Source organism: Elgaria multicarinata, chromosome 23, assembly GCF_023053635.1.
Source record: "Elgaria multicarinata webbii isolate HBS135686 ecotype San Diego chromosome 23, rElgMul1.1.pri, whole genome shotgun sequence".
Taxonomy (NCBI): domain Eukaryota; kingdom Metazoa; phylum Chordata; class Lepidosauria; order Squamata; family Anguidae; genus Elgaria; species Elgaria multicarinata.
The window spans coordinates 10,341,169-10,410,425 of record NC_086193.1 but is presented as its reverse complement, the minus strand read 5'-3'; the positions used below and the strand labels follow the sequence as shown (position 1 = coordinate 10,410,425).

Here is a 69,257-nt window from a genome sequence, read left to right as displayed (position 1 = left end):
CGGCTATGAGACGGTATATAAAATAAATAAATAAATAAATAAATAAATTTCGTACAGAAGCGTCCAGAAAAAGGAATTTCCGCAGGTGTAGGCATGCAGCACCCGGTAAAATGCCCTCTTCGTCACGACAGCCCTGCCCTCTTTAGCTAGAGTGGCCAGATGCAAAAGAGGGCAAAGCTCCTGCAGCTTTAACTCTTGCAAGGAAGAGGGCGTCATTAGAAAAAAGATTGAGAATAAAACTGCAAGTATTCTTCTGCTTTTATGCACGTCTATGCATTTCACCAGGTGTGCGTGCATACAAATGACACCTGCTGAAATCCCCTTTTCTATACCACTGCTGAAGATACAGGAGCCCTGGTGGGTTCTAGTATTTTGAGAGAGGGAGAAAAAGGTCTCCCTATATCCAGCTTCTCCACACCAGGCATCATTTTGTCCACCTCTATCATGTCTCCCTTCAGCCTCCTTTTCCCCAAGCTAAACAATCCCAGCTGTTGTCACCTTCCCTCCTAGGGGAGATGCTCCAGCCCCCTGGATCGTTTGAGTTGCCTTTTTTTTTGCACCTTTTCCAGATCCAAAAGAGTTAAAGCTGCAGGCGCCTTGCCCTCTTTTGCATCTGGTCACTCTAGCTAAAGAGGGCAGGGCTCCTGCACCTTTGACTGTCGTGACGAAGAGGGCATTTCACCGGGTGCTGCAGGCGTACCAATGACACCTGCTGAAATTCCCTTTTCTGTGCAGCTGTTAGAGATACAAGAGCCCGGTCCTCTTTTCCATAGGTCACCCTATTTAAAAAGGTGTCCGTTTGGTGACGGGAAAAGGGCCAGACGGACGTGCAAGCATCCGTAAATGGGCAGTAGCCAGCGTGCGATAAAACACTCGTCCGATGATGCCCTGGATGTGGCCTGGCTTTCCAGGAACTCTTCCGTCCGGATCATCCAAGAGGAGCTGACAGGTGATACTTGGCGTTCCATCTGCCGTGAAGATTCCAGAATTCCAGCCTGCTGCCCATTGTTTCTTGTGGAATGCCTCAAAGCCTTCAGGCAGACAGGAAAATGGTGGGAGGCACTTGGGAAGAACTGAACCACGTCCCCTCGCCCCTCGAGTGATGGTTAGAAGGAGGTGATCACAACTGGGGAAGACCCAAGGTGCTGATGTGATGTCGTAGACATCCTTTGTGATCACAGAGCTGGCACTGAGGTGTTGTGGCTCACAACTGGGAGCTACAACGCCGGCTTGGGCATGGAGCTACACCTCTGGCCAACAGCTGGCACTGTGGCGTTGCAGTCCACAGCTTGGCCTTGTAGAAAGCAGCTGAAGTCCCCTTAGAAATGTCCTTCCGAAATGCCAGATCGCCCAGCCCGGGCCCTTTGCGGATGAATAGTCGGGGGTCTTCGCGATCCAAGAGCCCAGGGTTGAGGCTGGTGAGCCCGGGGCATCCCAGTTCAAGGAGCCCTTCTTCGGGACAGGCGTTGGACCGGTCGTCCCGATCCAGGCACTCTTCCAGGAAAAGAGGGGCTACCATGACGAGGTCGACAACTCCGGTGAGGAGCCACGCCGTAGTCAAGACAGGAGCTGTCGTGATCGATACGGGTACCGGAACCTGTAAAGCTGGGTTTGCAGGTCAACAGACGCCCCAGTCGGTCATTGGGACTGTTGTTGGATATCCAACGGAAAAGTCCATGAGGACGAGAAGAGACAGAGCAGATACATTCGTAGGGGAGAGAGCTCAGTTCGAGCCTGACGTTGATCTCATTTTGCCGGTAAGACACGGCATAATCATAGACTGGGAGGCAGCCGAAGTCCTGTGGAGGCACCTCTTCTACCACGACCTCAAAGTTGCTCCAGAAGACCATGCCCTTTTGATGTCTGATCCTCCCCTCTGTCCGACCACGAACAGAGAAAAGTTGGTGGAGGTGGTGTTTGAGTCCCTCAACTCTCCCGGGATGTACGTGGCGTATCAGTCCGTCTTGTCGGTCTATGCCCATGGGAAGATTAGTGGGTTGGTGGTAGATACAGGCTATGCCACGACACACACCGTGCCGGTCCATGAAGGCTACAATCTCCCACATGCCACAGAAAGGATGGACATTGCCGGGGTGAACATGACGTCTTTTCTGATGGACCTTCTTAAGGACACGGGGCATTACTGCGACGAAAGAATGTTCAGTGTCGTCGACGACATCAAACAAAAGTGCTGCTACGTGGCCCTCGATTTTGAGAACGAGTGGAACCGACCCAAGCGGGAATACATGGTGGACTACCAGTTGCCCGACGGCCAAGTGATCACTTTGGGGAAAGAGAGGTTCCAGTGTCCAGAGATGTTGTTCAACCCTCCCCAGATGCCGGGCCTGACTCTCCTAGGAATCCACGGCATGGCCGAAAAAAGCTTAAGGAAGGTCCCCGAAGAATCCAGGAAGGAAATGTATAAAAACATCCTGTTGTGCGGAGGGTCGTCCCTCTTCAAGGGCTTGGAAAAGAGGTTCACGCGAGAGCTCATGGCTACCGTGCACACCAACACAAAAGTGAACGTCACAAGCGCCCCGTTGAGGCACTATTCAGTCTGGACGGGGGGCTCGATTCTTGCCTCCTTGAAAAACTTCCAGCCTTGTTGGATCAGGAAAGAGGAATACGTGGAGCGTGGGCCCTACATTGTTCACAGGAAGTGCTACTGAGTTGGGCAGGATACACCCCCAGGACCGCTCAAGGCTGAAACGGCAGGGAAGGGGACGTAAAATAAATCAGTGTGTTTGCCTACGCCCGAAATGCGGCTTGTTGTTATTGGCTGAAGAGTAACCCCCCCCCCAGTTCCCTGTCAGGTCAAATTCATACCTCATCATACAAATGTGCCGTAGGACACACCATACCTAAATTCAAGTCACCTGACTTGGCTATGCTCCTCACGAAGGGGGAATAACACGGGTGACACATCCACCCAGAGGTCTCGGGGTTGTGGTGGACAGCTCGGTGAAAACCGAGTGTGCGACTGCTATAAAAAAAGAAAAGAAAAGGCAAAAGCTTTGTATCATTAGAAAAGGAATTGAGAATCAAACTGCCAGTAGTATACTGCCTTTATGAAAAATCTAGGGTGTGACCACACTTGGAATACTGTGTAGAGTTCTGGTCACCCCACCTAAAAAAGGACATTATAGAGTTGGGAAAGTGCAGAAAAGGGCAAGTAAAATGATGAAGGGGCTGGAGCACCACCCCTAGGAGGGAAGGTTACAGCAACTGGGATTGTTTAGCTTGGAAAAAAGGAGGCTAAGAGGAGACCTGATAGAGGTGGACGAGATTCTGCATGGGGTGGAGAATGTGGACAGGGAGACATTTTTCTAAAAATACTAGAACCCAACGGGGTCATCCCATGAAGCTGGCGGGTGGGAGATTCAGGACAGATGAAAGGAAAGACGTCTTCACACAGTGCAGAGTTAGATGATGGAATTCACTGCCACAAGATGTATTGATGGCCACCGATTTGGATGGCTTTCAATGGGGGTTGGATCAATTCCTGGAGGAGAAGGCCCTTAGTGGCTGCTAGTCCTGGTTTTGTGCTACCTCCAGTATTTGAGGCAGTAAGCCTGTGTGCAGCAGTTGCTGGGGAACATGGGTGCGAGGGTGCTGTTGCACCGTGTCCTGCTTGTGGGTTCCTGGTCGACAGCTGGACCCTTGGTCTGATCCAGCATGGGTCTTCTTATGTCCTTATTTGTTTATATTTTTTTAAAGTGAGCAAAGTTAGGTGGGGGAAACAGTCAGCCATCCTGAATCGGGAGCCCAAATCACACATGTTGGAGGACAACTCCAGTCACTCCTATCAGCAGGAAGCTTCGAAAAGGAATTTTAGACTCTATGGGCACAGTCCTATGCATGTTTACAGAAAAAAGTCTTCCAACTGCTAGCATTCCCCAACTACGCATGCATTTGCACCTTACGTAGCTTTGTCGGTGGTGAATCTATCAGCCAGGATAGTGAAATAGAGCTTCGGTGTCCAGGGGCAATCTATCTGTCTGAGTAGTGAGTTCGGGAGTGTGATCAATTTCTCCGATTCGTTTTCCGAAATCTTCCTGACAAAAATGGAACCGAGGATGACCGGGACACAACCGTAATTTATTTATTTATTTCATTTCTATACCACACAACTCTTACCAAAGCTGGTTGTTATTCTTTTTAAGTTTGGGACTACCTGTAATTAATGCCGTCACACCGTACTGGAGGTGTGGACAATTTAACCTTTGTGGAATTCTTTTTTGAATCATTAACAAAAAACCTGTCTCTGTTCCACCGCAAATGAGAAGGAACGGCTGTTTGACATGCGTTAGCACGACTTTGAAACGCCGCTTCCGGGCGCGCCACGGCAGAGAGGTCGGGGTTAACGTGCGCAGACGGCCCGTAGCAAAGTGACTCGTGATCTTGGCTACGAGAAAGAAATACAATGTGCACTTCAAGGTCTCAGCTTTCCACAATGTGGCGCAATCATCTGGAGGGTCAGACGTTGCCCGTTTTACATCATTCTTCCACAATCTGGTACCTTCTGAATGTGTGGGACCACAACACCCATCATTCGCAGCTAGAATGGCCATTAGGGTGACCCTATGGAAAGGAGGACCAGGCTCCTGTATCATTAACAATTGTATAGAGAAGGGACTCTCAGCAGGTGTCCGTTGTATGCATGCAGCACCTGGTGAAATCTCCTCTTCATCACAACAGTTCAAGCTGCAGTGGCCCTGCCTTCTTTTGTATCTGGTCACTCTAGTATAGCTTCTGCAGCTTGAACTGTTGTGATGAAGAGGGAGTTTCACCAGGTTCTCTATATATACAAATGACACCTGCTGAAATTCCCTTTTCTATGCCACTGTTAAAGATACAGGAGCCCTGTCCTCCTTTCCATATTATCATCCCAATGGCCATGCTGGTGACAAACTGTTGCAGGAGGCTAGGATGGGTAAATGAAACCTCCAGTCTGAGGCGCAGTCCACCTCCAAGTACCAATCTCTGGGGACACATTACGGAAGAGGCTACTTTGCCTTTATGCCTTGTTTGCGGACTCCCTAGAGAAAACAGAAAGATGGGCTAGTCCAGCTGTGGCTCACCAGATGCAGCTAGACTACAACTCCCATCAGCCCCAGCTAGCAAAGCCAATGGGGAGGGACGCTAGGAGTTTCAGTCCAACCTTTGGAGGGCTACGTGGTCCCCATCCCTGCCCTAGAGGCTGGCTAGAAATGGAACCGGCATTTCCGGAAAAAACACCCACCATCTTAAGGACTAGAAACTTGGTTGTGTTTTTTTTAAAAAAAAAAATAGAAAAGGAAGAAATGTCCCACAAACGAATTGCAGGAAGGTGAGTTTTGCACCCAGTACTGCATCCCTGATTTCTTTGGCACCTCGACGGAATCATCTTCTTTGTCATACCATCGTCTGAAATTCCCTTTCAGTGAGCCGTACGGGAATCCAGAGCACTGGCGTGAACTCTGCTCATTACGGCTTCGCCTCACGTCCCGCGTCTTTCCCACGTCGCCGCTGTCGTTCCGAATTACGGCTTCAGATTTTCTTCCTGGGGGGTCCACTTTCTTTTTTCTCAGATGCTCTGGAGTTTGGCAAACGGCGTTCCTGCTTGGCTGGACACCCCCTTCCTTTTCTTCGCTTTGTGCAATTGACAAAACAAAGCCGCTTCTATTCTCCCGGACAAAGAAAGGAAAAAACGAGCAGGCATTCCACATTTTTTTTTCCTGTTCGTGGGATTGCGGCTCCCTGCAAGGATGGATTTTTAAAAACACCGGTCAGCCTCCCCGCCTCCTGAAGGCCTCAGATCTGGGCCTCCCAGTTACTGCCTGAATTGCAGCGTTCACACCCCGCACCAAAAGAAACTTTACTCCAGCTCTGTGCAAAAGAATTCAGGAGAAATATTTTGGGCACTTTGATTAGCAGAAGTAGGTTTGCCATTACAGGAATCGCATCCTGGTTTTCAGGCACGGAACGCATGGGCGTTTACACCTTAAATCCCACATCCAGCGAGTGCTTAATTAGGGTGACCCTATGAAAAGGAGGACAGGGCTCCTGTATGTTTAACAGTTGCATAGAAAAGGGAATTTCAGCAGGTGTCCTTTGTATATATGGAGAACCTGGTGAAATTCCTTCTTCATCACCACAGTGAAAGCTGCAGGAGCTATACTAGAGTGACCAGATTTAAAAGAGGGCAGCTTTAGCTGTTGTGATGAAGAGGAAATTTCACCAGGTTCCCCATATATACAAAGGACACCTGCTGAAATTACCTTTTCAATACAACTGTTAAAGATACAGGAGCCCCGTCCTCCCTAATTAAGCACTTGCTGGATGTGGGATTTAAGGTGCAACCGTACGCATGTCCAGACAGGGTTCAGACACAACCCACAACTCCCAGCTTGCCATATCGAGCCCCTTCCAACTCTACTATTCTATGATTCTAGACAGCTAGGTCTAGGGAGAGGCATTTCAGCCATTTTGAATGGAGGGCGTGGGACGAGCAAACGACAGGAAACAACCAAATAATTGGCAGTTGGGGGGGAAGGGGCGGGCTTGAGGTTTTGCACCCTTGCTATAGAGCGAAATCAATGCGCATAACCACCGCCTTCTCCTTTTCTGCTCTCACAGGGGCGACTGGTTCCTTTTGGACAGCCGCAGGGTGCGGCATGTGGCTGTCGGTTTGTTTTGCTTCGGGGTTTCGGTCTACCTCGCAGGTGAGCTGTTTCCCCCCCACCTTTGGACCTGGCTGTTGCTCGCCCTCTGCTTCTAGACTATCTCTATTCTTTTTGAAAACGGGATAAGTGGGAGAAAAGGATTGGAGACGTCCTGGCTGTTGTCGACGTCATGCAATTGTCCCGCAAACTTCCGCGAGTGGCCAGTCACCAGCGTGCTGTAAATTGCTCGTTTAGAGAAGCCCAGAGAATCACCTCTTCCAACTGTGTTTATATTTTATCATTGCCGCGTATTAAATTTCATCTCCCTCCCTGAAATTCCAGCGCTCTCCATGTACATGCTGGTGCTGTTTGAAATCGAGACGGGGATCACCAGCGCGTGCGTCCTGTCGTCCGGCATTGTGGTACTCTTCATCACCGTGACACACGCCTTGATCCGGGCCTGCAGAGCCGCCCGCAGCAGCCGGGGAGAGCTCTCGCACACCCTGTACGAGAACGACTCGGCCCGCGGCGTTGAGGCACCCGCCGCACACCTCAACAACGTGAAAAACGTGGCCGCCCCCAGGCCGCGCCCGGAGATCCACCGGGAGTTTTCGTACCCGCCGTTCGTGGAGCGGAAGTCGCACCTGGCCACGCCGGCGAGCAGCAACGTCACGTCCTCGGGGAGCGCCGGGCCAACGCCGGAGAAGGAGAGCTACAGCGTGCTTCGGCTGCACCGGACCCTGTCGGCGGAGTCCGGCCTCCTGCAGGCCCACGGCAAGCCCTGGAACGGGGTCACGCAGGAGATGCGGAATGTTCTCTCCCGGAAGCCCGCGGGCTCCGGGAAAGATTCCACCTTGGTGTGAAAATGGGAAAGCAGGGAGATTTTTACCCACACAGGTCTCTGCAGAAAACTTTGAGGGCTATTAAGAGAGTGTGGCTCCTTCACACACGTCATGAATTAGCGGGAGTCATTGCCATAAGGCGCAGCGGCGGGGTGGCGTCTGCTTAGGCGGCTTTAAGAGGGGATTAGAAGAATTCGGAGCTGTGGGTCGGGGAGAGGAAAAGATGTATTGGCAACTATTTGTAACAATGGCGTCTCCACGCATTCTACTACTAAACAGGGGTTGCTTGGGGAGAGAGAGAGAGATTGCTTTTATATCTTTTGTGGGCTTCCTGGTAACGTCTGGTCCGCCACTGCGCAAAACTAGATGACGGATCCAGCAGGATGACGTCTGAAAATCGTTTCCTGGCTCACAGGTGCGGAAGCTACGGCCCACGGGGCCAAAGACGGCCCTCTGAGGTTTCCAATCTGGCTGCCCCGGGAAAAGCCCCGCCCCTTTCTTCGGGCAACGCCCCCTTTCAATCAACCGCCAATCATTGGATGGTTTCCCCGCCTCCCCTAAAAGGCTGAAAGTGACAGGTGGGAAGAGTGTCAAGGTAAAAGAGGCTGGTCTTTTTGGCCACGCCCACCCCCAGAACGTGGCCCCCGAGAGCATCTCTGGAATGGAGCGGTCCTCGGGCGAAAAGAGGCTCAACTATATATTACCTGGCGGCCTACGCACCACTGCCAGGGATCGGGTGGCGATCCGTCGTGCGTTCCTGAGGCCGACGTGCCGCGCCCGTTTCCTTAGGCGTTAGCCCTCTTGAACTCGGTGGTGTCTTCCCCGCCCTTCCCCAACCGGATGTTTTGGACTACAACTCCCATCAGCTCTGCTCCTCAGTTCAACGCCCCTGGCCCAACTGCGCTAGATGGACCCATGGTAGAGGTAGCTTGGTCGGCCCCTGTTTAAACCATCCATTTCTTTAGGATCAAGAGGACTCGAATTTTACTTTGTGTTGATTCTGTAGGTCTGCTGACTCCCCACCTCCAAAACCTCCTCCGGTAGCCCAGATCACATCAACCAGCTGGCGTCCTCTCTCCTCCCTTGGTCCTCCTGATGGTATCCCATCAGCCACTGCTGCAAGAAAACCAATCCCGGCGGCCCTCCTAGAGCGGCACGCGCTCCTTTGGCCACTCTTGCCGGGGGACTCTGTAGCCAGTGGGAAAAGTCAACGCAATGGAAAACTCCACGGAGCCCACCACACACTACACAACGGTTGTGCAGGAACTCTCCCCAGCGTGGATATTCCGCGTGGAGCGTTTTCTATAAAAAAAACCTCCCCCATTGCATGGAGTTTTCCCGCCAGACGACACATTTCTCAACGGTGGTGTGAAAACTCCACCGTGGGGTTCTAAGACCACCGTTGAGAAACGTGCCGTCTGAATTGCGCCAGAGACGGAAAGGCATACGCCAGGAATTGAAATTGGGACATTCTCCATGCAAAGTGTGCACTCTACCTCTGAGCTATGGCCCATGAGTGAGAGAGTGGGTGGGTTCACACGATCACTGCAGCCCACCGTGGCTTATTTAAGCCACAGGGGAATCCAGGGCACACCGGGCAACTTTTGAATATTCCAGCTGCCACTGCAGCTTGCCGCGTCATCCAATTTGGCCTCATCTAGAGTATTGTGTCCAGTTCTGGGCTCCACAATTCAAGAAGGACGCAGACAAGTTGGAGCGTGTTCAGAGGAGGGCAACCAGGATGATCAGGGGTCTGGAAACAAAGCCCTATGAGGAGAGGCTGAAAGAACTGGGCCTGTTTAGCCTGGAGAAGAGAAGACTGAGGGGAGACATGAGAGCACTCTTCAAATACTTAAAAGGTTGTCACACAGAGGAGGGCCAGGATCTGTTCTCGATCCTCCCAGAGCGCAGGACACGGAATAACGGGCTCAAGTTAAAGGAAGCCAGATTCCGGCTGGACATCAGGAAAAACTTCCTGACTGTTAGAGCAGTACGACAATGGAACCAGTGACCTAGGGAGGTTGTGGGCTCTCCCACCCTAGAGGCCTTCAAGAGGCAGCTGGACAGCCATCTGTCAGGGATGCTTTGAGGTGGATTCCTGCATTGAGCAGGGGGTTGGACTCGATGGCCTTGTAGGTCCCTTCTAACTCTACTATTCTATGATTCTATGAAGGCGGGCTGTTGCTGCAGTTAGCAAACCACCCAGAACCCATGGGCTGTTTTAGGGTTGTGAATGGTTTGTTAACTCACGCAAATGTCGGGTGAAGAAGAAGCCACCGCAATACGACACCGGCGAAAATCCTTGCCTTCCGCCACCTAAAATGCTGGTTTCTCCTCTGGATCTGTTTTGAAATATCAGATCTTTGTGTTCAGATATTTAATTATAATAATATTAACCATGACAATAAGAACGATTCGTTAACATGATGGCACCCGGAAGCCAGGGCACCTCGCCGTCTTGGCTGTGCAGGGCAGGCGTGTCAACCGCAAGGGTGGCATTCGTGGCGGGTTGGATCCCGAGGGGTCCGGGTTCAAAATCTACCTGCGGGAAGAATTCAGCCGATCTTTGACAGCGGTGGCATGTCTGAGCAAGCCTTCGATGCTCTTGAAATACACGCCACTGTCCTTCATGTTCTTGATGGCACTGGAGTGGGAGAAGACAGCACAAGGGTAGCATAATTGGGTGTGTGTGTGTTGCTTCAGGACTTCATCGCCTCCCCCTTCTCCCGCCTAACCTGTCCCTCTAATGCCAGAGGTGGAAACGGAGAAGGGCGTTTTATTCTCCTCCCTCCAACCTTCCACGTTCACGGCTGAGCGTGCTGCCCACCAAAACTGAGATCCGCACTTCACCAGGACTAGGAACTTGGGTGCTCTCCTCTCCGACGTCCGGAGCGCAACCTCTGCACACATTCTAACGTGTCGCCCCGTTATACAAATCTAGGGTGCGACCACACTTGGAATACCATGTACAGTTCTGGTCAATGCACCGGGGGGAAAAAAGGTATCGTAGAGCTGGGAAAAGTGCAGCTAAAATGAGCCAGGGGCTGGAGCCTCTCCCCTAGGAGGGAAGGTGACAACAGCTGGGATTGTTTAGCTTGGGAAAAAGGAGGCTGAGGGGAGACAGGAGAGAAGTGGACAACATACTTCAAAGGCAGAGTGTGCTCAAGTCCACGTTTGGTTCAAAATGTGTGAACTGGGTAAATCCGGATTTAAAAAAAACTGAACTCCATCCCCACCACTGAACTGTTCTGAGGATCCGTGTTAATGAATTATTTCCTTATGTGGATTAAGGAATCATAATCTAAACACTGAATCTAGAGGAGATTCAGCAATACTACAAATGAGAAGGGTCTTGGAATTGTTGTGGATCACAAGCTGAATATGAGCCAACAGTGCGATATGGCTGCAAGAAAGGCAAATGCTATTTTGGGCTGCATTAATAGAAGTATAGCTTCCAAATCACGTGAGGAATTGGTTCCTCTCAATGGTTAGGCCTCATCTAGAGTATTGCATCCAGTTCTGGGCTCCACAATTCAAGGATGCAGACAAGCTGGAGCGTGTTCAGAGGAGGGCAACCAGGAGGATCAGGGGTCTGGAAACAAAGCCCTATGAAGAGAGACTGAAAGAACTGGGCCTGTTTAGCCTGGAGAAGAGAAGATTGAGGGGAGACATGATAGCACTCTTCAAATACTTAAAAGGTTGTCACACAGAGGAGGGCCAGGATCTCTTCTCGATCCTCCCAGAGTGCAGGACATGGAATAATGGGCTCAAGTTACAGGAAGCCAGATTCCGGCTGGACATTAGGAAAAACTTCCTGGCTGTTAGAGCAGTATGACAATGGAACCAGTTACCTAGGGAAGTCGTGGGCTCTCCCACACTAGAGGCCTTCAAGAGGCAGCTGGACAACCATCTGTCAGGGATGCTTTAGGGTAGATTCCTGCATTGAGCAGGGGGTTGGACTCGATGGCCTTTTAGGCCCCTTCTAACTCTACTATTCTATGATTCTATGATTTTTGGTTGCATCCTGACGACATGGTTAAAATTGCCAAGCGTTGGCAATATTTTTCTTTCCTTCTCCCCACTGGAAGCAGGAGGAGGCTGCAATCTCGCATGATTCTATGAGACACGATAGAGGTGTACAAAATGATGCCTGGTGTGGAGAAGGTGGATATAGGGAGACATTTTTCTCCCTCTCTCAAAATACTAGATCCCAGTGGGGTCATCCCATGAAGCTGGTGGGTGGGAGATTCAGGACAGAGAAAAGGAAGGACTTCTTCACACAGTGTAAACCGTAGAACTCACTGCCACAAGATGTAGTGATGGCCACCAGTTCGGAGGGCTTTAAGAGGGGGTTGGATCAATTCCTGGAGGAGGTGAAGGCTATCAAGGGCTACTAGCCCTGATGGCTCTGTGCTACCTCCAATATCCGAGGCAGTAAGCCTATATGCGTCAGTTGCTGGGGAACATGGGTGGGAGGGTGCTGTTGCACTGTGTCCTGCTTTGTTGGTCCCTGGCTGACAGCTGGTCGGCCACTGTGTGAACTGAATGCTGAATTAGACGGACCCCTGGTCTGATCCAGCAGGGCACTTATGTTCTTATTCTGAGAGAGAGGAGGGGAGATCCCTCAGAACCAGACAGAAATGTGTTGCAGCTCTAGAAGGGACTAGAATGTGCCATTCAACAGATCCGTTCGACGAACAACGCTTATCATCGCTCCAATTGAGCCTTTTAAAACCAGCGCTTTTAATATTTGTGCTGTCCTTGTCTTAAGATTGTCTAAGTGCTCATAATAAAAAGATAAAGGATAATAGTCAGGGGAAATTGTACAGGCAGGCTGAGCTGCAAAGCCGTGGAACGGGATAACGGGACAAAGAATTCAGCTTCCTTTTTTAAAAAAGCAAAACCCAAAACACCAGGCAGGGTCCTAGTCCTCATTGCTGCAAAGATATGCTTGAACGTGTGAATTTTAACGTGTTTTTTTTAAAGGAGTGCACTCAGCTGGGAAAATGCAAATAAGAACTCCTGCCATTTACTGTCTGTCACCTGGGATTTTTAAAAGAATCTCAGCTTCTGAGGGGGGGTGGGGATGTGATCTTTTATCGCCAGTACCTGCAAGCATACTCCACGGTATAAATGGCTCCTTGGCTCTGCTCCTCCCAGCTCTGCACATCAGCCTGCAAAGACAGAGGACAGGTGAACCAACCCAGGTTTGGGAGAGGCAGAAAATCTGTCCAGAAAACACAGAGCAAATTCGAAATAGTAAGAATGAGAAAGTCACTTTCAATCAACTCCTCTCAGCTAGGGTGACCCTAGGAAGAGGAGGGCAGGCTCCTGCATCTTTAACAGTGGCATAGAAAAAGGAATTTCAGCAGGTGTCTTTTGTAGGCATGCCGCACCTGGTAAAATTCCCTCTTTGTCACAACCGTTAAAGCGGCAAGAGCCCTGCCCTCTTTTGTATCTGGTCACTAAGCTAGAGTAACTTTAACTTAGACTCCTCAAGTCCTCCAGAGGTTTGTAACGTCAACGTTCAGGATTCCTGACCACTGACTGTGGCTGATAGGTGTTGAAATCCAAAATATTTGAGGGCACCAGGTGGGGGAACGAGAAAGAGAGGACAGGCCTAGAATGAACGGGTGGAAATTGCCAGGGAGCAGATTTCGTCTAAATGTTAGGGGCCCCTTCCCAACTGCCTCGGGAAGTGGTGGGTTCTCTTTCGTTGGGACGGCAGACGGGTACCTGTCAGGGTGCTGCAGCTGCAAGATTCCTGCACCGAGCGGTTGGACTAGATGTCCTCAAAGGACCCTTTCAAGCCTTTCATTCTATGATTTCTCTCTCTCTCTCTCTCTCTCTCTCTCTCTCTCTCTCTCTCTCTCTCACACACACACACACACACACACACACACACACACACGCTTTTCAAATCCTACTCTGAAACTCCGATTTGTCTCCATTGGCCGACATTTATTAACTAAAGCCGGCTAATGCTTAAGACAATGGAATTAACGAGGCATTAGCGCAGCAGCTAAGTAACGACGTGGGCTGGGTCCCCAAAAGACACGAAAAAGCAGAGCTGGGGAGGAATAGACGGACGCTGCTTTCTATACGACGAGAACTCAGGGATAACAATTCCCTCTCTTGCCAGTACGGCGCTTATCAGGGAGATACTTCATGCCCGGAAAAAGCAAAGTATTAGGAATAAATCCTTCATTAAATGAAAAAAAGAAGAAGAAGAAAGTTGCTAGAAGACGCCAGGGTGACCTTCTCCATTCCCCAAAGTTCATTTCCAAATATCCACCTCTTCCCACGGAGTGGTTATTAATACACAATCCTGAAGGGGCTTTATTCAAATTTAGTAACGAGACAGGGAAAACGTTTCTTCCTCTTATGTTATTTGTGGTATAACAGCGCCGGACTACAGGTTCCATTAGCCCCAGCCAATGGTTGGGGATACTGGGAGATGTAGTCCAACACATCCAGAGGGCACTTGCCTGGGTGAAGGCTGTGGGATAATTTCCCCTCCAGGGAGGCCTGGATCCTGGCTCGTCCAGTACAGCCCTCTGGTAAGGATCCAACCTCTCATGACTGGGAGCCAGTGTGGTGCAGTGGCTAAGGTGTTGGACTGGGAGTTGGGAGATCCGGGTTCGAGTCCCCACTCGGCCATGGAAACCCACTGGGTGACTTTGGGCCTGTCACAGCCTCTCAGCCCAGCCTACCTCACAGGGTTGTTGTGAGGATAAAATGGAAAGGAGGAGGATTATGTACGCCGCCTTGGGTTCCTTGGAGGAAAAAAGGTGGGATATAAATGCAATAAATAAATGACTAGGCCACGTAATTCCAGCCACGCTGGACCACAAGTGTGATGCAGGATCCCCGAAATTGGAGAAACACTCTTCTCCTTGAAACACAAACATTTATCCGCATGGCGCCGTTATGTAACAACACGGACCACAAATAGATCAGACGATGGACTGAACCCGAGACCTGCCCTGACAGTCTAGCTTTCTGCATGCAAGGGGAAGCGTTTGTTCACGCCTCGCTTCCTCCCTGCTTCTCGTTTCGGATTTGGACGGCAGCTCACCTTATGCTGAGCTAATTCCGGGAGGGACCGCCGGACGTGCTCCTGGAGTCGATACAAGGCGACCGAAGGTTCGTTGGCCAAGACATACATGCTCTCTGTAAACTTGTCTGTGACTAGGAAAAAAGAGGAAGTGCAAGGGCGTTTCTCATTGCTTCATTTCCACGACCACCGCTCCCTGTATTTCCAGTGTCCGGGTGCCGAGTGCCGTTCCACAACACTTCAAGCTGCAGGAGCTATCCTAGAGTGACCAGCTACAAAAGAGGGCAGGGCTCCTGCAGCTTTCACTGTTGTGATGAAGAGGGAATTTCACCAGGTGCTGCAAAGGACACCTATCGAAATCCTCTTTTCTATGCAACTGTGAAAGATACAGGAGCCCTGCCCTCCTTTCCATAGGGTCACCCTAATCATGATGCGTACAGTGCAGGAGCAGATCCAGTAAAGGAAATTGAGCCTATTGCTTAACAACCCCCCAAAAAACCACAATTATAAGCACCCCCATTTCTATCTGATTGGGGGGGAGATGCTCACGGTTCCCCCCATATATCAATGATGAACGTTTCATTGCTAGAATGAGAGGTCTGGGTCGCCAGTGTGCCTAGAAGAGAACATACATTTCCTGCTAAGGAAATGCACTTTGCACATGCTCAGAGAAACTCTTGATACATTGTTTGGGTGTTGTTGATTTTTAAAAGATAAAAAAAGGAAAAGAGGTTACGAGGAAGAGCCCTTCCCAATGTGACTACACACACGCGTTCTCTGGGCTGCGGGTGGGTAAACAATGGAGTCCCCATGCCCTCATTCCCGCCCGGACCTCTTTTCATGTGACACAACCCGGAAGTCGCCGCCGCCGTTACCTTTCTTCACTTTCAGCTGCATCTCGGGCTCCTCCATGATCCCGAAACGAGCCCGACCCGGAGGGACGGGAAGCGGACAGCGAACCCAGAGCGGAAAACCAGCTGCTCGGCAAACTTCCGGCAGGCCCGGTGCGCCGCCCTAAGTAGACTCCTCCGGAAACGCCTCCTGGTGAGAAAGGTTCCTGTTGGGTGTAAGAGGAGGTCTGCTAATTCGTCCCACGATTCCGTCCCATCCGGGGTTAATTTAAGCCCCGGGCCCCTCCCCACCGCTCCCCTGCCAGGGCTCAGAGCTGAAAATGTGCCAAGCGACTCTGAGCATGAGCAGAGTGCCTTTCCCAACTGAGGGATTCCCTCCTCTATTGCCAGGAGCCTCTGAGCATGAGCAGAGTGCCTTTCCCTTCCCAACGGAGGGATTCCCCCCTCCACTGCCAGGGCTCGGAGCTGAAAAGGTACCAAGTGCTTCTGGGCATGAACAGAATGCCTTTCCCTTCCCAGCTGAGGGATCCCCCTCCTCCACTGCCAGGGCTCCAATCTGAAAAGGTGCCAAGTGCTTCTGAGCACGAACAGAGTGCTTTTTCCTTCCTAACAGGGATTCCCCCATCCACTGCCAGGGCTCTGAGGTGAAAAGGTGCCAAGTGCCTCTGAGCACGAGCAGAATGCCTTTCCCTTCCCAACGGAGGGATTCCCCCCTCCACTGCCAGGGCTCGGAGCAGAAAAGGTGCCAAGTGCTTCTGAGCACGAACAGAGTGCTTTTTCCTTCCTAACTGAGGGATTCCCCCCTCCACTGCCAGGGCTTGGAGCTGAAAAGGTGCCAAATGCTTCTGAGCACGAGCAGAGTGCCTTTCCCTCCCAACCAGTACATGTAAAGGCGGTGCAATGAGGGCAAGACGTATGCCTGCTTCTAAAAGCACAATCTTGTACATCTTCACACAGAAGTAAGCCCCCTTTAGTAAGGCCATTTAGGAAGGTATATGCATGCCAGTTCAGGCCAGGCTTCTTCCCAGTAAATGGGTCGCATAGGGCTGGCCTGCAAGTGAAGTTCTGGCTAACACACAAAATCGGAGCCTTAATGGAAAAAGAAACAATTGTATGGTACAGGGAAGGTATCTGAAGGTGACGGCCCATAAGAAACACAAGTTCTTCCAAATTATTTCTCATTATTATTATTATTATTATTATTTATAATTTTAAAAGAGTATTCTTGTAGGTTTCAAGGGGGTGTTTTAAATTAGCTGGGCAAATCAAGAAAGTGGATGTTAGCAAAAAAAGAGAGAGGAAGGAAGAAATCTGAAGAAAGAAAAATAGGAAGGAAGAATAGAAAGGAATTCGAAGAAAGGGAAAAAGAAAAATCTAAAGAAAGAAAATGTTTCAATAAAGGAAACATATAATATCCCGTCCCATCTCCAGAAGTTCTCCGGATTTTTCTGGGGTAATTTTTGATGTGCTTCCAAAATAATTGCAGCTCTTAAATGGTGCAAAACCTCTGGGTTTTTGGAGGGAGTGCAAGTTAGCTAATTGTAGATTCTGTGATGTTTATTCTTTGCTTATTTCAAAGAAACAGCCCTGTTGAATGTGGGGGGGAACCACACACCCCGCCCTCTTTCTTTGCTGGGTGGGGCTCTGCCCCCCAAGTCCTGCCCTGTGGCACCACTGCTAGAGGGGCTAGTTATCAACTTTCCCCGAGCATTAGAGGTTTTAGAAACAGAAAGAAACGGGAACGGCTAGCCCTTTAAGAACAACCATTCCAGGGAAAGCCCCGCCTCCAGGTAGTGGCAGCTGATAGGTGGAGCTGCAGCGGGGGGCGGGGGCAAACTCCGGCCCTCCATTCATAAAGTTAAGCCTTCTTCCGCCATGGCTTTGAAGCTCTTAAAGGGCCAGCCCGCTGGGTCGTGAGTGTGTATGTGTGTATATATCTCTACATTTCTTTCTTTCCTCCTCCCCGTTGGAAGCAGGAGCTGCTGCCAGGGCGCCAAGTGCATTGTGGGGATGGAAAGTTACTTTCAGTTTTGCACCAGGGGGTGCAGAGGGAAGTGGAGGAGCAAAAGAGGGCAGGAGGCAGAGTGATCAGAGCTGGGGACCATGCCTTGAAGTCAAAGCAGCCGTCCATCGCCTGGTGAGATGCAGATGAAGTCTTTACAGCAGAGCTTGGGCTGGAACAGAAGACCAAATGCAAGGCAGGAGGGTGGGGTGGGGTGGATTCTCTTCCAGGAATTGGCCCTGGGGTGAGTTAAACCTGACTGCCCATCTTGCCGCTCAGAGAGAGTTCAGAAACGGTTTTGCCTCCCCTACAACCCCTTTCCCTCCACGCTAGCTAATACCCCAGCTCTAATCGCCTCCCTCCCCACTCCCACCGGCAAAACAGGCCGGATTTGCTGAAAGTTCCAGGTGTTCTGCTCTGCCTGGCATGCTGCCCGCACCAAGCCTCCGAACAAGCCGACCGCTCGGTTTTCTTTGCTTGTTTCGGAAGCGTGCGAAATGTTTAAAAGCTGAAGGGGGAACCAATAGGTTCGCTTAACCCCGCCAAGCAGAATTTGAACTCGGCCCTCATTAACTCCGACGCCCGCTACACAAGTCAGAGCACGCACACTGGCTCGGTTCTGTTTGGATCTTTGGAGTATTTGATCTTATCTGAGTTATTTATTACATTCAATTGACCCATATGTGAATCAGAGGGTTGCACTATTTGCAGCGAAGCTAATAGATGTAGAGCAAAGTTTTTGGATACTCTTGGTGTGAAGTGCTATAAAGATTCAGAGATATAAATGAATTGTGATTGGGAAGTAATTAAAGGTTTCCATATGTCTGCTGTTCACCCATTTTACAATCATTTCAGTAATGAATGTTATGTACTTGGTAGCTCTATAGTTATGTAGTATTGTATAACAGCATAGTGGAAGTAGGTTTTGCAAGTTCTGGTGCGTTCCTCAGGAAGAAGAGCGCACCGCGAGAATGACCCACGCCATCCCCTTGAGAGGGCCAGAGGTCTCCGCTAGTGACGGAGACGATGACAACACGCCAATAATCCTGCAGCTGTACCCGTACTCAGAAGGCAAAGACGATCTGAATCCCAGTCAGGGCATCCCTGCCCCGAATGGTAAGTTCCTAAAGTTGGGAAGATAACGTCCTTTTGTAGACATTTCTGGGTTATCGCGTGAGGTCCTGGTTCCTCTCTATTCGGCTCTGGTTAGGCCATGTCTAGAGTATTGCGTCCAGTTCTGGGCTCCACAATTCAAGAAGGACGCAGACAAGCTGGAGCGTGTTCAGAGGAGGGCAACCAGGAGGATCAGGGGTCTGGAAACAAAGCCCTGTGAAGAGAGACTGGAAGAACTGGGCATGTTTAGCCTGGAGAAGAGAAGATTGAGGGGAGACCTGATAGCTCTCTTCAAATACTTCAAAGGTTGTCCCACAGAGGAGGGCCAGGATCTCTTCTCGATCCTCCCAGAGTGCAGGACGCGAAATAAGGGGCTCAAGTTACAGGAAACCAGATTCCGGCTGGACATCAGGAAAAACTTCCTGACTGTTAGAGCAGTACGACAATGGAACCAGTGATCTAGGGAGGTTGTGGGCTCTCCCACACTAGAGGCCTTCAAGAGGCAGCTGGACAACCGTCTGTCAGGGATGCTTTAGGGTAGATTCCTGCATTGAGCAGGGGGTTGGACTTGATGGCCTTTTAGGACCCTTCCAACTCTACTATTCTATGATTCTATGATTTTTGGTTGCATCCTGACGACACGGTTAAAATTGCCAAGCGTTGGCAATATTTTTCTTTCCTTCTCCTCACTGGAAGCAGGAGGAGGCTGCAATTCCGCAGGAGTGCCCCCCCCACCCCGCAAAAAGAAGAAAAGGCAGAATGGGATGCAGTGTGCAGCATTCCGCTTCTAAGAATCTCTGCTTTCATTCACAACTCAAAAAGGAAGCGCCTAGTCCTCATGATTTCAAAAATAAGCATAGAAGTGCCCAGGCAATGCCTGATGAAATCTCTTGAAGCCAGACAGCCAGCTGAGTCTGGCTGCGATCCTATCTACACACACTTCACCTGGGAGTAAGCCCTGTTAAACGCAACTTACATCTGAGTAGAACCTCCATAGGGTTGCTCAGCATGGTGTCCAGTTCTCGGAGGGGGGTGGAGGAAGAGGATGTAAAGTAGGATGACTCTATGAAAAGGAGGACAGGGCTCCTGTATCTTTAACAGTTGCGTAGAAAAGGGAATTTCAGCAGGTGTCATTTCTATGCATGCAGCACCGGGTGAAATTCCCTCTTCATCCCAACAGTTAAAGCTGCAGGAGCTATACTGTGACCAGATTTAAAAGAGGGCAGGGCTCTTGCAGCTTTAACTGTTGTGATGAAGAGGAAATTTCACCAGGTTCCCCATATATACAAATGGTCCGTGCTGAAATTCCCTTTTCAATACAACTGTTAAAGATACAGGAGCCCTTGTCCTCCTTTTCATAGGGTCACGCTATACAAAGTCTTTGCATAGCTGAGGGGTTATAGAAACCACACTGCATAAAAAGAGTTTAAGAATGCAGAGTAGATTTGTGCAAAGTGGAATCTATGCAAAATTTAGAATTTAAATTCCTAAGGGAGCACATTTTTCTTTTATTTGTTTATCTGGAGTAGAGCTATTCCCCTAGTGCAGCCATCCCCCAACCAGTTTCGTTGGTGTTCTGGATTTCAACTCCCATCATCCCCTGCCAATATGGCCCATGGCCAGGAATGCTGGGAATTGTAGTCCAAAAGATCTAAAGGGCATCAGATTGAGGAAGACTTCTCCAAAGCAGGGGGTTGTTGTCCAGTTGTTTTGGACTACAGCTCCCATCAACCCTAGATCATAGTGAGGGTTGATGGGAGATGCTGGCCCAAACATCAAGAGGGCTACGAATTGCCCGTAAAATATCTGAAATCGAATCCTGCCCGTTGACTCCATTTCATTCCCGTTCTTCTGTAATCACCTTTGTGTGAATATATAGATTGTAAGCTCCATGGGGCAGAGATACTCGTTCTTTCTAGCGCACCATTTAATTTCCCCTGCCTTTTGCCTCTCCGCTCTTGGTTTGATTTCTCAGCTCCAACCCCGTTGGGGATGGTGTTCTATAAATATTCATAAACCCAGGCCTGATTAACAACTGTTCTGAATTTTACTGGCATCCTAGGGACGCAGAAGCAAATGGTGGGTGTTCAACCTGTTTTGGATGGGGTTGCACTCCCCCTGAAGGAGCAGGTTCGTAGCTTGGGGGTTCTCCTAGAACCATCTCGGTGGCAAGGAGTGCCTTCTACCAATTCTGTTTGGTGGTCCAGCTATGCCCCTATCTGGACAGGGATAACCTAGCTTCGGTCGTCCATGCTCTGGTAACCTCCAAATTAGATTACTGCAATGCCCTCTACGTGGGGCAGCCTTTGAAGACGGTTCGGAAGCTGCAGCTTGTGCAAAATGCAGCAGTGAGATTGATAACTGGAACCAGAGGGTTCGAACATAAAACACCGATTCTGGCCTGCTTGCATTGGCTGCCTGTATGTTTCTGAGCCCAATTCAAGGTGCTGGTTATAAAGCCTTCCACGGCTTGGGACCACAACACCTGACGGAACGCCTCTCCCGACATGAACCTCCCCGGACACTGCACTCAACATCTAAGGTCCTCCTCCGAGTGCCTACTCCAAGGGAAGCTCGGAGGATGGCAACAAGGGAGAGGGCCTTTTCAGTGGTGGCCCCCCCAATTCTGGAATGATCTCCCCGATGAGGCTCGCCTGGCGCCAACATTGGTATCTTTTTGGTGCCAGGTCAAAGCTTTTCAAAGCATTTTAACAACATATGCTGAGTTTGTTTGTTTTTAATGGACCCCAGAACTCCTGTTGTTTAAATGGATACTGTTGTTTTTATATTTTTGATGGTTTTAAATTTTGTATACTTTTTAAATGTTCATTCTTCTTAACTTTTGTAAACCGCCCAGAGAGCTTCGGCTATGGGGCGGGATATAAATGTAATAAATAAATAAACAAAGATCAGAACCTCCCCGACAGACTAGAGCATTTAGGGAAATGGTTGGGTCACGTGTGTAAATTCTGCATCCTTTTGGTAGAGGTTCATGCTATTTAATCACCCCCCCTCACCGTCCCTTCTTCTAAAAATGCAGATGGAGGCATCCTGAAACATTCGACCACCCTGACAAACCGTCAGCGGGGAAACGAAGTCTCTGCCTTGCCGGCCACTTTGGACAGTGAGTTCTTTCGGGGCGATAGAACGAATCTCTTCTTTCCTCCTTTGCCCACCTGTGAGAGCGACTAAGTGGGCGACCGCACGAGACGGGGCCTTTTCCGTAGCGGCCCCATGCCTGCCGTCGGGGGTCCACAGTGCTCCAACATTGCAGGCTAATAAGGCCTTGAAAACACATAATTTTACTTTAACTTTGCCCTGATATGTTTGCTATTGTTGTTGATTTTATCGCTTTATTAAGGCCGTATGGTTTTTTAGTGTGTGTTTTATTGTTGTGGTATGCCAATTTGGGAGGGCTTCTGTCCTGAAAGGTGGCCAAGAAATATTTTAAATAAATAAGGGTGCAATCTTGTCTTGATAGCTGGCAGGCTCCAAACTCAGTGGCTGCTGCAGGGCACCCTGACCCAGCCACTCTGAATTTTTGCTAGACAGGCGATGTCGCCCATCTAGCGGAGGCTTCGGGGATTGAGAAGGAAGGAGGCTGAGACATGTATAGGATGATGTGTAACATGGCTTCTCCAGGCTCCTGCCCTCCTTTTCCATCTCTCTGCTCTATTTCCATGCGTGGAGAGAACCACACTGGCAACCAGGGGGCAGAGAGTGCGGTTTCTAGGCTCCGAGGTCAGAGCCCTGGTTCTGACCTCGGATCCCAGAAACTGAAAAATCATATAAGAACGTAAGAAGTGCTAGGCTGGATCAGACCGGGGGGTCCATCTAATCCAGCACTCTGTTCGTCCATTGGCCAACCAGCTGTCTAGGTAACATAGGATTGCTTCTGAAATAAATCCTTTGCTTGTGCAACACCCAATTGCAGTGGCTGTCATATCAAACAGCCCAAGCCTACCTGGAGATAAAGAAGGGAGAGCGGTCGAATGAAGGAGGGGAGATGTTTAAACACTCCCCCACCCGTGAACCAGTGGAAGAAGCATGCTTCTCAATTTGTGCATTTTTTTTTCCAATCAAGAGGACTAGCGCCTTGAAGGGAAACGATTCTTTTTTTGTTCAGTTGCAGTTCTGAGTCCTCCTGCTTTCCTTAGACTTCACTTGGTGAACAGGTGGTCTGTAACGTTCGATCTTCCTTTTGAAGAAACTCTTCAAGGATAGATAGCGTCCTACCCTTTCGTCCCAATTACCATGTACATGCAGTAGAAGACAGGTCAGAGACTTACGCTTCCTGAGAATCTTTGGTTTCAGGGTTGTTCCTTTTGCTTCTTCAAGTCAAGTTTCCATCCCTCATGGTGGCCCAAATAATGAGAGGCCTACTGAAATCTCAGGCCTCCATAGGGGGTAAATAAGATTTCTGGTGGGTGAGAAAGATGGCTCTTTGATGCTTAACTCCTTCGTCTCCTGAGTTCTCAACCACAACACATTATGCAAAAGAAGAATGGTTTAAATTTACGTATATATATTTTTAAAGAGGTCTGGATTTATTTATTTAAAAATGTCTCAGGGTTAGATTGCCTAGACACAGCGTTTATTTATATAGTGGTTTTACAGGAGATTTCAATTCTTGATAATTGTCTTTGTTTCACCCTTTCTTCCAGCTCTGTCAGTTCACCAACTCGCTGCTCAAGGTGAACTGGTCCTGTTGAAAGAGAGTCTGCGGAAAGGCAAGGCGTGAATTTATTTATTTAATTTATTTATTACAGTTATATCCCGCCCCAGAGCCGAAGCTCTCTGGGCGGTTTACAAAAGTTAAAAACAGTGAACATTAAAAAAAAGTATACAAAATTTAAAAACCATCAGAAACATAAAAACATTTAAAAGCAACAGTTTGGGGGTCCGTTTTTGCTCGCAAAACCTGAGCACCTGGCGTGTACCGAAAGAGGTGTCCGTTTTGCCAGGGGCATTGGGTGGTGTCCTTGCTTTATCTTTTGGCAAGAAAATTGCTTCTTCTCTGAACAGGCGAGAACTTGTTGAACAAACCCGACGAACGAGGCTTTACTCCTCTGATGTGGGCCGCGGCTTTTGGAGAGATTGAAATCGTCCGCACCATGCTCGAATGGGTAAGGACGGCCAGTTTCACGCTTCTCCAAATTTTGCAATGGAGTTCGCTGAGCAAACCCCGGTGGGTGAAATTGAGTGTGTTTATTTAGCGGCAGCATTTGAACCCGGCTCTTCAGCCTAAAAAGGTTCCCAGAGCACTTTACAAAGAGAACATCTTAGCATAAGACGTGCCCTGACGCTGGATCAGACCAAGGGTCGCATATAATCCAGCACTCTGTTCACACAGTGGCCAACCAGCCATCGGCCAGGGATGAACAAGCAGGACATTATTATTATTATTATTATTATTATTATTATTATTATTATTATTATTATTTATAAAGCACCATAACAAGGCAATCTGCCATATGGTTACAATCTTAAATCACCGTAACAGACAGGGGAGGGAGGGGAAAAACCAATAGGGGTTTTGGTGCAACAGCACCCTCCCACCCATGTTCCCCAGCAACTGGTGCACACAGGCTTATTGCCTCGAATACTACCATCAGTAGCCATGGATAGCCTTCGCCTCCTCCAGGAAAGCCATCCAGATGGGTGGCCATCACTACATCTTGTGGCAGTGAGTTCCATAATTTAACTCTGCGCTGTGTGAAGATTTGTCCTGGATCTGCCACCAATCAGCTTCATGGGATGACCCCGGGTTCCAGTATTTGGAGAGAGTAAATGTCTCCCTGTCCACATTCTCCATACCATGTATCATTTTCTTCACCTCTGTCAGGTCTCCTCTCAGCCTCCTTTTTTCCAAGCGAAACAATCCCGGTTGTTGCAACCTTTCCTCATAGGGGAGATGCTCCAGCCCCTTAATCATTTTAGTTGCCCTTCTCTGCACTTTTTCCAGCAGAGGCAGAAGGTTATAATCTAAAAGATGTGACACAAAAGGAAAAAGGGAGGAGGAGGGAGGAGGAGAGGAGCAAAACCCAAGCACCCGTTCTTAGCTTCAACTTTCTTAAAGGTGTTCTTTCTAGCAGGGAAGGGTGGAACAAGCTTCCTGCAGCTGTTCCTCTCTGGCTGAGGGTCGGAGCCAGGTGGGTCTCCCCTTTGCCATGATGTTGGTCCTGGGAGATAGGGGATGCAGCTTTCTAGGGTTTTTTGGTTCTCCGGCCAATGGATGACATCAATGTTTGCAGTCCCAGGGAAAGCGCCCACAGAAGTGCATCAATTTGTGAAACTAACATTCAAAAATGCACCAGGTTAAGCAAAACAGCTTGCCAAACCCCCCCCCCCCAATTATCTATGGGGCAAAACAGCACGCTCAAAATGCCTGTATAAGGAAAAAGGCACAAAAACTGCATACAAATTGTTTAGGAAAGGAAAGGAACCTCTCGTGCGAGCACTGAGTCGTTACTGACTCTTGGAGGGATGCTAGCTTTCACTAACGTTTTCTTGGCAGGCCTTATAGCAGGGTGGTTTGCTGTTGCCTTCCCCGGCCGTTATTACCTTTCCCCCAGCTAACTGGGTATTCATTTTACTGACCTCGGGAGGATGGAAGGCTGAGTCGACTGCCGGCTGCCTGAGATCGAACTTCCGCTGGGATCGAACTCAGGCCGTGGGGAGAGTTTCAGCTGCAGAACTGCTGCTTTACCACTCTGCGCCACACGAGTTAAAACCCGAAAACATCAAGCCAAATTCTTGAAAGTTGGGGATGAAGCGATCTTAAGATGGGAGGAGGGAGGGAGGGAGCGAAGCGGGAACGGAGGGGTTCGTCCGTGCTCGTCTTCGCACGGTGCATTTGCAACCGCTGTCCCTTCTTCCGCAGGGCGCAGACCCTCACGTCCTCGCAAAGGAGCGAGAAAGCGCCTTGTCGCTTGCCAGCACGGGAGGATACACTGACATCATTGTCTTGTTACTGGAGAAGGACGTAGACATCAACACCTATGACTGGGTAACCCTCGGGGTCGTTGCGGGCTTAGAGTGGCAGCGCACTGCGCAGTGGCTACAACCGGTGAGGCCGATTTCTCTCGGGGGATCGCAGGCTTGGCCGTAGCTCAGCGGTAGAACAGAAGGTCCCAGTTTCAACCCCTGCCATCTCCTATTAGGTGCTGAACATCCGGCTCACCTGGGGTTCGCTTCGGAATTCCGCACTACTTTTCCGCAACCGCCACGTGGTTTCTCCCCGCTTTTGCGCAGTTTCGTTCCCATTCCAGAAGCTTGAACCGCTGCTCCGAAAGCTTCGTTCCTGGGCAGGGAGAACCTCAAGGGGAAAGATGCTGGCGGTTTTGGCCATGCCCAGCCACAGAACGCAGCCCCCGAGATGGATTTCGGCCCGCGAGCTGACAGAACTTCAACACCCCTGCGTTAGAAGTGTTAGGAAAGGTCTCTTCTCTGTTTCAGACCACAGAAATCCAGTCAGATTAGGCAGGATTAGCTGGACAAATCGTCTCTCCTGGTATAGGGCGCCGATTTTTATGCTGGTATACTTGGGCATTTGCCAGGACCTGTTGAACTGAAGGCCGGATCTCTCTAGATATTTAATCCACCCGTCCTGCTCGTCTAATATTATATTATTCCATTTGTATCCCTCCTTTCCACCAAGAAAACAGCAATCGAGGCTCATAGTTAGTCATGAAATTTATACCTTGCCTTTCGCCAAAGCATCATGCCTGCTTTCCCCCCTCCCTGTTCAATAATAATAATAATAATAATAATAATAATAATAATAATAATGTATTTCTTACCTGCCTCTCTGATTGGATCGAGGCGGGGAACAACAGGAAGCATAAAATACGGATTAAAAACATAGTATACACTGTTAAAGGAAAAAGGAACCTCTCGTGCAAGCACTGAGTCATTACTGACTCTTGGAGGGACGCCAGCTTTCGCTGACATTTTCTTGGCAGGCCTTATAGCGGGGTGGTTTGCTGTTGCCTTCCCCGGTCGTTATTACCTTTCCCCCAGGTAACTGGATACTCATTTTACTGACACTATTAAAAAGCATCCTAAAATTCCACTGGATGTTTCAGCCCTCCGAGGTAGGATCGTCGGAGGCAGTGACAGATTCACCCGGGGAGGGGGGAGGATTTGCACACGGCTCTCACTTTTCCCAGACTGACCCGCTCTAACCCAGGGGTGGGGAACGGGATATCGTCGGACTGCAATGCCCCTCAGCCACAGCCAAGAGTGGGGGATGATGGGAGAAGTAGTCCAGCAAAATTTGGTGGGCTACAGATTCCCTTAACTCCATGTCCCCTAACCCCCTCCTCTTGAATGCCTCTAGTGTGGGAGAGGCCATGACCTCCCTAGGTCATTGGTTCCACTGTCGTAATGCTCTAACATCAGGAAAAACATCCTGACTGTTAGAGCAGTACGACAGTGGAACCAGTGACCTAGGGAGGTCGTTGGTTCTTCCACACTTGAGGCCTTCAAGAGGCAGCTGGACAAGCATCTGTCAGGGATGCTTTACCCATGATGCCCTGCGTCTGATCCCTTCCCCGGGCGCCTAACAAAAAACCTTGTGCTGCCATTGCTGAGCTCCTGTTCAATCCCCTCTGCAGAATGGCGGGACTCCACTCCTGTATGCCGTACGGGGAAACCACGTGAAATCTGTTAAAGCTTTGCTAGGTAAGTGCTCATGGGTCAGACGGGGCAGCCTGTCCCGGATCGATACGCCGCTCAGCCAGAGGAACCAGAGCCGGCAACTTTATAGGCCCTGGTGGACGCTCATTGGCTTCCTTGTGTCACCTGACCCCTGCTTAGTAACTGCAGTGCAGCCTTCCGACCACACGTAGCCATGGCGCTGTTGCGCAGAGAAGGAGGAGCCTGCAACAGCTCCCTCTTTTGGAATAATCCCAGTGGTGCAGATTGATTAATAAATTGATTTATTAAAGTAATAATCGGTGTTTGCACTGTCTCACCCTAGCCCGAGGCGCTGACCTGACAACCGAAGCGGATTCTGGTTACACGCCGATGGACCTGGCGGTAGCTTTGGGATATAAAAGAGGCAAGTTTTGGGAAATAAGGCCAAGGTTTTCTGTAGCTCGCTAGCTAGGAGGGTCCTCACAAAGTATCTTTGGCATGGTCAAGGAATACCTGTGTCAGAGCCGCCCTGCTGGATCAGACTAAAGGACTACATAGTCTAGCATCCTGCCCCCTCACAGGGTAGCCTCCACACGTGTCCAACGCATCCCGGAATGTCATTTGGGTGATCTTCCCACAGGACTGTCCCTACCATTCAGCAATGTGAGGCGATTGCCTCAGGTGGCAACGCCATCGTCGGCGTTGAAGAAAGACGTTCAGTCTTGAAGAAAGGTTTTCCTATCCAGAATGGGAGGGGGCAGAGATGTAAAAATTCCGGAAATTTTAAAGCCATGGAAAAAAACGGTTTCGGGGGGGAAACTGACATTTTCATAAAAATTGAAATAATGCAATATTAGCACTTTTTACAGATTGAAAGTCACTTTGTTACTTTATGAACATAAAATGTAATTATGACCAGGTTGGTTTGGCATAAAATTATTACATTTGGTATATTAAAAGTACAGTGTACTCAAACAATTATTACAAATTTAATTTACTATTTTACTTTTTGGGGGGTAACAAATGGAGCTACAAGCTCCTGAATTGTTGGGAACCTCTTTGGTTCTGCTAGTTTATGAGGAGCAGGCAAAAAAAAAAAATCAATTTTAAAAAACAACAAAAGAAACCACCAACATTAGTAACAGAGAAAATTATTTATGTCTCTGCTAGTCCTCCAGTGTCAAGACATAAAGCCTCATTCCCATAAAAAGAACTGAGAAAAAAGGTGGAACCAAGATTCAATGAATGTGCATGAAATTTAATCAGACTCATTTTCTGACATCAGTATCAGTTTCAGTCTCTGCTTCCATGGCAGTGCTGCCCCCTAGAGGCAGAAATGCATCTTGCTCTTGCATTTGAGAGTTTGTAGTCTCAGTTTACAACCTAGGACTTGCTTGTCCTCGGTGCACAGTCATTGTAATAATCTGATACTGTACAGTTTTTAGAAATCATTTGGAGAAGTTAAAATCTGAACACCTTGTCTTAAACATTTTATTCATCATGCTAAAACAAAACATCCCGTAATCTGTGTTTTCTTTATTTATTTCTCAATTTTTCAGGAAAAAACCCAAAAGAGGCTTTGGGGAAAAATGGAAAAAAAGTGTTTTTTCTGATTTTTTCCGTTTTTTTTCTAGGCCTTCACATCTCTAGGGGGTGGGGGGCACCATTTTTTCTTTGCCTCAGGCAGGAAAACCTGGCTTTGTTGCGCACAGGATTTGAACGGGGATCAGGAAGGGGGAGGAGCCAATGGAATGAGCCAAGACTCCACAGGCTAGGTGCGGCTCACGGCCCAGAAGTTCCGCACCCCCAGTATAAGCTGAATTATTATTGTTTCCAAAAATCAATATTTTGTCCTCTTGGTTTCCAGTCCAACACGTGATCGAAAAGCATATTCTCAAGTTATTTCGGAACAAAGAAACAGAATGAAAAGCTTCCCCAGTCCGCCGAGGGGGGGGGGCGGGCGATGCAACCCCCCTCCCCTTCATTTTCTCTGCTGTGACGATTGGCCCGAGGAAGTGGGACAGATAGCTTTTGGGACTGGCTGGCGATGCGGGGTTTTTCCGGACGTTTGAGAACGCAAGATCGGAAGTGAAGCCTTGGGAACTTTTAAAGTTCGCGCCAGCCCTCTTGAAAAAGGAGGGAAAGCAGAATGCCAACACTTCTGGGTCAAACCTGTCCTCAAAGTCCTCCCTGAAGTTCAGATTGCGGGCCGCAAACACAGGAGGCGCTTACGGAGGCGGCAAAGAATTCCAGGTAGCTCGAGCAAGCGAGCCCAGCTGCAAACGGAAAAAGAAAGCGAACGGCGTCCACCCTAACCCGCACCAGCAATCTAACCTGCATTTGCGTACGCGAGAGATTGTGTTTCTTTGCTTTGCTTCCCTTTGAGCGGCAGCTGTGCACGGACTGGACTTCTGAGAAAAAGACGCCTCCCAAGTTTTGGAAGGGAATGCTGCGTTTCCAGATGGCAAGCCAGCCAAATGGCTCTGGGATCTCGCCTTGTTAAGAGCTGCTCGCTCACCTAGGGCGACTCGAAGTTGCCTCCAAGCGAGCAGGCAGAAAAGATTTTGTAAATGAAAGCGTGTTGATTTCTTTTCATTAAAAAACACACCAACCCCCAGGTTTGAGCTGTGGCGTTTGTTTTCAAGACGGTTTGGAACGAACGTCTCTTTTCGTATCACCATCTTACAGGCCAGGTTTTATCCCTTGCATCTTCAACCACGCATGCCCACCATGATTCCGGTTTGGTTATTTATTTATTGCATTTTTATACCGCCCAATAGCCAAAGTTCTCTGGCCGGTTTACAAAAATTTAAACCACAAAAACCATTCAAAATATAAAACAAGCAGTATAAAAGCATCATATAAAATATCTTATGTGAACCGCCCAGAGAGCTTCGGCTATGGGGCAGTATACAAATGCAATAAATATTAATAACAACAATATAAAAACACAGCCAGGGAAAAATCGAACAGCGATACTGAAATGAATACCGATTTAAAACACAAATTTAAAACAGGCAAGTTCAAATGAAGTTGCTAGACTATTAAAATGCTGAGAAAATAAAAGGCGTCTAAAGCAGTATAGCGTAGGTGCCAGGCGAAACTCTGGGGAGCTCCTTCCACAACCGGGGTGCCACAGCAGAGAAGGCCCTGCTCCTGGTAGCCCCCTGCCTCACCGTGTGTGTGCAAACGGCGCCCCGTTTCGAATCAACTAAGGCTCCAACCTTTGGGGGCAGGCTAACATCTGCACCACAATTTCCAATTTATTTAACCCTATTTATGAACCGCTTACATTAAAAGACATGTCTAAGCCACGTACAAAAACGCAGTAGGAAAAACATAATTGAATGCTGTGTGCAGAAGACAGGACTACTTTCTTGGGCATGCTTCTTGCGAAAATTAAGTGTGAAGTACGCACGGAAAACCCAGAAGGGTGGGCACTTGCAGTGACGGTGAGTTCCAGAGAGTAGGGGCTACCACATTAAAGGCCCTGTCCTGAGCCATCCTGAAACGGACCCTGAAATCTTGCGTACTACCAGAAGGGTTCCTTTCCGATGCGTGCAGTCATTTGGAGAGCTATATAACCCTAAAAAACGATGGCACATATCTCCAAATTTGACTCGGCAGCGATAGGGCATTGCCCTGCCCCTAGAAATGGTAGGTTTTTAAATCTAGGGCCTGTTCAGACAACGCGCTAAACCACAGTTAGGCCGCGAACCCTTTTGCAGCAAATGGTTAGCGAGCGTGTTTAAACCGTGGTTATGTAGCCACCGTGGTTAGGAAGGGTTCACATAACAGGCTAAGCCATCACGTTTAGCTCAAAATGCTTAACCCCCGTGGCTTCACGTGTCATTGGAGCAGGGCCAGTGATAGACAGAAATGACTAAAACATTATTTTGCATGCTAAAGAGAGAAACTGCCCACTTTGGCTCAGTTCAGACGAGGCATTTCTCGACGGTAGTTTTAGAACTCCACGGTGGAGTTTTTACCCCACCGTTGAGAAACGTGTCGTCTGGCAGGAAAACTTCATGCAACGGTGGAGGTTTTTTGTGTGAAAACGCTCCATGCAGAGGAAGGTTCCTGCACAACCGTTGCGTTGTGTCTTGTGTTGCAGACTCCATGGAGTTGCGTTAACTTTTCTCACCGGCTACAGAGTTCCCCGGCAAGAGCGGCGAAAGGAGTGAGTGCCACTCTAGGAGAGCCACTGGGATTGGTGGGGTTTTTTTTTTTTTGCAGCAATGGTTGATGGGATACCACTGGGAGAACCGGGGAAGGAGAGAGGCCAGAGGAACTGTCAATCAATGGATTTCACTCAACGCCACGGGAGCCCGCAGTCCCACAACGGCGGAATTAGAACATGTGCGGGGCGCACCCCCTGAAAACTCAACCATTGAGTGGAGTTTTCACACTGCATTGACTAACGTGTGGTCTGAACTGAGCCTTTCTCTCGATATCATCCAAAAAGCATCTGAAGAAGAAGAAGAAGTTGGGGTGAAACTGGAAAAGTCCAACGAGGGTACCACCGTCCTAGAGTTCACCCGTGCGGAAACGGAAGAGTTCCCCCCACCAACCCAAACGATACCCAGCGTGGCTCTGAGATCCAACCAGCCGCTGTTTGAAACGGCCTCCTGGATGTCAAGGGGACGTTCTGCGACCCATCGTCGAGCAGAGAGATGCCGGGACGGACGGATGCCTCGTCGTCCGGATCGTGCGTCCTCCGGCATTAAAACCTCTCCCCCAACACGTCGAGCTGGTAGACGATGATCCGGCCGAAGAAGTCTGTGCTGTTTTCAAAGTTGATCTTCAGTTTATCCGATAACGGTGCTTCTTGGAGGGCAAAGCTGTAGAAGAAGCAGTTAAGGAAAGCGCCAGCCGAGAGAACCACAACTCAACAGGGCCAAGGAACCCTCAAAAGCAAGAGCCAACCACGTTTACCCAGAGCAGCTGTAGCCTTAGTCACACCTTAACTGTATCACGGTTGTGTCAGAGAAGTCTCCGGCTGCTGATTGGTTAAGCTGCTGTGAAGGCATGGAATGTTCACCAGCAAAACAACCTCACACAGAGCAAAAGCTACCCCTCTATTCGGCATTAGTTAGGCCTCATCTTGAATACTGCTTCCGGTTCTGGGCTCCACACTTCAAGAAGGACGCAGACAAGCTGGAGCGTGTTCAGAGGAGGGCAACCAGGTTGATCAGGGGTCTGGAAACAAAGCCCTATGAGGAGAGACTGAAAGAACTGGGCATGTTTAGCCTGGAGAAGAGAAGATTAAGGGGAGACATGAGAGGACTCTTCAAATACTTGAAAGGTTGTCACACAGAGGAGGGCCAGGATCTCTTCTCGGCCATCCCAGAGTCCAGGACACAGAATAATAATGGGCTCAAGTTACAGGAAGCCAGATTCTGGCTGGACATCAGGAAAAACTTCCTGGCTGTTAGAGCAGTACGACAAAATATCAGGAAAAACGTCCTGATAATGGAAGCAATGACCTACGGAGGTCATGGGCTCTCCCACACTACAAACCTCCAGGATGCAGCTGGACAACCATCTGTCAAGGATGCTTTCAGGTGGATTTGTGCATTGAGCAGGGGATTGGACTCAAAGGCCTTATAGGCTCCTTCCAACTCTACTCTTCTATGATTTTATAATGTCTGAAGTCTGGTTTCTGAGAGGGAAGGGGAAACTGTCCATTTGGCTGGGAGTGACCCTTCATGTCCCGCACCACTTCTAGCTTCTGCAGCAGCCTTAAGGGCAGTCCCATGTAGAGCGCATTGCAGTAATCCAGCCTTGGGGTTACTAATGCCCGTACCACTGTGGCCAAGCTATCTAGAAGAGGCTGTAGCTGGCGAGCTAACCATCTGTCAAGTATGCTGTAGGGTGGATTCCTGCATTGAGCAGGGGGTTGGACTCCATGGCCTTGTAGGCCCCTTCCAACTCTACTATTCTATGATTCTATAAGGCACTTTGAGCCACCGTGGTCATTTGGGACTCTAGTGACAATGATGGATCTAGGAGCACCCCCGAACGACGAATCTGATCTTCCAGAGGGAGTGCAACCCCATCCAGAACAGGCTATGAACCTATTTCCTGGACTCGGGAACCACTCACCCACAGGGCTTCCGTCTTGCCAGGATTCAGCTTAAGTTTATTGGCCCTCATCCAGCCCATTCCTGAGTCCAGGCCCTGAGCCAGGACGTGCACAGCCTCACCTTATTCAGACATCACAGGGAGACAGAGCTGAGCGTCATCAGCGTACTGATGGCCTCCAAATCCATTAATGACTGCTCCCAGCTGGGTCATCCAGATGTGGAATTTAAAGCATGTATAGCATTTTTTTATCAAGCAGAAGAGGCTCCCAGAATGGCTTAGAAAGGTAAGAAATCAAACGGTCCCAGCCCGCCGGGTTTACAATCTAAAAGACACGACACAAAAGGAAAGAGACTTGGGTGGGAGGAGGAAAAATAGAAACAAATTCAGGCACCAGATTCTCAGCTGCAAAGTTCAAGGGGTTATGGTATTGGATCTAAACACGGTAGGTTCCAGAAGCCCCTTAGGAGTTGAAAAAAAAGGATATCTGGAGAGAGTTGGTATCTTCGGGATAGAATTCAGCAACCTGGGAAAGGTCTTCTCCTTTCCTGCAGCCTGAGAAGATTTGAAAAGGGGGAGAAAGAGGTGGCTGAGATACAATTTGCTTTGAAAGTGAGTTTATAAATTGCAGCATGGGGACCATCGGTTCTCCCCGTGCCACATTCCCAGATCGCAGTGACAATTAGAAGAGGAAAAATACCGAGGGGGACCCAGAGATTTCCTTGAAAGTGAATATCACACGCTGAAGAGGCTAGCCACGTTTCTGTTAAAAAGTGACTTGCCTCTTCAGCAAAGTACACGGTTGCAAAGGTAGGCTATGGTTTCAGGAAAGCCTGACACGGCGGTGTTTGAGAGGACCGGCTGCTTGTGTTATTCAACCTGAATGGCTGGATCAGAACAAGACGGTCCATTTGGACTTCATTACATGAGTTCCCAGACCTGCTTGTTGCGTCCGCTGGAAATGTAAGCAACTGATTTTGGGCCTAAAAAGGCAAGCAACTCCAGATCAAGGATGTGCCCCGTTAACCAGCACACGTTCTGGTGGTGGGCGGGGCAAAGGGGGCGGGGCTAAAAATACCAGCAGATTTTCACTTAAAGCTCTTACCTCCAGTAATTAAATCTTCGAGGGGAAATGTAAAAAAACATAAACGACTGGCAGTTAAGCAACTCACTAGGTGCCTTACCTTGCACGGTACACTTTCGGCTCGCAAATCCCCCTTGGAACTGAACGCGGATCTGGGACGCTCGGACAGCCTGCGGGAATTCCAGCGTCAGCCACTGGGTGGAGCCCTGACGGAAACAGGAGCAGCCAATGACAGAAGCCCAATCTACGGGGGCAAGGATTCCCGAGCACCGCAATGCCCTCCGAGTCGGGGAAGCGGCCCGTGGAAAGAACCCGTTCTTGGGAATCAGAGGACTTCAGCTTGCACATTAAGGCTGAACTCCAACGTCCGTCCCCCTTAGAGCGAACCCTTTGAAATGAACGGGATTTAAGCGGGTTGTGACTAATGGAAGTCCCATTGATTTCAACCGGGGGGGGGGGTTACCCAAAACAGGACTTAACGTTGGATTTTACCCGAAATATCTGCAGCACGTATCCTTGGGACAAGGGCTGGAAGCAGAGCCTTTTCTGTTGTGGCACCCCGGTTGCGGAATGCGCTCCGCACAGAGGCTCACTTGGCGTCTACGTTGTGATCTTTTTGGCGCCAGGGAAAGACGTTTTTATTTCCCGAACATTAAGAACATCAAAGAGCCCTGATGCTGGATCAGACTGAGGGTCCATCTAGTCCAGCGCTCTGTTCACACAGCGGCCGACCAGCTGTCGACCAGGGACCCCCAAGCAGGACACGGTGCAACAGCACCCTCCCGCCCATGTTCCCCAGCAACTGCTGCACACAGGCTGACTGCCTCGAATACTGGAGATAGCACACAACCATCAGGGCTAGCACCCCTTTCAGTTTGCAGTGCTTTATTTCTACGGGTCTCGCCTGGAACGGCGTTTCATTGCTTTATTTCTTGGGCATTCAAGAAATAAAAGAAATATTCCTTACACCTTTTACAAACCAGACCATTTTTTGTGTACTCGGCCGCTGTTGAGGACTTTCTGACGAAACGGGTTTGGGTTTACTTGGTACCAACTGTCGTCGTAAAACGCCCAGAGTTCTGGCTTTTGTGCAGTATAGAAACGAAATGAATTATAATACGAGTTACTTCTGGTATTGTAGGTCACTAGAGCACAATAATATCGTACTGTTCTCTATTGTTTAATGTGATTTTTTTTAGTCTGCACAGATAAAATTATACTATCCGATATTCTTGTATATATTCTTTATCGTCACCAGATAGCCCTTTGCAGTTCTTGTATCGCTGGATCTGGTAGGTGAGACGTCTCACCTGTGCCATGAACCAGACTAGAAAATTTATTTATTTATTTTATTTATTTATTGCATTTTTATACCGCCCGATAGCCGAAGCTCTCTGGGCAGTTCACAAAAATTAAAACCATAATAAAACAACCAACAGGTTAAAAGCACAAATACAAAATACAGTATAAAAAGCACAACCAGGATAAAAACCACGCAGCAAAATTGATATTAAGATTAAAATACAGAGTTAAAACAGTAAAATTTAAATTTAAGTTAAAATTAAGTGTTAAAATACTGAGAGAATAAAAAGGTCTCCAGCTGGCGACAAAAGGAGTACAGTGTAGGCACCAGGCGGACCTCTCTGGGGAGCTCATTCCACAACCGGGGTGCCACAGCGGGGAAGGCCCTCCTCCTAGTAGCCACCTGCCTCACTTCCTTTGGCAGGGGCTCACAGAGAAGGGCCCCTGTAGATGATCTTAAGGTCCGGGCAGGTACATATGGGAGGAGGCATTCCTTCAAATAAGCTGGCCCCAAACCGTTTAGGGCTTTAAATGTCAATACCAGCACTTTGAATCGGGCCCGGACCTGGACTGGCAGCCAATGAAGCTGGAAAAGGACTGGCGTGATGTGGTCTTGTCAGCCAGTCCCTGTTAGTAACCGTGCTGGCCTGTTTTGTACCAGTTGAAGTTTCCGGACCTTTTCAAAGGCAGCCCCATGTATAACGCATTGCAGTAATCCAAACGAGAGGTTATCAGAGCATGGATCACTGTAGCTAGGCTATCTCCGTCCAGGTAAGGGCGTAGTTGGTATATCAACCTAAGCTGATAAAAGGTGCTCTTTGCCACTGAGTTCACCTGTGCCTCAAGTGACAGTCCTGGATCCAAGAGCACCCCCAAACTACGGACCCGATCCTTTAGGGAGAGAGCAACCCCATCCAGGACAGGGCAAACATCACCTCGCCGGACAGATGAACCACCCGCTAACAGTACCTCCGTCTTGTCTGGATTGAGTCTCAGAAATCTCTTTTCGCAATCAGATAATAATAATAATAATAATAATAATAATGATGATGATGATGTACTCCTTACAGGGCTGTTGTATGGCGAAGCCAGATCAATGTATGCAAATCCACCAACACAATGTCGTCATGATTTTATGCCCCGGGGGAACTTTTCGCCTTACCTGATCTGAATTCCAACAGGTCTCTTCATTCTTGTCAAACATATATTTCTTCCCAAACTGCTTCACTTCTCGGTTGAGGACGGAGCTGACCCTGCAAACGCACAAAGCGGAAGGCAACAGGTGAGCAGGTTGCACTGAAATTATGCTATTGAGTTAGAAGGGACCTAAGAGGCCATCTATCCCACTCAGCACAGAATACAAACCATGTTCCCCAGCAACTGGGGCACACAGGCTTACTGCCTCGGATACTGGAGGTAGCACCTAGCCATCAGGGCTAATAGCCCTTGAGAGCCTTCTCCCTCCAGGAATTGATCCAACCCCCTTTGAAAGCCATCCAAACTGGTGGCCATCACTACGTCTCGTGGTAGTGAATGGCCAACAATTTAATTTATTTGTTTGCTTTTAAAGCATAGAAAATATGATCGGCGTCTCCATTCGAGGACGGCAAACACGCTCACCTGCTCACGGTTTCAGAGCAAATCAAGGACGCCGTTGCCGCCATCTCGATGCCAGCGAGGTGACGATTTGAGAGCAGCGCAAACCGACCAACGGAGGTGTTGCCAGAAGCAAGGTGGAGGTGTGTTTCACCTGATACCAAATGAGAACCAGAACGAAATTCAAGTCGTAAATAGTTGCTAGGAAGAATCAGAAGAGACCCTGCAATGTACTCAACTTTAATTTTTTCCAGCCAACAATTTCTATGCCTCTGTCTCTCGCCTTCCTTCATTTTTTACTATTTATTATTACATTTGTATCCCGCCTTTTCCCCTCTTGCGTGGAACGCAAGGAGGCTGACATGGGCCTCAGCTAGCCCTGCCTAGCGTGACCAGATCCAAAAGAAGGCAGGGCTCCTGCAGCTTTAACTGCGGTGATGAAGAGGGAATTTCACCAGGAGCTGCCTGCCTACCAATGACACCTGCTGAAATTCCCCTTTCAATACAACTGTTAAAGATACAGGAGCCCGGTCCTCCTTTTCATATAGTCACCTTTTTTTACAGGCAAAAATATTTCTTGTAATAGCAAATTAAAAAAAACCAAAAGCAGAATAGCTATGGAGAACCTATCTAAAAAATGGCACGCCTATCCAGTAGAATTTTAGGATGCTTTTAGGATGTTTTTTAACAGTGTATACTATGTTTTAATTAGTATTTTATGTATTTTATACCTACTATTGTTCCCTGCCTCGATCCAATCGGAGAGGCTGGTAAGAAATATATTATTTTATTTTTATTATTATTATTAAAGAAATGATTGACCAACAAAGCTGAAGGAAAATGAGACCGACCAAATATAGCAGAATACATCGCTTTTCAGGTTTTATCTGCTGCATTTTGGGAGCCATGATTTAACTGCCACCTTTTCCTGATTTATCTTTCTTATTTTAAGTTGATTCAGGAGGATTTTAGGATGTTTTCAGGATGATTTTTAGGATCTTTTAACAATGTATATTATGTTCTTAATTCAGTTTAATGTATTCTATATTTACTGTTGTTCCCCGCCTTGATAAAAATGGAGAGGCGGGTAAGAAATAAATATTATTATTTAATTATTATTTATTAAGCTCTTTTTTTCTTTCCTTTTTTTTAAACATTGTGGAGATGCTGCCCCTGACATTTTTATGAACAGCGGCATAAAAATATTTAAAACAATTAAAGGCACAATCCTGTGCATGTTTAGATCATAGACTCATAGAATAGTAGAGTTGGAAGGGGCGTATAAGGCCATCAAGTCCAACCCCCTGCTCAATGCAGGAATCCACCCTAAAGCATCCCTGACAGATGCTTGTCCAGCTGCCTCTTGAAGGCCTCCAGTATGGGAGAGCCCACAATCTCCCTAGGTAGCTGATTCCATTGTCCTACTGCTCTAACAGTCAGGAAGTTTTTCCTGATGTCCAGCCGGAATCTGGCTTCCTTTAACTTGAGCCCGTTATTCCGTGTCCTGCACTCTGGGAGGATCGAGAAGAGATCCTGGCCCTCCTCTGTGGGACAACCTTTCAAGTATTTGAATGGCTACTGGCCCTGATGGCTAAATGCAACCTTCAGTATCAGAGGCAGTAAGCCTGTGTATACTAGTCGCTGGGGAACCTGGGCGGGAGGGTGCTGTTGCACCCACGTCTTGCTTGTGGGTCCCTGTTCAACAGCTGGTTGGCCACTGTGGGAACAGAGTGCTGGACTAGATGGACCCTCGGTCTGATACAGCAGGGCACTTCTTACGTTCTTATTAAAAAATGTACTACAACTCCCAGCATTCTACAGCCAAAATCTAAACATACATAGGATTACACCTGAAATAAATCAAAATAAATCTAAGCCATAGAACCTCTTATTTAATATAACCAAGCCTAATGTATATTCCTCCTCTTTTTAATCCATGCCTCCGTATCCTTCTCCTTGCGTCTTCGGTATCTAAACTGTAATCCCCTTGGGGCAGGGACATAAGACAGAAAGGTGGTGCTACATAAAGAAAGAACATTTAAAGGAAATTGAACATGGCGGAGGCCTCGAACCCGAACCAATAGGAGGGACAAAAACAGTCCCCCTCTCACGCGTGTTCACCAAGGCCGCGTTTGCTAACATGTGTTTACTAAAAAATAAATAAATGCATCATTGTATACATTAAGACCTTCTTTAAGCAGGTATTTTAACCTTTAATCTGTTGCTTTATTCATTTTATTGCTGGCGCCTCGATGTTTTTTCATGTTTCATATTGTATGATTTTGATACTTGCATTGTTGCGTTATTGTTTATTTAAATTATTTCTATTTTGTGGTTTGGTTTTATAACCTGAAAGGCATTCTGGGTGGCATATAAATCTATTAAAAGAAAGAAAGAAGCACCCCACTGTATTGAATACGATTTGACTCCCACGAAAGCGTGGATGCCACGAGAAGCCCTTTATTTTGCATCCTCTCTTTCTAAACCTTAAGGTTGCCAACTTACCATGAGATATGCACTCACACACAACTCACCTTTAGGGTTATGGCTTTAAAACTGGAGCTTAAACTGCAAGGATCACCCAAATCAAAGGCTTGGAGATTTAAATCCAGGGTTCTGCCTGCAGAGGACGCTGTTGCAAACAGCCACCAAAATCAAAGGCAGAGGAGCAGGAGGTCGGTGAAAACGTTGGCAACCCTCCTTCCCATACTAACCTGCAAAGGGGAGCTGCTGATAATGCTGATCCTAAATGCACAGCTCTAAGAAGCCATCCGTATAACTGCAATTCCCATGTGCCTCTATTTTTCCTCTCCCAGCCAGGCAGGAAAGCAAAGCAGAGATAACGTGGGCAGGATCTTGACTTGTGCTACACGTGTTTCCTGTTTCCTGCATCGGGTGGAAATCCTTAAAGAGGCAGGACTCCAAAAAGAAAAGAAAAAAACCATTCGTAGCCTTCAGCTAAATGAAAATAAAATCAAAATAAACGTTTGGCCTGTTCTCTCCATGACCACTAGGTGGCGGTAGTAGAACGTAGCAAAGAAAGAACCCAGAAAAGTAACATTAGAGCAGTTTTTAACTAAATTATTATTCTTACTTTATTGAGAAAGTACACGTGTACAAAATTGCCACGCCATACATCGAACACACAAGTCCATATAACACAGAAAAACACAGTTATTCGGAGGAGACAATATTGCATTTTAAATGTGATTTTAATATTTAGCTGTGAAACGCTTAGGGGTTTTATGATATTCAGCAGTATATAAATATCGCAAATAAATACATAAGAACCTCGTGATGTTAAACTGGAATTTGATCCAAACATCAAACGGTGAGCGGCATCGTTTAATCTTTGTAAAACTGCCCAGAGAGCTTCGGCTGTGGGGCGGTATATAAATGTAATAAATAATAATAAATAATAAGAATCGTTAAATCATGCGGGAAGTTGAATGGACAGAAAATAACTGGGCCTCCATATGAGGCAGGTGGCTCGGTAGCCCACAGTGGCTTTTTGATAAGCAGTTGGGCTAAGGAATGATTTGGCTCCTTGAATCTCGCTGAATTCTATGGGGTAGAAACACAACTGTGCACAACCCTGCAGTAACATCAGAAGAGCCCTAAGGCTGGATCACACCGAGGGTCCATCTAGTCCAGCACTCTGTCCACACAGTGGCCAACCAGGGACGCACAAGCAGGACATGGTGCCACAGCACCCTCCCACCCATGTTCCCCAGCAACTGGTGCACACAGGCTCACTGCCTCTGATACTGGAGGGAGCACAGAGCCATCAGGGCTAGTAGCCACAGATGGCCTTCTCCTCCTCCAGGAATTTGTCCAACCCTCTTTGAAAGCCATCCAAATTGTTGGCCATCACTACATCTTGTGCTAGTGAATTCCACAGTTTTAACTCTGCGCTGTGTGAAGAAGTCCTTCCTTTTCTTTGTCCTGGATCTCCCACCCATCAGCTTCATGGGATAATGACCCCGTTGAGTTCTAGTATTATGAGAAAGTACTACATCTTGTACGACAGGGATTTTTGTTTTTGAATTCTAATAATAATAGGCTTGACTGAGAAATAAAGGGCCTGCTAGCACTTCATTGCTCAGTATCATACTTTTCCAGCTATTCCACAGGTGCCCAGAAAAGCTGGTCACAAGGCTGACCAGGAGCCGCTTGGACTCACACCCTTGTAGCCACTCCCTCCCAGCCACTCCCCCCATTTGCTGTTTATCACAAAGCTGCACAAGCCCTGCCCTCTTTTGTCAAGGGGGCAGGGCTCCTGCAGCTTGAACTGTTGTGATGAAGAGGGAATTTCACCAGGTTCTCCATATATACAAACGACACCTGCTGAAATTCCCTTTTCTATGCAACTGTTAAAGATACAGGAGACCTGTCCTCCTTTCATAGGGTCAGCCTAGTTAAAGATGCAGGAGCCTTGTTCTCCTTTCCATAGGGTCACCTTAGTTAAAGATACAGGAGCTGTGTCTTCCTTTCCATAGGGTCAGCCTAGTTAAAAATACAGGAGCCTTGCCCTCTTTTCCATAAGGTCACCCTAGTTAAAGATGCAGGAGCCTTGTTCTCCTTTCATAGGGTCAGCCTAGTTAAAGATGCAGGAGCCTTGTTCTCCTTTCCATAAGGTCACCTTAGTTAAAGATACAGGAGCCCTATCCTCCTTTCCATAAGGTCACCCTAGTTAAAAATACAGGAGCCTTGTCCTCCTTTTCATAAGGTCACCCTAGTTAAAGATGCAGGAGCCTTGTTCTCCTTTCATAGGGTCAGCCTAGTTAAAGATGCAGGAGCCTTGTTCTCCTTTCATAGGGTCAGCCTAGTTAAAGATGCAGGAGCCTTGTTCTCCTTTCCATAAGGTCACCGTAGTTAAAGATACAGGAGCTGTGTCTTCCTTTCCATAGGGTCACCCTAGTTAAAAATACAGGAGCCTTGCCCTCTTTTCCATAAGGTCACCCTAGTTAAAGATACAGGAGCCTTGTCTTCCTTTCCATAGGGTCACCCTAGTTAAAGATGCAGGAGCCTTGTCCTCCTTTCCATAGGGTCACCCTAGTGAAAGATGCAGGAGCCTCGTCCTCCTTTCCATAAGGTCACCCTAGTTAAAGATGCAGGAGTCCTATCCTCCTTTCCATAAGGTCACCCTAGTTAAAAATACAGGAGCCTTGTCCTCCTTTTCATAAGGTCACCCTAGTTAAAGATGCAGGAGCCCTATCCTCCTTTCCATAAGGTCACCCTAGTTAAAGATGCAGGAGCCCTATCCTCCTTTCCATAAGGTCACCCTAGTTAAAAATACAGGAGCCTCATCCTTCTTTCCATAAGGTCACCCTAGTTAAAGATGCAGGAGCTTCGTCCTTTCCATAAGGTCACCCTAGTTAAAGATGCAGGAGTTTCGTCCTTCTTTCCATAAGGTCACCCTAGTTAAAGATGCAGGAGCCTCATCCTCCTTTCCATAGGGTCACCCTAGCTTCACTGATCGCCATATGAAAAAGCCTTCGCAAAAGCCCTGAATCTGTTTCCCGGCCCCTCTGGCAAAGCAAACTCCGGCCCTACATCCAAGATTGTTTTCCAACCTCCTGCTCGCCACGTCCCTCGCAGCACCCCACCGGGGACCGGTCACCCATCACCAACCCAGATTAGCCTTTTGTTCCACATCACACTGAACACCGTGGCAGTAAGCGATACTTTCTGTTCCGCCTGGCAGCCCTGGCGTTTGCGGCCACCATCACGGCGCTCGGGTTTCCTCCTCAGTGTGTTTGGTGTGATAGCTCGTAGAAAACATAAAAAGAGCCTTGCTGGATCAGACCGAGGGTCCATCTAGCCCAGCACTCTGGACGAACAGCTGTCCGTCAGGGACCAACAAAGCAGGACATGGTGCAACAGCACCCTCCCACCCATGTTCCCCAGCAGCTTCTGTACATTGGCTTACTGCCTCTGATACTGCAGGTAGCACAGAGCCATCAGGGCTAGTAGCCATTGAATTCATCCAACCCCTTTTGAAAGCCATCCAAACTGGTGCCCATCACGACATCTTGTGGCAGTGAGTTCCATAATCTAACTCTGTGCTATGTGAAGACGTCCTTCCTTTTATTTGTCCTGAATCTGCCACCCATCCACTCCCATGAAGTTGGCGGGCGGGTGGTTCGGGACAGATAAAAAGAAGGACGTCTTCACACAGCACAGAATTAAATGATGGAACTCACTGCCACAAGATGTAGCCACCCATTTGGATGGCTTTCAAAGGGGGTGGACAAATTCCTGGAGGAGAAGAGGGCTAGCCATGGCTACTAGCCCTGATGGTTGTGTACTACCTCCAGTATCTGAGGCAGTAAGCCTGTGTGCACCAGTTGCTGGGGAACATGGGCGGGAGGGTGCTGTTGCACCCATGTCCTGCTTGTGGGTTTGTGGTCGATAGCTGGTCAGCCAGTGTGTGGTCAGAGTGCTGGACTAGATGGACCCATGGTCTGATCCAGCAGGGCTCTTCTGATGTTCTTACTCCAAAATCCAGGTTATTTTCAGAGGTGTCTCTACAATCAATCGTCGTTCCTCTAATGAGCATTTTCCCTCTCTCCTTCTCTCCCACTGAGAGCTCTGCAAAACAGGATGATTATTTTCTGAAATTCCCTTTCCACATTGCCGCCTGCCCACCCCTGCGGCCCACCCTCCCACCATGCTTAATAATACGATAATTAAAGGTTTGGTTCCATGCATGTAGTGTTGGTTGTTCTCGTTAATGTCTACCTGACCCTGGCAAAAAAAATTAAATGCATCACGCTGGCGACGTTCTCCAAAGATAAACGACAGCCCAACGAAAGGGGGTATCAGAGGATGAGGAGAACAGCCTCCAAATAAATTAGAATATTTTATGTATTTATTTATTGCATTTCTGTGCCGCCCAATAGCGGATGCTCCCCGGGCAGTTCACAAAAATCAAAACCGTGAAGACCATTCCAATGTATAAAACAACCGTATAAAAACACAGTATAAGAGTACAGTGTAAAAGCACCACCAGGAGAAAACCGAGCAGTAACACAGAGATTTATACAGATTTAAAATACAGATTTAAAACAGCAAAGTTTTTTTTAAAAAAAAGATGATAAACTGTTAAAATACGGGGGAAATAAAAAGGTGTCGAAAAGGTGCCAGGCGAACCTCCTTAGGGAGCTCATTCCACCGCTGGGGTGCCACAGCAGAGAAGGCCCTGCTCCTGGTGGCCACCTGCCTCACTTCCTTTGGCAGGGGCTCACGGATAAGGACCCCTGTGGATGGCCTTACAAATATTTGTACCTTACAGGTACAAATAGACTAGATGACGTCTGATGCCCAGTCCAACTCTAACATTCTATGAATCTAGACTCTTTGGATTCACTCCCTCCTAAAAAAAGAAAGTTTCCTGCATTTTTAAGGAGCATGGAACTACTTTCTCCTAAATGATGTTTGCCAAATCTCAACTCACCTTCTCCCCCCTCCTGCATCTGGTTAATTACTTAAATGGGAAGAAAACACAGCAGGCCTCTCCCAGCCATCACGGAGCTGATGGGCCAATTTATTCATCTGGCACCAAGAACACCAGTCTGCTCTGAATGCGCCTCTCGCATTGGCAGCTTTGCCAAGACACCGCTCAACGAGAGACGGAGCTGCGTGCCCCCTTGGAGTTAATTAGCTACGTCAATTGATTTCCCATATCCGGCTGGAGAAGCGGAGTGGAGATGGACGGGATACGGAGGCAGGCCTCTCCTGGGGCAGGTGATTCCGCCTCTCCCCTGTTCATGTATGCACAAGCCTCGGGAGACGTCCTCCCATCCATTCTTGTGTCAGACAACGGTCACAAATTTGGCACTGGCAGAGAAAGGACAGCTGTGTCCGGGCCTGAGCTAGCGATCGTAATAATAAAGGCTAGCTACTTATAAATGGTGACATTTCACAATAATAATAATAACAATAATAATTTATGTTATACTGTGCACAAAAGGCCTCTCAAAATCTTCTGCCCTATTTATGGACAGAGATATTGGCTCAGTTCAGATGACACATTTCTAGACGGTGGTTTTAGAACTCCTCGGTGGGGGTTTTACACCACCACTGAGGAACGTGTGGTCTGGTGGGAAAACTCCACGCAACGGTGGAGTTTTTTGGGGTCGGGGGGGGGGGGACACACACTTCATGCTGAATATCCACGTTGTGCAGGAGAGAGTTCTTGTACAACCGTTGTGTGACGTGCTGTGTGGAGGGCTACGTGGAGTTTCCCGTTGTGTTGTGTCACTGGCTACAGAGTTCCTTGGCAAGAGCAGTGCATGCATTTAATATGTATTCATTGCTATCTATATCTATATCTATATCTATATCTATATCTATAGATTATATATCTATAAGTTCATGTATGTATATTTAATAAAAGGTGGTGGGGGAGTTTTGTGGGCACAAGCTTGCCCTAACCATTGGCCATGCTGGTTGGGGATAATGGACCACGATGTCCAACACATCTTGCTTTGGGAAAGACAGAGTTATACTTTTATTCTTGACCCGCGTTTAGGTTATCATTCCATTTTAGTGTGGATGTTGTCGTCATGTTCACTGCTTCGATAACGTCTGTGGGAAAGTAGTGTATAAATCTGGGAAACAAAACCGCTGTTATTTATTCATGTATTTATTTTATTTTGTTTCGATACCGCCCAATAGTGGAAGCTCTCTGGGCGGTTCGCAAAAATTAAAACCCGACGGAACGGCGTAAGATATAAAAGACGCAAGCTCAAAACCACAATATAAAACCGCAATATAAAAGTTCAACCAGAATAAAACCTAGCAGCAATGCAGAGGTTTAAAATACAGATTTAAAATGCAGGTTTAAAACAGCAGAGTGAGAAGACTAGGATGCTGAAATGCTAAAATGCTGGGATAATCACCTGGCACCAGAAAGAATACAATGTCAGTGCCAGGCGAACCTCTCTAGGGAGCTCATTCCAAAGCTGGGGTGCCACAGCAGAGAAGGCCCTGTTCCTGGTTGCTGCCCGCCTCACTTCCTTGGGTGGGGGATCATGGAGACGGACCCCTGAGAAGGACCTTGGGGTCTGGGCAGGTACATGGGGGAGGAGACGTTCCTTCAGGTAACCCGTCCCCAAGCCGTTTAGGGCTTTGAATTTTAATATCAGCACTTTGAATCAGGCCCGGACATGGACTGGCAGCCAGTGAAGCTGGGAAAGTACTGGCATCCTGTGGACTTGCTGGCCAGTCCCCGTGAACAATCTTGCTGCTCTGTTTTGGACTGGCTGAACTTTCTGGACAAACAAGCGAACAAAATAAAACCCACGTGAGCCACCACGAATGAGCTTTGTGGCTGTGCGAAGATTCAAACGCAGATCCGCCACCTTAAACGGTTTCCCGCTAAACGGATGCCTTCCAGACATAAAAACATCAGAAGAGCCCTGCTGATCAGACTGAGGGGCCACCTAGTCCAGCACTCTGTTCCCACAGTGGCCAACCATCTGTCAACCAGGGACCAACAAAGCAGGACATGGTGCAATAGCACCCTCCCACCCATGTTCCCCAGCAACTGGTGCACCCAGGCTTCCTGCCTCGAATACTGGAAATAGCACACAACCATCAGGGCTAGTAGCCATGGATAGCCTGTGCCTCCAGGAATTTATCCAGCCCCCTTTTGAAGCCATCCACATTGGTGGCCGTCACTACATCTTGTGGTAGTGAGTTCCACAATTTAACTCTGCGCTGTGGGAAGAACTCCTTCCTCTTATTTGTCCTGGATCTCCCACCCATCAGTTTCATGGGATGACCCCCGTTGGGTTCTAGTATTTTGAGAGAGGGAGAAAAATGCCTCCCTGTCCACATTCTCCACACCAGGCTTAATTTTGTCCACCTCTATCATGTCTCCCCTTAGCCTCCTTTTTCCCCGAGCTAAACAATCCCAGTTGATGCAACCTTCCCTTGTGGGCGAGATGCTCCAGCCCCTTAATCATTTTCATTGCCCTTCTCTGCACTTTTTCCAGGTCTTCCTCTCCAGCCATCCCTCCATTGGCTAAGAATGATAGAAGCTGTTGTCGATCGAGAGAACACCAGTTTGGGGAAGGTTGTCAGAACCCGCCTAGGGAGGCTTCAATTCTCCCCAACTGCGAAGGGCCGGAAATGGAAAGCCACCTGGATTCTCAGGAAGGATACGGCTCAAGGCTTTGTCTCTCTCTGTGTTTCTCTTCATGCTCCCTTCTGCGAAGGGCCGGAAATGGAAAGCCACCTGGATTCTCAGGAAGGATACGGCTCAAGGCTTTGTCTCTCTCTGTGTTTCTCTTCATGCTCCCAGCTGCCTTCGATCCACTGTCACCGGAGGCAAAACCTAAACATCTGTTGTTCCCACCAGCACTTCCTCGACAGCGGAGGCAGCTTCGGCTTCAGCTCCTGCGAGGCAGAGGAAAAAGTTTTCCAAGCATCCGCATGGTTGGCAAACACCGCTTACGAAATGCCCCGCGTTGCGCTTCCGTCACAGCAGCGCAGCCTCTGACCTCCCTCCCTTATTTTTCGATACCGCCCCATAGATGAAGCTCTCTAGGCGGGCGACGAAAATTACTGGCTGGCGAGGAAGCGCAGAACGGGCCATGACCGTTGCCGAGCGGATGTTTGGCGGAAAAAAGGAACTGGGAAGCGTTGGAGCGGGACAAGAGCGCAGTTGCGCCCTTCACTCATGCTCTCCAGCAACTGGTGTGCAGGGTTTATTTATTCATTTATTTACACAATCTGTATACTGCTCCCTATCTGAAACAGATTCCGGAGAGGGGAACGTCAGAATATAAACAGCGAAAGATACCAAAATCAAAACACTGTTCTTATACTTAAAAAAACACAACAGAATGCCAATAAAATCATGGCCGGAATAGAGCTGTTTTCAGGAGGCACCAGAAGCAGCACAGCATTGGCTCCTGCCTGCCCTCCAGAGGCAGGAATTCCATAGGAGGGGGGCCACCACGGTGAAGGCTCTTCCCCTGGTGGGCTCCAATCAGAGGATGGGTCTATGTGGAACCACCAGGAACATGCCCTCGGATGATCTCAGGGACCCGGCAGGTTGGTAGGGGAGAAGGCGCTCTCTCAGGTATCCTGGTCCCAAGTCGTTTAGGGCTTTGTACACTAGTATCTAAAGGTTTTAAATTCTGACTTTTGTACATTGTGGTTTTCATTGTGAACGGCCCAGAAAGCCTTGGCTGTCGGGCAGGATAAATATGTAATCAATCAACCGATAAAATAAAATTAGACGGACTTCGATCCTGGAGGTAATGTTGCATAAAATATGCCTGATTTGAGTGCACCAACGTCCAATAATGAAACACTCGCGAAAGATCTCCGTCAAGGCGTTGGGCTCCAAAACGTTCATTCTTGAGAATAAGGTGACTTCTAGGCGCTCACGCTGCTAAATCAGAGTCACGCCGCGTTGAGGCAGGACAATAGCTTATATACTTCCACGCAGTAGTCAGAAAGGGGAATTGCAGCTGAAATTGCCATGTGCTTTGTGCCCGTAGACCCTCCCCTCTTGGTGAGGGGGCTAGGGGGCAGTCTCAAAGACTTGGCTGAGTTTAACTGGTCAGTATCATTTTGAAACTGACCTATGGTGTTAAAGTGCACTTAAGGGATGCATACTTGAAGTTAGGTGGCACTGGAGCTGGGAGGGGATGACATCTGGCCGCCGCCATCAGTGTGAAATACCTGCTCTCAGATGTCCTTTGCACTTAACCTTTCCCCTATATGGTGGGATGTGTGGGCAGCCCGCCAGTGAGTGGATTTGATGGGATTAACTCAATCGGTGTCCTTTGGGACTGACAAGGCTAGAGGGCTGGGGAAATGTCTACGTGCCACTTGCACGGCGGTAAATGGAGTTCTTTACTGGGGGGCATTTGGCCACTCCCCCACTCCCTGCCTTGTGCACTCCTTTACCCTTTCTAGGTGTATTTGTGTCAGGGGGAAATGGACTCTCTAGTTTTTACATCAGTAATACATACCCATCGCGATTTAAAAACTGCCTCTACGTCTACTGGTTTGCTCTGTCCCCCTGTTCCTTAGCAGATCTTTGGGGTGCTGTTGATAAGGTACAAAATAAATCCCGCAGGCCCAAAATCTGCCCATGCAATCTTCCCTGAGCACCTGGGAAGTGTAGGGAGAATAAATCCTACGCACCCCTGTCTCTCGGCATGCCAAAAGCCTTACGGAAATCACAACAAAAGAATGATTTATTATTTGGGGAGAAAAAAGCAACGATCTTTTCTCTTTTCCTTTTTTAAAAAACAAAACATTACCCAATCAAGGGAATTATGCAAATTGTTTACAACGGTTGTCTCTTTTGTGCAAGCGTGCTTTCACGGGGGAAAGCGCTGATTAAAATCCAATTAAAAGTCTCTCATTTAAAACTGGCGGTGTAATTCGCTTAAGCGATTAATAGGGCCGGTTAGTATGCGTTTGGCCTGGCTTCTGTATGAAGTGCTGAGCCCTCAATTGCGTGTTATCGACTTGTTGAAAGACTTAAATTGCGATGGACGTTTTGAATCTATAATGGTTAGGTCAGCCAATATTTTAAAGCTGCGATTGTTTATGGACGGGCATATGGACGGGCAGCCTACCTCTAAAATCCCCAATGCTGGCAAGAACAGGCTCACAGGTACTTTGACTGAAACTAGACCTTACGTGAAGGAAGCTGTAACAAAATGTCGCAGCGTTACCAAGTTGGAGACTCCGTTTTGGTCCCATTCCCGCCCGGTTTTCCATCCGCGCCCAGCTCAGTCAAAAAATTATTTGTGAAAATATATCATTTGCATCCTGAAAACCCGCGAAAACAATAAGGCTGATATTCTTTACTCATTTCCTTAGGAGTCGGCCCTCCCGAGCTCAGTGGGAATTCAGTATTGTCTTCACCGCCCTTCCCCAGCCCAGATGTTTTAGACTACAACTCCCATCAGCCCCATTTGTTGGCCAAGTTGGTGGGAGTTCTCACTCAAGACATGTGAGGGGAACCAAGGCAAAACAGGCCAGTCTGTACGCAAAAGAATAAAAGGATGCAATCTGACATCTGAACATGTAATGCCCTTGTGCCTTCCAGTATTTAATGGGGGATTTTGATGAGGACGAGGCCCAGGTTTCATCCTCGGTGGTAGGAAAGTCATTGCCTTATTCAGGGTCCTCCTGACTAGAGGACATGGCGTTGTTGTCTTAATAAAAGTTCCATCTCCCCAGCCCCACAGAAATCTTAGGTTGGCTTTAGCTTGCTGCTGAGACAACATCTTCCTATTGTCCTACTAAGGGAGAGTTCCAGCCAGCAGGAGCCACTTGGAACTCTCCAAGGTCCTGTTTTCTTCTTGCCTTGATCTTTCCTCCAGTTTTCCCTGTGAATTTCAAGGGACCACAGAATAGGTGGAGAAATTACCATATTCAAAAATCAGTGGGGGAAATGCTTCAACCATCCAGGACACTGTGACCTGGCTCACACAATATGACACATCAGAGGATGCGTTATTATTATTATTATTATTATTATTATTATTATTATTATTATTATTATTTATATAGCACCATCAATGTACATTGAGTGTGGATTGTTGTTGAACTGTGGGTGGTCGCCAAATGGTGGGTTGTTGAGTTGTGTGAACCCAGCCCCGCCAACAAACCATGGTTTGTTCATCACAAACAACCCCCAGCTCACCATCCAACAACAAACTACGGGTTCAAGCAGCGGAACACTTTGCCAAAAGCCGGTTTTCCTTCTATTTGAGCAGAGGTTTGTCTGCCATCTTTCAGGAGCATTGTAGCCGCACCCTGAACTACAGAGCCTGTCTTGAGTTTGGGACTGTCGGGATTCCAAGCCCTCCCAACGAGATGTGAGACAATTTATTTGGTAAATAGACACCTCTTCATACATGAAGGGGGTGTGAATGCTAGGAGTTTATCCTCTAAGTTTAATTAGTCAAACAAAGCAATTAAATGGATGGTTTCCCTCCGTGCCTGACAAGCTTTTGCTGGACCTCTCTTTCAGGGAGGGTCTTTAAGCTGTAACTTCTGGCAAGTGCCTAGCTTCCCAGACCACCTCCCACCCCCTCTCCGCTTGACCCTGCGGTAGACTCTGGAATCTGTCAATTCTGATGCTCCCTCCCCCTCCGACGAAGACTGAGTTCCCAGGAGTTAAGGAGGAGACACAAGACCATCTCTGAGCCTGGGCCTCCTGTCTGATAAACCCCTGGGAAGATTCCTCCTTGACTTCTAGAGACTCTTAGAGAATTCCCTCCCCTGCTTCCTGCCTCCGCCGGCCTTCTTCTTCAGCTTCTGAATCCGATTCAGAATCCACACCAGGGAGACCGGGCCTCATCCTGACAGGGGTTCAACTGGATCTCCTCCGAGGTCCTTTCCAACTCCACGAGCCCAATACGGCCAACTCCTTCAAGAACGGCAAAAAACCCGGAACCCTAACCCTTCTGAATTGAGAACGCCACTGTCCACAAACCCGGTAGCTTTAATCAGCTACCTCGGTGGGGCGTCGATTTGTCTCCCGGTCCTGGTTGTTCCTTGGCAGAGAAAAGCTGCTTTGTTTACCGGCAGCCGCAGAAAAATTGATTTGGCTCTTGTGCAGAAAGATCTTCACGCCGAGGGGGGAGGATCATGGCCGGGGTGCGTGGAAGGGAAGAGAAAGGGGGGGGGAATGAATTGATTTTGCTTTCTCTCTCCTCCCCATCACCATGGTAACTCGTGCCTTCTCCGGTGCAGGTGTTGCAGCTATTCTCATAAAACCAACAGCGAGGGGGCTTTTACCCCAGGGCTCTTGCTACTTTTCCAGTTATGGATCATTCAACCCATCAAGTATCTCACTGGCATGTCAATGGTTTTTTTTTTTTTTTTTGCCGTACAGCCAGTTTGGTTAGGGTGGGTGGGTGAGAAATCAGGAAACTTAATATTTTCCCTCCCGGTTCCTCCGTAACCCAACCGGTCCTCTTCCCAAATTCTCATTCAGCCCCTCCCCTGACCTCCCAGCTTCTCCCAGGCTCCGCCCACCACACGCCACCCTCTTTTTAGGGTGCCGTTGTTGCGCGGACGCAGCGTCCGGCCCGCCTGGGGTTAACTTATTTTTATTTCTAAAACTTAAAAAGGCGAAAAAGAGGGAGCTGGATTTTGCGTGTGTGAGAGAGAATTCTCTCTTTAGAAAGTGTCTCTAAAATTTAATTTAATTGGGCACGGCCCAGAGATCCTTGGCTATCGGGCAGTATAAAAATGTAATAAATAAAAACAAATAAAACGGGTGTGCTTGTGTGTGAAATTAAGGGCACTTCCAAAATGCTTGTCTATCTTTCTTCCTGGATTTTGGAGTTCTGAAATGTAGTGTAATCTTAGAGCGACCTTCCCCCTCAACCTGGTGGCTGGGGGAGATGGGATTTGTAGTCCAACATGCCTGGAGGCCTCTGGTTTGGAGAAGGATGGGTTAGAGAGTCAGACCAGGGCTGAGATTCAAATCTCCTCAGGGTGACCTTGGTCTTGGTCTCTCTGTCTCTCTCTCTGTCTCTCTCTCTTTCTCTCTCACCCTAACCTACCTCAAAGGGTTGTTATGAAGATACATTTGTATGTGTGGGGGTAGAACAATGTATAGGCTGACCTGACCCTATGAAAAGGAAGACAAGGCTCCTGTATCTTTAACAGTTGCATAGAAAAGGGAATTTCAGCAGGGGTCCTTTGTGTATATATATATAGAACCTGGTGAAATTCCCTCTTCATCACAGCAGTTAAAGCTGCAGGAGCTATGCTAGAATGACCAGATTTAAAAGAGGGCAGCTTTAACGGTTGTGACGAAGAGGGAATTTCACCAGGTTCTCCATATATACAAATGACCCCTGCTGAAATTCCCTTTTCAATACAGATACAGGAGCCCTGTCCTCCTTTTCATAGGGTCACCCTAACAATGTATCCTACTTATACATTTTCCATAAACGAAACTATTTCCAATAGCTAACAACACATAATATTTTGACAACTATGCGCTGTTCATGTGACTCACTGTAACAGAAAAGACCCCCATGCAAGGGCAGGCAAAGCTAACAAGTACAAGTGCCCCAGGGGGTCTGAGTAAAAGACAACTTGGGCCCAGGGTCCAAGCCTCAGAAGCTGGGGTGTCGTAAGTTGCCACATTTGACCAGGCAGATTAGGCCTTTGCTTGTGTTCTTGAGAAGTCCAGGGCGACCTCGGGCGACTTGCTGACTGCGTTTCTGATGACTCTTTGAAAGGGGAAGAAGAAGGGTTGGGCATGGAGTGCTTGGTGTACACTTTCCCCCAGAAAGGGGGTCTTTGGTGGGGGTCTTTTGGCCCACCCCTCCCAATCTCCTTTCCTTTTGTGTCATGTCTTTTAGATTGTAAGCCTGTGGGCAGGGACTGTCAAGAAATACTTTTGTAAGCCGCCATGAGAGCCTTTTTTGGCTGAATGGCGGCATAAAAATCCTTAAATAAATAAATAAATAAATAAATATGAAAAGGAGGACAGGGCTCCTGTACCTTTAAGAGTTGCATTGAAAAGGGAATTTCAGCAGGTGTCATTTGTATATATGGAGAACCTGGTGAAATTCCCTCTTCATCACAACAGTTAAAGCTGCAGGAGCTATGCTAGAGTGACCAGATTTAAAAGAGGGCAGGGCACCTGCACCTTTAACTGTTGTGATGAAGAGGAAATTTCACCAGTTGCTCCATATATACAAATGACACCTGCTGAAATTCCCTTTTCAGTGCAACTCTTAAAGGTACAGGAGCCCTGTCCTCCTTTTCATAGGGTCACCCTACCTAACAGCTCTGATAGGCAGCAGCTGAGTCTGGGTGTGGCTCAGGAACCTTTATTAGGAAAAGCCCAGCAGTCAGCATTTGCTGGCTGCTGGAAACAACCTCTCCCCAACTTCTCCTGGTTTCTTCGCCCATCTTGAACCCATGTGCTATGAACTTGGACTACGGCTTGACCCTGCTACTGGACTGTGTATGTATTGGGCTACCTAACTCCTGTTTGACCACTTCTGCTTTGCCTGACTCTTATGGCCCTGTGCAGAAGATAACTTAAACCACAGGCTTAAGCACTGTGGTTGAAGCCATGGTTTAACGTGTCTTCTGAACAGGGCCATTATCTTGGCTTGCTTGCCTGTGTCTTGGCCCTGGGCCTGTTATCTGGATCCCTCCTGCATTTGCCAGAGCTTCTGAAACTTGTCTTCTGGGACATTGGCCTGGGTTATCACTTGTCCCTTCCGTCAGCCCTATAACTAAGACTACTACCAACACAGGACTCCTAAAATCAAATGTTAAAGTGTGAGATACTGTGTGTCTCTGGCCTGGTTCAGACAACACGCTAAACCATGCTGCTTAACCACAAAATGGTTAAGGGAATGCATGCATTTTGTGGTTAAGCAGCATGGTTTAGCATGTGGTCTGAGCCAGGCCAGTGAAGGGGAAGGAAAACGTGTCTCTCTGTGTGCGTGGCCTGACTAAAAGAGGCAAGACACCCACTAATGGCACTTTGCTCTGGCAAGCAAGAAGCCTAGTGCTTTCAGCAGGAGCCTTTCCTCTGGGAAGAGAGTCTCAGTGACTTCAGCAGCAGTGTTGCACCTTGCCCTGGGGAGTGGGGGGCGGGTGGGTAAGGCACACTGTCTTGTTTTAATTGGATTTTACTGTTTTAAAATTTCATATTGGTTTTAACATGTCAATGTTTGAATTTGTTTTAGGATTGTATATTTATTCTATTTTATATGTATGGTTTTATCTGTACGTCGCCCTGAGATCCTTGTGATATAGGGTGGGATGTAAATGTTTTAATAAATAAATAAAATGCCTCTGGGAAGAAGCGGAGTCTGGACCCTCCCAAATGCGAGGGACCTTACACAGTTCAGAGAAGTGCAGTGCCATGGGTCCTAAGCCCTGGAAAAGATGCTACTTGATATGGGAGAAGGACTGGGCTGCCTTTCCATCCCATCTAACCAAAGGGAATAATTGCTGTAGTTGCCAGAAACCTGCTTTTAACAAAAGATGGCCTTACATGCTAATGGCTGCCTTAAAATACAGGTGTGCAGACTGGCCAGGTGTGTCACTAATGATCACTCTGCCTCTCCAGTATTTCATATTCTGCTCAGGTATCACCATGTACATTGATGGTGCTATATAAATAAATAAATAAATAATAATAATACAACCCACTTTTGCTTTTGGAGAATACATTTTTAAGAGGTCTGTTAGGGACTGAATTGCTTGGTCCAGCCTTTGCTGATTCCTCTCAGCCCTTTGCCCTGGGCTTTTCTCCCAAGGGGGGATGGCGACACCTTGGCTTTTGGGCTGCCTCAAAATGGAGCCGCTACTTCTCAATCGCAAAAGAGCTGCTTTGGAACAAGATAGGGTGACCATATGAAAAGGAGGACAGGGCTCCTGTATCTTTAACAATTGCATAGAAAAGGGAATTTCAGCAGGTGTCATTTGTATATATGGAGAACCTGGTGAAATTCCCCTCTTCATCACAACAGTTAAAACTGCAGGAGCTATACTAGAGTGACCAGATTTAAAAGAGGGCAGGGCACCTGCAGCTTTAACTGTTGAGGAAATTTCACGTGGTTCTCTATATATACAAATGACACCTGCTGAAATTTCCTTTTCAATACAACTGTTAAAGATACAGGAGCTCTGTCCTCCTTTTCATATGGTCACCCTAGAACAAGAGAGCTCCTTAAGCCCTGAAATAAGAGTAGGGTGACCATAGGAAAAGAAGGACAGGGCTCCTGTAGCTTTAGCAGTTGTATTGAAAAGGAAATTTTAGCAAGTGTCATTTGTATATATGGAGAACCTGGTGAAATTCCCTCTTCACCACAACAGTTAAAGCTGCAGGAGCTATACTAGAGTGACCAGATTTAAAAGAGGGCAGGGCACCTGCAGCTTTAACTGTTGAGGAAATTTCACGTGGTTCTCTATATATACAAATGACACCTGCTGAAATTTCCTTTTCAATACAACTGTGAAAGATACAGGAGCTCTGTCCTCCTTTTCATATGGTCACCCTAGAACAAGAGAGCTCCTTAAGCCCTGAAATAAGAGTAGGGTGACCATAGGAAAAGAAGGACAGGGCTCCTGTAGCTTTAGCAGTTGTATTGAAAAGGAAATTTTAGCAAGTGTCATTTGTATATATGGAGAACCTGGTGAAATTCCCCTCTTCATCACCACAGTGATAGCTGCAGGAGCCCAGCCTTCTTTTAAATCTGGTCACTCTAGTATAGCTCCTGCAGCTTTCACTGTGGTGATGAAGAGGGAATTTCCCCAGGTTCTCCATATATACAAAGGACACCTGCTGAAATTCCCTTTTCTATGCCACTGTTAAAGATACAGGAGCCCTGTCCTTTTCATGTGGTCACCCTAAATAAGAGGCATTTGCCACGAATAAGAAACCCCAGCGCTGAGGAGAGAAAAAATCCCCTCAGAAGGAACATCTCCCAGCAGGGCAGTTTGTAAATAGCTCCGAATGCAATTAATAACAGGTGGCTGCAGTCTCGCAAATGCTGGGAGCCAGAGGAAGACGAGGTGGACCTGGGTGAGGGTGAAGGTTGAGGGAATATGGCGTGAGGTAAAAAAAGGAAGAAAGAAGCATTTATTAAGAGGCTTGTAGGGTGGATTTGATTTAAATCATGATTTACATCACAATTTAAGTCACTACTCAGAAAGACTCGAGATGTGACTTCCACCCCACAGAAGTCAATCTTCCTCGCTATATTTTACACATCTCAGAGTTAACAAAGACTCATTCTTGCTGGTATAATCTTAATATTTTACAACCAGATGAAGGTTTCAGTTTTAGAATAGCAACTTTTCAGATTAGTTTTAGTTCTATCAAAAAAAAAATACTGCTTTGGTTATACTATTAGAAACACATCATAGATAATTATGAAATTATTATGAGGTGAACTATCTCCAGTTTAATAAGTTAATCATTTATATTTGGACTCTGGTGTACTTTATTGGAAGGAGAAAAATAATCTTACAGAAACCACTGGAAGAGCATGACATTGTGAATGGATTAATGGGATTCATTTACCCAAAAAATTAAACAGCCTCATGCGACATAGTTAAAAACTAATCCTTATTTCATGATGTATAACTTTTGGGAATAACCTTTGGGCTATAATGTATCTTAAATAGAAAACTGTCTTTAGAAAGATTTTTCTTCAAAAAGCATTTTATACAAAAAAAAATCCAAATTAAAAAATCCAATTTTTTAAAAATTTTTTTTTAAAAAATCATTGATTTTTATCTGCCTTGTTTGTAGCAGCAACAGTATTTCTTGAGTCCTTCAGAGTTGCCACCAAGCAATCTTGAAAACCCCCAAGTAAATGTTAGGGTCCCCTCAGGTCTGGAGGCCTTGTTGTCTCCCTTCCACCCCACTCTTCAGTCCTTAATCTTTCTCAGGGACCCCCAAAACTTCCATGTCCCCTTTTAAGACAAATCACCCATTCAAAATCACACACTCCAGAGTAAAGGTGTTTGTTTTTTAAAAAACTTTTGGTGGTTTTAAATTTTGTATATCTGTTTTTAATGTTCATTGTGCTTTACTTTTGTAAGCCACCCAGAGAGTTTTGGCTATGGGGCGGTATAGAAATGAAATAAAATAATAAAGTTAACAGAAAAGAAGCACAAGTCCTGGGTTCCCTCAGTCTAAAGCCTTCAGCTACAGAAGGGGCCCAATTCCCCTCCTTCCCATACACAGAACTAAAGGGGTTTAAGGACCAGGGGCATTGCTTCAGTAGTAAAAGCACCTAGTTTGTGTGAGAAAATCAGCTTTGGAAGAACCAGTTCCCAATATATATATATATATATATATATATATATATATATATATATTAGCTGTACCCTGCCACACGTTGCTGTGGCTCAGTCTGGTTAAATTGAAAAGAAAGAAAAGACAAAGCGGATGTTTCTAATATGTTAAATTTCACAATGCTTGTGGATATACAATATTTTTAGTTGTTCCATTGTCTGTGTAGATATAGAGATTGTCTGGTTTGCCGACTCTAGAACACGCAACATATAATTGTGTGACATCTATATTCACTCAGCCAATTGTGAGAGAACATGCAAATAGGAGAGGAGGCAGAGGCAGTGGATTGGCCTACTGTTTGGTTTTAAAAAAAGGATGTTTTTACGGTGAGGAGGTTAGTGGAAACTCCTGGAAGTTACCTTTCTTCAGAACGTGTAACTGTCACAGGTGTGACATCTATATTCACTCAGCCAATTGTGAGAAAACATGCAAATAGGAGAGGAGGCAGAGGCAGTGGATTAGCCTACTGGTTGGCGATGTCACAATGATCAGCAGGACTGGTTTTGAGGAGGCCTATTTCTTCGATTTTAAGACAAACTTTTGTCCCCATATAGAACATAGTTACATAACAACGCTCGTGTATTCGAATGCAACGTTGTGTCAAAATTTCAAAGCAATCGGTGAAGAACTTTCGGAGATATAACGTCTGTTTCGAACGAACATTTACATTTTTATTTTATTTCTAGCTGTACCCGGCCACGCGTTGCTGTGGCTCAGTCTGGTTAAATGGAAAAGAAAGAAAAGACAAAGCGGATGTTTCTAATATGTTTAATTTCACAATGCTTGTGGGTATACAAAATTTTTTGTTGTTCCATTGTCTGTGTAGCTATAGAGATTGTCTGGTTTGCCGACTCTAGAACACACAACATATAATTGTCCACGTGAGAAGCAATCTGTGTCTAGATCTAAACCGCACAATTCTAAAGATTGGCCCTGAGCTTTGTTGATGGTGATTGCAAACGCCAATCGAATTGGGAATAGCAATCTCTTAAATTGAAATGGCATATCTGTTGGAATCATAGGAATGCGAGGAACGAGGACATCTTCACCTTTGAAAGGTCCTGTCAAGATTGATCTCCGACTATAACAATTGCAATTGGAGCATTGAATCTTCGCACATGTTCTCCAGCAGGCGTTTTGTCAGCATGAATAACAATCTTGTGTGTATCAGATGGCATCATGTCAATTGCTGTTTTGAACAAATGTACTAAATTGTTTTTTTCGTGAAGTAGCTGTTGCAGTTTTGAAACGACGGACCTTTTTATGCCGGTATAAATTCCGCAGCGTGCATTCAGTTCATCATTGCCATCACCAATGAAATACATTTGTAGGAATTTATGTTGACTTTCTAGAAACGGAAGGAAGGAGCCAGCTTTATGATAAATTTGTCCTTTGACTTTGAAAGTTGGCATAGATAGGAAATGCTTTGATTCTGCGGTATATCCGGCAAGCAAAGTTTGTAATGGCTCTGGTGGTCCTCCAAGTTGAGGCAGTTTAATTTTTCCAGCAGCGCAACACATTCCTTTTGTTTCTCCATTAAATTTAAGAGCCTTGCAATAAGGACACACTTCAGTCACAGTGCCGATGAGAACATGCCGCCTCAAACTATAATCATCAGCTGGGTTGTACCGGAATGCAAGGCGATTGTAATTGTGTGATTGTTTACCACGGAGTCGTGTTTGACGCTGATGTGCTGTTTCTCGTTGACGTCTTTCAGCCACTCTCAGCCTGTCGCATTCATTCTGTTGAGAACAAAGCAGATCTGAAGCTGTAGAACGCGATTGCCGTGCTCGCAACCGTGCATCCTCAAGTCTGGCTGAACGTTGCTTGGCTGGTTCCTTGGCACGTATTTGAGGCATTCTTTTTCTTTTTTTCTCGTTTGCTGATGCCCGTTCTTCCTCAGTCTGATTTGCAATTTCTCGTCGCAGTGCTTCCGCTCTGCGAGTATGACGACCTAAGTGTGATCTTCTGCGAGGCATTATTTGGATGAAGTAAAGCAGATTGTTTGGTTTTTTAAAAAGGATGTTTTTACGGTGAGAGGGTTAGCGGAAACTCCTGGAAGTTACCTTTCTTCAGAACGTGTAACTGTCACAGGTGTGACATCTATATTCACTCAGCCAATTGTGAGAAAACATGCAAATAGGAGAGAAGTCAGAGGCAGCGGATTGGCCTACTGGTTGGCGATGTCACAATGATCAGCAGGACTGGTTTTGAGGAGGTCTATTTCTTCGATTTTAAGACAAACCTTTGACCCCATATAGAACATAGTTACATAACAACGCTCGCGTATTCGAATGCAACGTTGTGTCAAAATTTCAAAGCAATCGGTGAAGAACTTTCGGAGATATAACGTCTGTTTCGAACGGACATTTACATTTTTATTTATGTAGATATATAACTTTGTAGCATTACAGACCACACAAAGACTCAAGGCTGAAAATTTCTACTCGGGAACAAACGCCTGCTCATGAGGAGAAAGAACCAGTCCTTCTAAAGCTTCTTTTCCCCTTCTTTTTTTAATAGCTGATTTCAGTGCTGCAAAGCATTGAACGGGAGGAGACTGGAGGGGTTTACTCAAGAGAAGGAAGGACCAGCTGTGAATGCGAATGAGCCAGGCTCCGTTCAGCTGCGGCAGCAGAGCCAGAGCGCGCATAATCTCTCCGTCTTCCCCAGGACCTCAGTTAGGAGGAGAGTTTGCGCAGGGGAGAGACTCAAACGAAGAACCAGCCCTGCCGTGGCCTGCCTTCCCAGGAGCAGCGCAAAGGCCCAGCTGGCCTTGTGGGGCTGACTGGGCCACAGGAAACACCCAGCCCTGGGCCTCACCTGCATTTTACCTGCCTTCTTGCTCAGCCTGCCTGCGCACCTGGACTGTTTCAATCTGCAGCTTTGCAAGTAAAGGTTTTCTGTTAGGGACTGTGTGGTGGCTGGATTGGGCCAGAGCCTCACCTGGAAGTGGCACATTTTAAAAAAACAAAAACAAAAAAAACTATCCCTGTGTTGTGAGCAGAGCTGCCTCGTGGGGGCACAGCTAGGCATTGCCACCTCGTGGGGGCATAGCTGGGCATAGCCGCTTTGTGGGGGGCATAGCCGCTTTGTGGGGGGCATAGCCAGGCATAGCCGCCTTGGGGGGAGGCACAGCCGGGCATAGCTGCCTTGTGGGGAGGCACAGCCGGGCATAGCTGCCTTGTGGGGAGGCATAGCTGGGCATAGCCGCCTTGTGGGGAGGCATAGCTGGGCATAGCCGCCTTGTGGGGAGGCATAGCTGGGCATAGCCGCCTTGTGGGGAGGCACAGCCGGGCATAGCCGCCTTGTGGGGAGGCACAGCCGGGCATAGCCGCCTTGTGGGGAGGCACAGCCGGGCATAGCCGCCTTGTGGGGAGGCACAGCCGGGCATAGCCGCCTTGTGGGGAGGCACAGCCGGGCATAGCCGCCTTGTGGGGAGGCACAGCCGGGCATAGCCGCCTTGTGGGGGCATAGCCGGGCATAGCTGGGCACAGCTGCCACAAGGGGGCACAGCCGGGCATAGCCGCCTTGTGGGGGGTATAGCCGGGCATAGCCGCCTCGTGGGGGCATAGCTGGGCACAGCCGCCTTGTGGGGGGCATAGCTGGGCATAGCCGCCTCGTGGGGGCATAGCCGGGCATAGCCAGGCACAGCCGCCACGAGGGGCCCAGCCGCCGCCACGAGGGGCCCAGCCGAGCACAGCTGCCACGAGGGGGCACAGTTGCCACAAGGGGGCATAGCCGGGTACAGCCACCACATGGTGGCATAGCGCCTTCTCGCTTGGCCTGCCTGCTTACCAGGACTGTTTCAACCTGCAGCTGGCCACTAAGGGTTTGCTGTTGGGGACTCCCTCTGCCTCAGTTGTGTTTTACCTGCTAGCAAGAGTGCCTTCTCGCTCGGCCTGCCTGCTGATCTGCAGCTTTGCTGGTAAGGGTTTGCCTCTGGGGACTGTGTGGTGGGGGGATTGGGCCGGAGCCTCACCTGGAAGAGGCTCATTCAAAAAAAAAAAAAAAAAAAACACTCGCCTTGCCTTGGGGCAAGCTGCCACTTGGGGGCAAGCCTCAACACACAGGCGACATTTACGATCATCAGAGGAGGCCCCTGCTTGTCCTTCCAAGATGAACAAACTGTCATCACAGTTCTCTGTAGCAGCACCCACCCTCTGGAAAACTCTCCCTTGTGCTGTTTGGGAGGTGGAAAATGTAACATCCTTCAAACGCCTCCTGAAGACATACCTGTTTTAGACAAGCTTTCCCTGGACAATGACTTACTTTGGTTTTATATGACATTTTTAAATTGTTATTCTTGATTTTTGTGTATTATGATTTTAATTGTGAGCTGCCCGGAGAGCCTTGGCTGTTGGGTAGTATAAATATATAATAAATGAATAAAATAGGGTTCTGCTCTCTTGGCTAGTCTGCTGTAGTTATGGCCGGGGTGGTCAAAGAGCTACTTGAGCCACTGGCTTTGCTTCCCTTCTCCTCCTGGCTGTACTGAACAGCAAAGGAGCCAACAAGCCGTATTGAAATGCAGCTTCTGTTTGAGGGACATCTGGAAACTAAAGGTGTCTCTTTGGATATTGCAATTAGTAAGTTTAGTTTGAATTAGTCTTAAGTGTTTTATTTGTTCTTGTGTGTAATTGCACGTTTTCACTTCTCTTCTCAGCTTGTCTGCCTGCTTGATCTACGTGCGTCAAAGAAAGTTAAGTGCCTGGGATTTCATTTTATAATGTTTCTTGTGTTTTGCATTGTTGTGGGTTGCATTTTATTTTTTCTGATGCATTTGGGGTTGGTTATTATTGTGAGAGTTGGGTTGTGTAACTTTTTTAGCGTTTATCACATAATCGTATGTGTGTTTAATCAGAAGTAAACCCCAATGACCCTGTTCAGGAGGCGCCTTGAACTACGGTGGTTCAGGCTTTTTTTGTTAACGGAAAAGGCTGAACCATTGTGGTTTAAGGAGCCTTCTGAACAGGGCCAAGGTCTGTGAAATGGGAGGGCACCAGGTTGGGGAAGGGTGGTTTAGAGGAAGACTGATTGGTAGTAATAGGGTTAAAGTTAAACCCCTTACCAAGATTTCTTCCTGGCTTCCTAAACGTGCTTTCACATTTTATATTGTATTTTATTTGATGATGTGTTCTGTGGTTTGAATGGTTGTGTATTTCATTTTATTTAATGATGCATTTTGTAATTTGAATTGTTGTGAATTGCCCACAGAGCTCAACTGTAAGAGTTGGTTAGAGCCATTTTTAGGATTTATCACACAATCCTACGTGTGTTTAATTGGAAGTAAATCCCAATGTGTTTAACTGCGAAATGGAAGGGCGCCAGGGCAAGGGTGGTTTAGAGGAGCGATGGTGTGGTTGGCAGTGATAGGATTAAACACTGCTTAACAAGATTCCTTCCTAGCTTCCTCACTTGCAGACCAGGCCCACTCCCATCACGTCTGACAAGGTAAGACATTGTGGGTTCTCTTACTTCTTTACTAGCAATCGTTTCATGACCTAGTCATGTTTTATTGGGTTGTGTGGGGTGGCACAGTTTTGGGGATTGCTTCAGGCAGCAAAACACCTTGGGCCAGACCCAGACTTAGAACTGTGTTAGACACAGCCTGCATCCCCTTTATGGGATGTCTCAGGTTAGCCATGGTGCCCTTCCAAGCAGGGCTGGCCCCTCCTTTACGGAGAACGTTATGGTCTAAGTGCTGTAACTTAGCGGACTTCTTTGCCTCCTCTTCACAAGGACCGCTGACTGGGGACTGTGTTACACACAGGCAGCGTTCCCTTCATGGGAATGTCTCAGGTTAGTAAAGATGCCCTAGCAGGCATGGCCAGCTCCTACTTCATGCATTTTGTGGTTTTAATTGTTGTGAACTGCCCAAAGTGCTTCACTCTAAAGAGTTGGTTTGTGCCCTTTTTTAGGGTTTATCACACAATCCCATGTGTGTTTAATTAGAAGTAAATCCCAATGTGTTTAACACGGGAGGGCACCAGGTTGGGGAAGGGTGGTTTAGAGGAGCAATGGTTGGCAGTGATAGGGTTAAACACCCCTTACCAAGATTCCTTCCTAACTTCCTAATTACAATATAAAATGTAAAAGCACATTTTATTTCTTAAAGCATTTTGTGGTTTGTATTGTTGCATTTTTTGTTATGGCTTTTGTGGTTTTAACTGTGTATTGCGTGTTATTTGATCATGCATTTTGGATCATGCATTTTGGATCATGCATTCAATTGTTGTGTGGTTTTGATTGTTGTGAATTCCTCAAAGGGCTTCCTTGGCAGTGACAGGGCTGGACACCACTTACCAAGATTGGTTCCTAATTGCAATATAAAATGTAAACTCAAGATTCCTTCCTTGCTTCCTAATTGCAATATAATATGTAAAAGCGCATTTTATTACATATTTTGTGGTTTAAATTGTTGTGTATTGCCTTTTTTTAATGCATTTTAGTGGTTAAATTGTTGTGTACTGTGTTTGATTTTACTATGCAATTTGGGGGTTTAATTGTTGTGTATTGTGTTTGATTTTACTATGCAAATTGGGGTGGGTGGGTTAATTTTTGTGTGTTGCATTTTATTGTATTTTATTTCATTTCTTACATTTCTATACTGTCCCATAGCTGGGGCTCTCTGGGTGGTTCACAGGCTCTATTCAATAATAATAATAATAATAATAATAATAATAATAAAATATTATTAACCGCCTCTCCCTCTGGATCGAGGCGGGAAACAACATACAACAATACAGATAGTGGTATAATTGTAAACAGTGAGGTCAAAATAAAATTAACTGCAAAAAGCTGCAACTGCATTTTTATCAGTGATCAGTAAACAAGGTAAATGATAACACCGTGGCCCTGACATCAGGATACAATCAGACAGCTGGTGTTAATTGGCTTAATTGCCAGAGGTGTCGATGTATTTGACATAACTATGCATGGGGGTTAATTGTTGTGAATTGCCCAAAGAGCCTGGTTGTAAGAGTTTGTGTCCACAGGTTTTCTGCAAGGTAAGTGTGCATAGGAATGATGCATCTCATCAGGATCATTAACATCAGTTGAAGACTTTGAGGACTTCTGACAAGGTGAGTGCAAGATTTGTACATGTGTGAGAACAGAATGATAAAAACTCAGCTTAGCTTAGTCCTATGTACATCTTTTCTCCGAGACACTGTTAGTTCTGTTCCTTCTTTACTAGTAATTGCTTAAATATCTAGTCATGTTTTATTGGGTTGTGTGGGGTGGCACAGTTTTTGGGATTGCTTCAGGCAGCAAAATACCTTGGGCCAGACCTGGACTTAGGACTGTGTTACACACAGGTAGCGTCCCCTTTATGGGGATGTCCCAGGTTAGCAATGGTCTTCATGGATTTTGGAGGTTTTAATTGTTGTGTATTGCATTTACTGTACACATTTAACATTAGTCATTAGGCAGATTTAAAATATAATAAATTAGAGGATATTAAATCAAAAGAAATGTGTTTATTATGAATTTTTTTTCTCTTGAGAAATTAATGTAACCATAACCTAATAAAGGCATCTGAAACCTGAGTTGGTGTATTTATTTTGTCTGTGTGCATTCATTTTGCGTATGTGTATGTAATAAAAGCATTCTGTTGCAAAAGTGTGATTTTTCTTTTGTTGTCTTAATACTCTAAAAAGTTTATTAAGTTTCTCTGAAAGTGTCATTTCTCATGCTATAATGTATCTTATGTTGAAATGTTTTGCATCCTTCCAAAATTTGTTTATGTGCATTTGGCTATCTGCATTTTATTTTACAAAGTATTTTGTGGTTTTAATTGTTGTGTACTGCCCAAAGAGATTAGTTGTAAGAGTTGGTTTGTGTCATTTTTTTAGGGTTTATCATGAAGCCCTATTTGTGTTTATTCAGAGGTAAATCCCCATGCATTTAACTGTGAAATGCGAGGACTCCAGATTGGTGAAGGTTGGTTTAGAGGTTGAATGGTTGTCAGTGATAGGGTTACACACCCCTTACCAGGACTTCTTCCTTGCTTCCTAACTGTGCTTTTACATTTTATATTGCAAAACATTTTGTGGGTTTAATTCTGGTGCACTGCATTTTATGTTTTAATTGTTGTGAATTGCCCAAAGAACATTGTTGTAAGAGTTAGTTTGTCATTTTTTTAGGGTTTATTGCAAAGTCAACAGAAGTAAATCTTAATGTGTTTAACTGTGAAATGGGGGTGGGGGGAAACCAGCTTGGGGAAAGGTGGTTTAGAGGAAGAACTGTTGGCAGTGATTGGGTTAAATATACCTTACCAAGATTGCTTACTTGTTTCCTAATTGCATGTTTTCATTTCGCAGTTTAAATTGTTGTGTATTGAATTTTATTATTTTATTATAAACATAAATATCACCATAATACAGAAACCTTAAAAGCAAGGAATAAGTAATAAATTGCTATATATATTTAAAAGAAAGAATCCGACACTATAAATACACACTAGGAATTTAACATTAGTTATTAGGCAGGTTTAAAATAAGATGAATTCATGGGAGGATAGGTATCAAATAGAAAGGAAAGACTGTTTTTTATTATTATGTACTTTAATTTTTCTCTCCTGAGAAACTATTGAAACCATAACCTAATAAAAGCATCTGAAACCTGTGTTGGTACTTTTATTTTGTTTGTGTGTATGTAATAAAACACCGGCATTCTGTTGCAAAAGCATCTCCTCCTTTTGCTTTCTTAATAGTCTAAAATGTTGAGTATGTTTCTCTGTAAATGCTATTTCCCATACTGTATTGTACCGTCGTCTTAGGTTTAAACCCTTTTGCATCCTCCCAACTGTTGGCAAATGCTATTTCTCATACTGTTTTGTACCGTCGTCCTTAGTTTATTAAACCTTTTGCGCCCTTCCAACATTTGACTATCTGCATTTTATTTCAAAATGCATTTTGTGCTTTTAATTGTTGGCAGTAGACCAAAGAGCTTGATTGTAAAGAGTTTGTGCCCACTTTGTGATAAATCCTAACAGTGTTCAGTTCCCAATCAGGCTTTCTGCAAGTTAAGTATGCAATGGAATGACACATCCCATTACTTCTGTCAAGGTAAGTGTATAATTTGTACATGTGTGAGAGCAGAATTATTAAAAAAACAACTCAGTCCTATGTATATCTTTTCTCAGAGACATTGTTAGTTCTCTTGCAATTTACTGGTAATTGTTTCATTACCTAGTCATGTTTTATTGGGTTGTGTGGGGTGGCACAGTTTTTGGGATTGCTTCAGGCAGCAAAATACCTTGGGCCAGACCTGGATTTAGAACTGGGTTACACACAGCCTGCATCCCCTACACAGGGATATCCCAGGTCAGTGAAGGTGCCCTAGGAAGCAGAGCAAGCCCCTCCTTTGTCCGTTTTGAGGGTTTTAGTTGTGTATTGCGTTTTATTTCATGGCTCACTGTGAGGAATACTAAGAGTGGTGGTATTGCGTGAAACTACATGTGAGCACAGTTGTGATCTTGATCACGCTTGATTCCTGTACTGAGGATGTGCTCAGGGATGCCCTATTCCTAAATTCTTAGGGTATGTCCAGGATTCCTATTGGAAATCCCACGAGCCCTTAAAGGACTGGATTTCCTGATCACGCACATCCCTAGCCAAGAAGCGTACCTCTAACGAGAGGATGTACAGCTGGGTCCAGGTGTCCAGAAATTCCTGTTTGAGAGAAGGGTGGGTCACTCTTGGGTTGACCTGTGCCAGGAGAAGGACAGAGGACCTGCAACCCTGTGGACCTCTCGTGCCATCCTTCTAGGAAGGCTGTCTTGAGTTGGGATGTGAAGTCATTATTGTGATGGTCCTGCTCCTGCCAAGAATTTTGAAGGTGCTGGTAGGGGATGATGGATCTGTCCTACGGCAGTCTTACTACGGAGTGTCTCAGGGCTTTATTTGACCCCCAAGCTTTTCAACATCTACATGAAACCACCAGGAGACATTTACCAGGGGTGCGGGCTGAGGCATCACGAATGGCACCTAGCTTCGCCTCTCCTTCTCAGCTAACAGAGGTGGGGCAGTTGGAGCCCTAAACCAGCGCACGGGCAGGAGAATGGACTGGATGAGGACCCAATAAACTGAGATTCAATCCAGCCAAGACAGACATACTGTTTGCGGTTGGTTCATCATTCTGGCTTAGTGACATTGACCCTGTACTGGCGGGGGGTTTCAGACTTCCCAATCGGTGACGTCTGTAGTTTGGGGATGGTCATGGATCCATCGTTGCCTGTAGAGGCACAGGCTCCCTCTGTGGCTCAGAGTAGCTTCTCATTAGCTTAGGCCAGAGGGGAGCAGCTCCAGTTGTTTTGGCCTAAAACTCCCATGATCCCCTGCCATTGGCTATGCTGGCTAGAGCTGATGGGGATTGTAGTCCAAAACAACTGAGGTCACCATTTTTTAAATTTCCATTTGTATTTTAGTGTTTTAGTTTATTTTAGTTCATCTTTTTATTTTTATTTACTGCACCCAATCCCAAAGTTCTTCAAGCATTTAAAATAATAAGAAATTAAAACAGAATAAAAACTAGCCAAGATTCAAACAATAGAAATAAATATACTAAACTAAAAAAGCAGGAGAGAAAATCACTAAAATCACTGAGTGTCTAATAATATTTAAAATAACTAAAAAGAAGTAAAAATATCCCTTTAACAGGTGGTGTTCTGAGCCACGGGGGGAGCCTGTGCCTCTGCGGACGATGACGGATCCATCATTGTTCCCAACCTGCAGACCTCACCCTTTAGGAAGTCTGAAACCCCCTTCCAGAACAGGGTGACTGACACTTAACCGGATAGATGAGCCACCCACAAACAGTATTTCTGTCTTGTCTCAATTGAATCTAAGTTTATTGGGCCCTCATCCAGCCCATTCCTCTGCCCCTGCACTGGTTCAGAGCTTCAACTGCCCCACCTCTGTTTAGCTGAGAAGGAGAGGTGGAGCTACATGTCATTGGTGATGCCTCAGCCCGCACCCCTGGTTAATGTCTCCCGGTGGTTTCATGTAGATGTTGGAAAGCATGGGTGTCAACTACAGCCCTGAGGCACCCTGTAGCAAGACCGCCATAGGACAGACCCATTATCCCCTTGCCACCATCTTCTCTAAGGGGCATTCTAGGCAGGAGTGGAACGGTTGCAATATGTGACTTCACATCCCAACCCAGGACAGCCTTCCCAGAAGAATAGCCTAAGAGG

The 69,257-nt window shown here is 47.0% G+C and overlaps 5 protein-coding genes across 6 annotated transcripts in view; 3 read left to right on the top strand and 2 right to left on the bottom strand.

Annotated features, from left to right (window-relative positions):
* The window catches only part of TMEM221 (transmembrane protein 221), an 8,156-nt gene extending 458 nt beyond the window's left edge, over positions 1 to 7,698 (top strand). The window contains exons 2-3 of the mRNA XM_063147240.1: positions 6,619 to 6,704; positions 6,987 to 7,698. Coding sequence (XP_063003310.1) covers positions 6,619 to 6,704; positions 6,987 to 7,507 — 607 coding nt within the window. The 3' untranslated portion in view covers positions 7,508 to 7,698. The remainder of the gene's footprint in view (positions 1 to 6,618; positions 6,705 to 6,986) is intronic.
* Positions 1,326 to 2,669, top strand: LOC134413153 (actin-like protein 9). Its single transcript, XM_063147283.1, has one exon. It carries the CDS (start codon positions 1,326 to 1,328, stop codon positions 2,667 to 2,669), a length of 1,344 nt encoding a protein of 447 aa, XP_063003353.1.
* A 2,150-nt stretch (positions 7,699 to 9,848) lies between the features above and the next one.
* Positions 9,849 to 15,555, bottom strand: BORCS8 (BLOC-1 related complex subunit 8). The gene is made up of 4 exons (XM_063147144.1): positions 15,419 to 15,555; positions 14,565 to 14,677; positions 12,596 to 12,660; positions 9,849 to 10,130 (listed from the first exon to the last, which is right to left on the bottom strand). The coding sequence occupies exons 1-4, from the start codon at positions 15,453 to 15,455 to the stop codon at positions 10,025 to 10,027; spliced, it is 321 nt and encodes a 106-aa protein (XP_063003214.1). The 5' UTR covers positions 15,456 to 15,555; the 3' UTR covers positions 9,849 to 10,024.
* A 1,812-nt stretch (positions 15,556 to 17,367) lies between these two features.
* RFXANK (regulatory factor X associated ankyrin containing protein) lies at positions 17,368 to 29,766 on the top strand. 2 transcript variants are annotated; one of them, XM_063146858.1, is made up of 9 exons: positions 17,368 to 17,531; positions 18,347 to 18,512; positions 21,550 to 21,633; positions 23,174 to 23,239; positions 23,535 to 23,635; positions 25,393 to 25,518; positions 27,128 to 27,194; positions 27,493 to 27,573; positions 29,017 to 29,766. In XM_063146858.1, exons 2-9 carry the CDS (start codon positions 18,368 to 18,370, stop codon positions 29,073 to 29,075), a joined length of 729 nt encoding a protein of 242 aa, XP_063002928.1. In that variant the 5' UTR covers positions 17,368 to 17,531; positions 18,347 to 18,367; the 3' UTR covers positions 29,076 to 29,766. The 2 variants fall into 2 exon arrangements, with proteins under 2 accessions (XP_063002928.1, XP_063002929.1); XM_063146859.1 differs by having other exon boundaries at positions 17,368 to 17,640.
* Positions 29,767 to 31,846: 2,080 nt separating this feature from the next.
* NR2C2AP (nuclear receptor 2C2 associated protein) lies at positions 31,847 to 39,991 on the bottom strand. The gene is made up of 6 exons (XM_063147071.1): positions 39,930 to 39,991; positions 37,240 to 37,369; positions 36,782 to 36,872; positions 34,418 to 34,523; positions 33,721 to 33,788; positions 31,847 to 31,992 (listed from the first exon to the last, which is right to left on the bottom strand). The coding sequence occupies exons 2-6, from the start codon at positions 37,281 to 37,283 to the stop codon at positions 31,873 to 31,875; spliced, it is 429 nt and encodes a 142-aa protein (XP_063003141.1). The 5' UTR covers positions 37,284 to 37,369; positions 39,930 to 39,991; the 3' UTR covers positions 31,847 to 31,872.
* Between the last annotated feature and the right edge of the window lie 29,266 nt (positions 39,992 to 69,257).

What these genes read in the sequence shown, in the direction of transcription:
- BORCS8 (XM_063147144.1), bottom strand. Translation starts at nt 15,455, where the DNA reads ATGGAGGAGCCCGAGATGCAGCTGAAAGTGAAGAAAG. An exon ending in CGGAATTAGCTCAGCATAAG is followed by an intron (nt 12,661 to 14,564) that starts GTGAGCTGCCGT and finishes CTGTCTTTGCAG; the next exon opens with GCTGATGTGCAGAGCTGGGA. An exon ending in ACCGTGGAGTATGCTTGCAG is followed by an intron (nt 10,131 to 12,595) that starts GTACTGGCGATA and finishes CTCCCACTCCAG; the next exon opens with TGCCATCAAGAACATGAAGG.
- NR2C2AP (XM_063147071.1), bottom strand. Translation starts at nt 37,283, where the DNA reads ATGGCGGCAACGGCGTCCTTGATTTGCTCTGAAACCGTGAGCAG. An exon ending in CCGAAAGTGTACCGTGCAAG is followed by an intron (nt 33,789 to 34,417) that starts GTAAGGCACCTA and finishes AAATCTTCTCAG; the next exon opens with GCTGCAGGAAAGGAGAAGAC. An exon ending in AAGATACCAACTCTCTCCAG is followed by an intron (nt 31,993 to 33,720) that starts ATATCCTTTTTT and finishes TGCTTCTTCTAC; the next exon opens with AGCTTTGCCCTCCAAGAAGC.
- RFXANK (XM_063146858.1), top strand. Translation starts at nt 18,368, where the DNA reads ATGACCCACGCCATCCCCTTGAGAGGGCCAGAGGTCTCCGCTAGTGAC. An exon ending in GAAAGAGAGTCTGCGGAAAG is followed by an intron (nt 23,240 to 23,534) that starts GCAAGGCGTGAA and finishes TTCTCTGAACAG; the next exon opens with GCGAGAACTTGTTGAACAAA. An exon ending in ATCTGTTAAAGCTTTGCTAG is followed by an intron (nt 27,195 to 27,492) that starts GTAAGTGCTCAT and finishes GTCTCACCCTAG; the next exon opens with CCCGAGGCGCTGACCTGACA.
- LOC134413153 (XM_063147283.1), top strand. Translation starts at nt 1,326, where the DNA reads ATGTCCTTCCGAAATGCCAGATCGCCCAGCCCGGGCCCTTTGCGGATG.